General features: G+C 32.9%; 4 protein-coding genes and 2 pseudogenes across 5 annotated transcripts in view; 2 read left to right on the top strand and 4 right to left on the bottom strand.

Moving 5' to 3' along the window:
- Positions 1-1,624: 1,624 nt before the first annotated feature.
- On the top strand, positions 1,625-3,766 carry LOC143570286 (uncharacterized; annotated as a pseudogene).
- Positions 3,767-28,397: 24,631 nt separating this feature from the next.
- On the bottom strand, positions 28,398-31,371 carry LOC143570285 (WAT1-related protein At3g30340-like). The gene is made up of 6 exons (XM_077055969.1): positions 30,848-31,371; positions 30,698-30,760; positions 30,449-30,565; positions 29,925-30,354; positions 29,211-29,362; positions 28,398-28,571 (listed from the first exon to the last, which is right to left on the bottom strand). The coding sequence occupies exons 1-6, from the start codon at positions 31,033-31,035 to the stop codon at positions 28,406-28,408; spliced, it is 1,116 nt and encodes a 371-aa protein (XP_076912084.1). The 5' UTR covers positions 31,036-31,371; the 3' UTR covers positions 28,398-28,405.
- Positions 31,372-39,418: 8,047 nt separating this feature from the next.
- LOC143570298 (uncharacterized) lies at positions 39,419-49,662 on the top strand. Of its 2 annotated transcripts, XM_077055982.1 has the most exons (27): positions 39,419-39,598; positions 39,825-39,926; positions 40,898-41,064; positions 41,141-41,411; positions 41,512-41,579; positions 42,214-42,283; positions 42,376-42,651; positions 42,989-43,068; positions 43,164-43,215; positions 43,282-43,435; positions 43,509-43,596; positions 43,687-43,789; positions 43,880-43,967; positions 44,720-44,817; positions 44,915-45,076; positions 45,139-45,402; positions 45,478-45,573; positions 45,656-45,750; positions 45,839-45,902; positions 45,979-46,069; positions 46,150-46,223; positions 46,993-47,169; positions 47,258-47,331; positions 47,888-47,994; positions 48,100-48,218; positions 48,664-48,741; positions 49,313-49,662. In XM_077055982.1, the coding sequence occupies exons 1-27, from the start codon at positions 39,431-39,433 to the stop codon at positions 49,556-49,558; spliced, it is 3,432 nt and encodes a 1,143-aa protein (XP_076912097.1). In that variant the 5' UTR covers positions 39,419-39,430; the 3' UTR covers positions 49,559-49,662. The 2 variants fall into 2 exon arrangements, with proteins under 2 accessions (XP_076912097.1, XP_076912098.1); XM_077055983.1 differs by lacking the exons at positions 39,419-39,598; positions 39,825-39,926; positions 40,898-41,064 and having other exon boundaries at positions 41,163-41,256; positions 41,351-41,411.
- A 339-nt stretch (positions 49,663-50,001) lies between these two features.
- Positions 50,002-53,023, bottom strand: LOC143570297 (putative aquaporin NIP5-1). The gene is made up of 4 exons (XM_077055981.1): positions 52,490-53,023; positions 51,701-52,120; positions 51,163-51,224; positions 50,002-50,451 (listed from the first exon to the last, which is right to left on the bottom strand). The coding sequence occupies exons 1-4, from the start codon at positions 52,676-52,678 to the stop codon at positions 50,256-50,258; spliced, it is 867 nt and encodes a 288-aa protein (XP_076912096.1). The 5' UTR covers positions 52,679-53,023; the 3' UTR covers positions 50,002-50,255.
- Positions 53,024-63,967: 10,944 nt separating this feature from the next.
- LOC143570284 (putative methyltransferase PMT17 pseudogene) lies at positions 63,968-64,761 on the bottom strand (annotated as a pseudogene).
- A 4,089-nt stretch (positions 64,762-68,850) lies between these two features.
- LOC143570283 (uncharacterized) overlaps positions 68,851-69,117 on the bottom strand; it is a 1,055-nt gene continuing 788 nt past the window's right edge. The window contains exon 1 of the mRNA XM_077055967.1: positions 68,851-69,117. This exon is cut by the window's right edge and continues 788 nt beyond it. Within this exon, the coding sequence (XP_076912082.1) occupies positions 68,938-69,117 (180 nt within the window). The 3' untranslated portion in view covers positions 68,851-68,937.

Genomic DNA, 69,117 nt, shown 5'->3' with positions numbered 1-69,117 from the left:
AAAGAAAAGAAAAAAGATATAGAAAGGATGTGAGATGTACAAGACAAAATAACAAGAGGGGGGTGAATAGAATAACACAGTTATTGATGTGTGGCTACATGTGGGCAAATTATTATATAAAACTGTGTAAGGATTAGATTAGATTATAAATGTTACGAACACAAATAATTGCTAGCTATATTAAGATAAACAATAAGGGAGAGTTAATTAAAGTAATGTTGATATTTTAGAAGGTGTTGAAATAGGAAACAACTGGCAAAGTTTTGGAGTTGATGGGAAGGGTAAGTAGTTGAAAATAGGAAGGAATACACACAGCCCCAGGTCTAGGACCATTTGACAGAGGCAAGCTCACATGAACCCAACCAGATAACTTATGGACCCCGCTCTTCCCATTCTCATCTTCATATTTCATATTTTCATAATTTATCAGAAATTGCACCAACATAACATATGTTGGAGTTACAAAGCTAGCTAAGGTTGTAATAAGTTTGAATTGTCATAAACAAATTAACATTAATTCATACACTTTACTTAATACCTAGGATCTTTAGCTTTTAAGAAATTTATGGTATATGAATGAACAGGCGCATGTGATGATGTGGCCTCCGCACTCCCCGCAAATAGCGTTGGCTGAGTTTGGGGTATGTCCTTGGCTACAAGCGGGATTTAGGGTTTTTTTTATGTCTGACGTAACATATGATTAAAAATGAAAACTAAGTCGCACGTGAGAAGAATGAGTATTATAACGTTGAGGGTAAAAATGTGTTTGGTATAAAATTGATATGACAAGCTAATCAGTAAACATGCATGTGAAAATAATTGATTGTAGCGTTATGGATAGTCTTGTATCTAATATCTACCAGGAAAATAAAGGTTGGGCCGTTCTAGATTTAAACAATTCAAACATAAAATATATATTCCAGATGTAACTTTGAATATAAGTTTGTAATTAGTTATTAATAAGAATACATTAATAAGTAATTAAACCTTCAAGTAATCACATTTTTTAAAGGTTATTTACTTTTCCATCTTTGTAACATGTTCTTATCAAGAAATACAATTATTATCAAGGACAAATAACATCCATAAAAGTTGAAGTTAAATACTTTCTACTTTCATTAAAATTATAAGTCCATGTGAGGCATATAAAGAAGCACGTCTGCTCTAGTATATTAATGGAATACATAATTAGAATAATAACTAGACCATTAAATCATTAATAATCAATTATATTAAATGTAGTTTTAGTTAATGGGTGTGGCAAAAAAATCAGCCAACGCGATAGAAGCTTCCAGGTAAGCATAAAAAATATCAACTTCTTTATGTTTCAGACTAGCACAGTGTTTTTCTGAGATGACTAGGAGAAGTCAAACATGTTAATGTCAAAGTGAAAGAGATCAAGTAACTTGAAGAATCATGGATTTTGATTTTGGGAAAAGAATTGAAAAGGAATATAATGTTAGTTGAGAGGTAAAATATTGGAATTAATGGGGTAAGTTAGTTTTCAATCTTTTTCCAATAATTCTTATTATGTCATCCCCACACTTCAGAAAAAGCCAACACACAAACGGGTACTTACATCACCATCAATATTAATATATTAATTCACCTTCAATTCAATTCAATTCCTCTAGCCCTCCAAAAACCCTCAATTTCATTTCTTGATTTAGTTTCCATGGATGCAAGTACATAATCATCACATGATCAAGAAGCAAGAGGCAAGAAAATCACAAGGACAACCAGCTAATTATCAGCTATATAACTAGCTAGATCTATATCTTTTTATACAATTTCTTCTAGGAAGCCACACTCTCAAACAAAAAAATATTTACCATGAATTTTACTGGTACCGGTACTGATAATACCAGCAGCAGAAGACAACACCACCCCCAACACGGAGGAGAAGGAGGGAATTCTTTTGAGGAGGAAGATGAAGAAGAAAGACGAAAACACTAGACCGACAGGTCAGTTATTCCCTTCTTCTTCATCTTCTCCATCTTCTCATCAATATAAGAATAATCCGCGTCAACATCAACAAGCTTCTTTATTCCATCCTCAACCTCCGTATCTCCAGCCCCCGCGTGGGGGTTGGATGCACGGAGGAGGTGAATCTTCGTCATGGGTAGCTGACCCCATGGTGGTGGATTACTCATCCTTAGCTCCCGTGACACCTACCGATAATAATAATAATAATAATAATAATAATAATAATAATAATAATAATAATAATAATAATAATGACCAACAAGGGATGATGATGGTGGAGAGAGAGCACATGTTTGATAAAGTGGTGACTCCAAGTGATGTAGGGAAGCTCAATCGACTCGTGATACCGAAACAGCACGCCGAGAGGTATTTTCCCTTGGATTCGTCGACAAACGACAAGGGTTTGCTTCTGAATTTCGAAGATAGGAATGGGAAACCATGGAGGTTTAGGTATTCTTACTGGAACAGCAGCCAAAGCTATGTGATGACTAAAGGTTGGAGTCGTTTTGTGAAAGATAAGAAGCTAGATGCTGGAGATATTGTCTCTTTTCAAAGAGGTGTTGGTGGTTCGGCTAAAGATCGGTTGTTTATCGATTGGAGGCACCGCCCAGATGCACCCGTGGCTCCACCGTATCAACTATCATCATCAAATCTATCATTTCCACTTTCACATCATCAATTTTCACTCAACAGGAACAATATCAATCCTTGGAACCCACTTTTCTTGCAATCACAACCGGCACAATCAAGAAACCATTCAAATTTGATGCTTCAGCCTTCTTCGTATCGCTACGGCAACACTGGTGGCCCTTACCACACTATAGGTACTGGAAGTGTTGTTAATGTGAACCAAGGTGGTTCAGGATCTGTAATTTATTTCAGATCAGGTGGAGGAAGTGATATGATACCATTGCACCAAAGAAATATGGGTGGAACTGGAACTGGAATTGGAATGGATATTCCAATTCCAATTCCACCAGTAGCCGCACCACCGGCACCTCAGTCAGAACTAGTGTTTGACTCAGTGCCGGTGGTCCATGGGAAAGCAGCTGCTAAGCGGCTACGGTTGTTTGGGGTCAATATGGATTGCCCCATCTCGGATGACGACGAACAAGACTTTGACCCCCCGAGTGAGATGGTTTCTCCAACTACCGCCGCCAATTCCATTCCAATGGGAAATTACCTTCATGATCATCATCCACCAACATCTTCTTCTACTATACCTTACCTTCAATTGAGGCCTTACGAAGATGAAGAATCACAGTTCCATGAAACCGGAATGACATCTTCTTCCTCTAGTGAGGCTTTCAACAAAACCACAAAATCGTCGTCCTCCCGTATGAGCTTGGATTTGGATATATGACCACACAATTATACAATCATATAGTTTGTTATAATGTGGGTTAATATTAGATGAAGCATTAGTTAATATTTAAGGAGCTGTTTAACTAAACTGTTTGGATTTGATCTGGTCAGTTAATATCGGTAATAAAGTGACAGTTAGCCGCTATTGTCGATGATGGATAATCAAACAGAAGGGGATTGAAGAATGCAAGTACCAATTTAAAGTTGTTTGCTACAAATTACTGGAAGTGATAATAGGTTCAAACTGGTTTTAGTTTTCAGCTACTTCATTTAATTAGTCTAATGTACAATTTTCCGGTTTTAAATTCATTTACACCTTTGATATCAGTATTAATATTACCAAGTTATTGACTAATGATTTCTTTTTATTAAGTTATATACCTTTTCATATATTTATGTTAATCCTTCAATTCATTTATTGATCATATGTAAAAGTAAAACCATTTTTGTATGCAAACATGCTATTTTTCTTACATGAGACATTGAGCTTTATTTGTTCTTTTATCTTGTTATGTTTAAATATCTCTACAAGAAAACATGAAGAAGAAGAAGAAGAAGAAGAAGAAGAAGAAGAAGAAGAAGAAGAAGAAAGAATCAATGAGGAAGGGTTTGGGTTTCTTTCTTTCTTCTTCTGTTTTGTTTTTATTACCTTTTGTAGGTTTGTTGCTCTTGTGGCTGCTGCTGCTACACCTTCCTTTGGGTACTCTCTCTCCACAAGTACTCTCTCTCTCTCTCTCTCCCAATATTACACACACTCACTCACAAAAAGGTTTGCTTTCTGTGTGCATGTTGCTTGTTACTAGACATCTCTCAAGAAATGTTATCATTAATTCTTGCTATTGATCTTCTTTACCTGTTTTCTCCATATCTTCACATACTACAATTTTCACAAATACATGCATGTCCTTTCCTTGCTGTTTAAGATCAGTTTTAATTTATAACTCTCTAGCTAGCCAGGTCCCCTTCTTTGTGTTATCTTTTTTCTTTTTTATAGTACTCTCCCATCTCTTTATCAGACTCCACATTTCATGTTACATGTCAACTACATTTGCTTGCTTTTTATTAAATATTCTATTGTGAATAGTTTTCTAATTTTTTTTTTACTATAACTCAAGCAATAGTAATAATATGCTAGCTTCTTTCTGTCTATACATGATGTGTGGATATATAAATCATACATATAGTGTGTACAAATGAGATAATTAAGAATATGGTGTAGCTAGATAGACATGAAACCATAGTTGTATGCGGTTATATCATAATACTACAATTTTGGGAGTCAAGCTCCCACTTAATTTAAATTTGTGCACAAAACTAATAGAGTGATTATTTATTATCATATTATATAAACAGTTAAACAGCTATACTTCTATGCATTTCTTTATGTCATAAAATTGACCGAAATAGCTAGTAGAGTGATTATTATCACATGCACACTAATTTAATGACATTAAATGTCATGTATACAAAACACATGTCTCATTAAGGAATTAAAGTATTTACTTAAAAACACACACACATGTATACATAAATTCTTACTCCAATGTCTGGTTTTAAATTCTGGTCTTCACTCGCATAGCTAAGACTAAAATGACATATAAATTCTATTGAAACATGAAAATTGCTATATGTGATTATCAGTTTTCATTACTAATGGTATGCAATTATTTGTTATGTTAACTATAACAAATTTGCATAGTGGCTAGTTTCTGACTAACAAGTTAAGTAATGCTAATGCTAGGTTAGTTAGATGAAGTAACAAAAGTTATATCACTTGCTTGCAATTAATCAATGTTAATAATAGTATTTATTGAGCCAGCCTTTTCTCACCTTTGGTCTCTTCTTTTCCAACAATTAGAGTGGTCTAGGTTTAGGCTTATGTAGCAATTATAATACACTCAAATCTGCAGCTACTTCTTTCCTTTGAAACCTAATTATCTTTAGAAATTAACTTGATATATACTATATTAATTTCCAACTAAGGAAGTAGGTCTCTTAATTAGATATAAAAAGGATTGCAACATATTGCGGTGTATAGAATAACTATTAAGAATCTGTTTATGTATAGAGAGAGATTACAACCATATAATTGTGTAAGTACATATATAAATATATTAATGCAATAACATCCAAATATATCTCCAATACCATGTTCAAGTACGTAATATAAAAGAGTATTAAGTTATATGTATATGTTTTGTACACTTAGAAACTGGTTTCTGGAACATAATTAAATCATGCTGGTTATAGAAACCTTACAAATTTCCATAGAGAAAACAAGGGGATGGAGAATGTTCACAAAAGTTTGTAGATTTTAGATTGATGATCTTATTACAAGGAATTAGCATGATTATTTAAGAAGATCGACAAGTATAATTAAACAGCTATCAAAATATCTATGTATGTGCGCGCGCATTAGCATATACTAGTGATACATGCATCTAGTTGTAGAACAGAGAAGTACATATATTATATATTAGTATATTACTATACTAGCTATAGTATACATGCCATGCATATTTTTATATGTCACGTTTGTATAAAAGAGTGACAATCACCCATATTAATTACTCTACTGTAAAAAGGAATCTCACTAATTATAAAAAAACAATTTAATTTGCCATAAAAGAAAAGTTTAATTGGTAGTATTATTTTATCTCATCACTATACAGTTTATAGTTTGTTTCATGTGTCCCATAAAACAGAAATAAAAACAAAAATTAAGATAAAGAACATAAATTCTCGTAAATGAAGTTACACACACTCATATATTATATAATTATATACATGGTGTCTGTTTGTCATAGGTGTAATTAATTGTATTCTTGCTCTTTTGAGTAAACTCACAGGCCTTTGGATTACATCAGAAGCCGTATACAGGAATTTAGATCTGTCCTATCCTTTTGTGCTATAGCTTTAATGCATTCTGTTTTCCACCTCAAATGACTCAGTTAATCTTACTAATCATCTCTTTCACCATATATGCCTTTAATCCTTAATTAATACTAGTGACATATATCATCTTTAGAGTGAACTATTCTCGGTGTAGCATTGATTTTGATAATTTCCCAATGCCTTGATCTATAACGTTATCTGCTTATTCAAGGTATTTAATAACTATACTATTGACAACTAGAAGACCTAAAATGACCACATGTAACTCAAATTTGTTATCTGCCTCTTGGACATGTTATGTAATCAGTTGATGATTTGCTATAGACTTTGGCAAGAAAAGTAAGATTTAAATGTGTTGAATGTTGATACGTGATAGATCTTCTTACATTTCATTTTGATAGATATCTTACAACCTGAATCCATGATCATGCATGTCTTTGTATAAATTAAACCGAATTAAAAACAAATACAGTTTGGTTACCTTTTTATATGAAATTTTCTTGAAATTTACAAGTATGTATATAAGATATATCTTTTTGTATATCTCATCTATCTTAGAATCTTCTGGAAAACCCCCTCTTAGGTTGGTTACGTGTTATGGTTTAACTAGCAAATGCTAGTTAAAGCGTTACATCACTACCATATAGGCAGTGAGGCTATAACTAGCTTACCCGTTAACTAGGGCTTTGTGTGTTAATAAGCTTTAACTTGCTAGATATAATGGTGAAGGAAATAAAGAATAAAAACAATTAAGAACAAACAAAAATTTTGATTGGTTGTTATTCCATGTTTAACGCTCGATATTGTGTTAACATACACTCCTTAACAGTAACACTAGCCCCTTATCATCATCATCATATTCAGTAAATCCCACCAATAGCAAAGCTATGATAGGGTCTGAGGAGGGTAAGATGTAGACAGTCTTACCTCTACCCCGTAAGAATAGAGAAGTTGTTTCCGATGAGACCCCCGGCTCGATCACACTAGCCCCTTATAATGCTCAATAATAAATAACATGGCCAGTATTTATTATAATTAACCTGCATTTCCGCTACTGCTTCTGTTATTTGGTAACTAATTAAGTTGATTTTAAATGCATGCATTTTCTCTAAGTTGATAATAATGTTTGATTTTTTTTAATTCTTTATTTTACCAAAAGATTAGGATTGCAAGTAAGTTTGTGCCATACATTTTGTGGCTGGCGGATTAGCCTTTTTGTATAGCTGAATTATATGCATGTCTTTGCTTTGATTAATTATGATGTTTTTAAATTAGTATTGTTTAATTTATTTGTTCTACGTATCTTTACCTTTACCCTTTATCAAGAGGTGCAAAACTGTTTTAGTCCAAATTCAAGAAAGAAAAGTGACTGGCTAATAATATACTAGGTAAACATCTTGGATGGTAATCGTCGTTTAGAAAAATAAAGACTAATTATAGCATTTTCCGTTAAAAAAACACACACACTAATAATAGCATTTATTGATTTTATTTTTTTATTTTTGAACTGCAGCCAGCATGCCACATTTTAAGTAATTAATTTTCCTTGTACATATTTTTTGGACCAATAATTCAATCATTATTTTTAGAAATATCAGACTTAAAGCAATATAATTTCAAATGCAAAACATATAGCTATATAGCTGGTCCTATCTCAGACAAATCATGATCAATGTGCACTAACAAATGATGCCAAAGACGCGTGTATGGTATTGTGATCTATACATGCTAGGATATCATCATCATCGTACTCAGTATATCCCACCAATAGCAAAGCTATGGTAGGGTCTGAGGAAGGTAAGATGTAGACAGCCTTACCTCTACCCCATAAGGATAGAGAGGCTGCTTCCGATGAGACCCCCGGCTCGATAGTAGTTTTGCATCAAGCCTTGGACATAAGGCACATAGCACTCAATCATCGGGACACCGGCTGATCGGTGCATGTACCCTTGTCTTTCGGCTATCAACGCCACTACATGATGCCTGATTAACCGTCCGTCACTTTTAACGTTATTTTCACGAGATTAGTAAAATAACGTCAAAATTAGTGCAATTTCACTTTTGCCCACCCGAGGGTTCACACATATATACATCATATGTGCGCACCGCAAGCAGGGCTATTACCTACTATTTAGGGATTTAGCAACGCCATATCGTTATTATAGGGGTTTATTACCTACTATAATGTTTTGTGGAAAGTGCTTAGCACATATAGCTAGGTTATAAATATTGTTACTAAAGTAGTTGTCCGCTGGGATAGCTCACGACGACAAGTTATGGACTTATGGCGGACAACTGCGGTTATTTTTGGGACTGAGATGGGTACCAAGAGAGAGACAATTGAGATTGGTATTTAGGTAATAAGAGAAGGCGGTTACGATCCAATATATTAGGGCTAATACTGCACTCTATAGTGATAACTTGTTCTCGGTATAGGGTGGGTGTAAACGACGTCGTTTTACTTGGTAGCCAATGTTTTCATAACCAGATCGGACAGCAAGCCGGTCGGGAAACCGGTTCACCGGATCAACCGGTCAAAACGATCCGACGACTTTTGCTTAAAAAATGCTGGAAAAAAAGAATTTTCAAAATATATCTTTTAATAAAAAACCGGTCGAACCGGCCAGTTTTCTGAGAACCGAGCGTACATCATAGAATCGGACCGGTTTATGGACCCAAATCCCGGTCCGACCTACCGGTTTGATCTGGTCTCAACAACATTGTTGGTAGCTGATGTGAGAACTTAAATAATGAAAAAGAATATCAAAACACATAGATACAACTTGCCGTCACTATAGAAAAGATATATAAAATAAACAAAAGAATTTAATATATCTCTATATTGATTTATCGGGGCTACAAGTTTTCATTTTGGCGCCTGGGTTTACCACTAACCCGCCAAAATAGCGACGAGTTGTCATGGTTGTACGTGTAGATTATTTGGTCAAAATTTTGGGAAGCATTATAGTGCCGACTTATCATCGCTAAGGGGGTTTTTGGGATTTCTTATTTAACCTCCTTATAACTTATATGGGTCATAGGTTATAAGGTTGTAACTTATGACTTATCGACTCACAATATTTAACTTTCTCAAACAATTTAGAAGTTATAAGTCATAATGAGATAAAATAAGCAATCTCATACACCCCCTAAATGTATGTTTATACCGCCTACAATTTCCATCACTGTAGGTGTTGGTGCTACAGGGTCAATAGCTTGTAGAGTCGTACGTAGTGATGTATGTGTGTAGATCTCCAAAATGGAGCATGGTTCATCATTGGCGGACCTACGAGATACGAGAAGAAAAGTTTTGATTTGTTATATATCTAACTATCTATATAATTGTTTACCATGAAATCCTACGTGTCGTTCTCAAGTTGTTCCCCCCATTCTCTAGAGCCACCAGATTGCTTGATTTCTAAATGGAGGTTTCTCATGCATTTGACTCGAAAGCGCGGGAATGGGTCTTACCAAACCCAGATAGTCTTTAAATGGGTTATAAAATCTCATTTATTTGTGAAACTCTTTCATAATCAAACAATAACTTTTGCGGGTCATGGGTCTCACCAAACCCGGATAATCCTTAAACGGGTATAACATCTCATTTATTCGTGAAATAACCCCTTAATCATCAAAGAATAATTTCCACGGATTATGGGTCTTACCAAACCCTAATAGCCCTCAAATGGGTTATAAGATCTTATTTATTGGTAAACACTTTCATCATCAAACCATAATTTAATTTATCTCCTTACATGTTCTCCGTTGCTGGTCTATCATCTCCATCTCCGGTTAACTTTCGATACTACCCACCATCGTCAACTACATCAACATCCCCCTTTCTCATTAGACAAATATTTGTGTTCACGTTTAATCATTTTAAAAAAATCAACATGTTCATGTTCGTTTATGTTTGTTTGTTAAAAATCTAAAAAAAACCTACACATCTCAATTGAAAATACCCAAACGCTTAAAAATATAATAACAAACTAATATATATGTATTAAACTAAAATAAAACTACGTTAAAAATAACCCCCACAACACCGGAGGATCAAAGTAGTATATAATATATATGTGTGTGTGTTATTCGATGCGTATTTTTTCATGTATAATGTATTTTTTTCCATTTTGGAGTAACTTTGATTCATTGTACATGTTAAAAAAGTGACTACTATTTAAAAAAAGGTATATCACTAGTATTGGTCAAACAACCGATAAGAATTAACCTCGTAAATATGATAACATGACTTAAGTATCCTAATAACCGATCAAGATTAATTTACATATGCATATGGGTTTTACATATAGATTATGAAAACCCTACCAGTAATGAGATCAAATGTTGTTCTTACATAGGTGGAGAATAAACACGAAACGTTGCAACTCTTTGTGAAAATGACATTTGAACAATTAACAACTTTTTATGTGGGAAAACGTACTTCTCCCCAAATTGCCAATTGTTATTAAGTTGCCACAAATGCACGATTGCAACTGATAGTTAAGTTGCTACCAGTGATCGATTTCCAGGAATCAGTTGCTACTAAACTCAATTACCAACTAGTTCCCACTAATCACTATTTTTCATATAGTTTTTACCAACACTAAAAATCCAAAGCAACTTTTAGTGTATACTAAGAAGGGGAAAAAAATTCCTCGATGCTCCCTACCCCCCCCCCCCCCTTTCTCTTTCCTCGTGCTCATTAGGGGTTTTTGCCTCCTTGACTAGCTACCGAATTCAAATGTTGGATATCAATAACATAAAGCACTCACGATTTAATATGAACAACACCGTAATATGTGTTAAGCGAAAAGGTAATTGATTAGCTCGGTGTCTTATTACGGCAGATTTTACATTCCGTATATACAAATACATTTGACAGTTAATCAAACGTAAATGGATCTCATTAACCGACAAACAATAATTGTATCCAACCAAAACGATAATAACGTAACGAACTAATATAGTTACATATAATGTATGAGATTAATAATAAGATTAACATAACAATAATAAACAAAGAGTGAAACTTATAATCTTATAACATTTAAGTGCTAGAAATGTGCATTGTCTATTACTGCTTGACAATTTTTTTCATTTCTTAGCATCTTTGCATCATTTTTGTGGAAAGCAAAAGGATGAGAGATGAAATAGTTAGCCTAGAGAATTTTTATTTTGATTCCCTATCTTTCTGGTCTTCATATACTTTCCAATAAGCAAACGTGTTAATAAAAATAAAGAATCAAAATTTTCGAATATGTATATTTTTTGGAAAGAAATAATAAATAGGATAGGTGGTACTACATAGGGCCAAATTGTTATTAGTTAGGCTGAGGGGTGTGGGGGGTTTTAATGGGGGCTCCAACCAATAATATTATGACGTGTGGCAGAGAGAGAAACTGTATAAGGGGGGTGTTGGAACCCCCGTTGGAGCCCCTGGCCCTGGTGTGGAGGGGCTCTAGCAGGGGCTCCAGCGAATTTTTTTTTTATTTTTTTATAAATATATTCAAACAACGTATTATTAAAAAAACTCATAAATTATTAAAAAAAACACACATTAATAAAAAAAACACATTAATATCTAAAAATAAAATAAAAATTAAAGTACTAAAAAAAACATTATTCTTATTCTTCGGCTTGGTCTTCTTCGATCAACCTCTTTCGGATACGTTCCTTTTGCTTTTCCATTAGCATTTGATTGACCGGATTTAGGTTACTGAAGTCTCTAGTAAGAAAGTCCAAATCTCTCATTCGACTTTTTTCCTTTTTGTCATTAGAGACCACCTCCATGGTTTTGTTGAATTTATTGAGGGATTCAACAAGATTGGCGATGTTTACGGCTTCCCCCTCAGCCGGTTTTTTCCCCTTGGCGTCCCTTCCCAATGGCCGCCTCCTCGGCGGTGAAGACGTTTCCTCCTCCGCAATGTTTAGGTCGAATCCAACGCGGCAATCCGACCCGGTTGAAGTGCTATACGCTCCAGACGAACTAGTTTTAGTCCATTTCGCCCTTACTTCCGCATCAAAGTCCGGCGCCACCAGCTCAACACACTTGGAACACCTTTTCAACCTCTCCCACAACAATAAATCGTCCCACGTCTTCACCATCCCATACCTCCGCAAACACTCCTGCTTCCACTCTTCGACCGTGAAATTGTAAACCGCCAAATCATCACTGCCACTTGGTCTCATACGACCGCTGTTCCTGTTGAAAAGATTAGTAAACAAGCCAACAAATTTTCAGATTTCGGACCACTGACCCGAAATCATATCGGCGTTCCGCTCTGTACTCCCAACGAGCATGTAGAACGTCTCCCTAACCTTTGTCCAAAAAATCTTGCTCTTTTGGTAGTCGGTTGCAAAATGAATAAATAAATTAGATTTCCATTTAACTTTTATATTTAACTTTTTTATTAAAAATCATTTTTAAAAACGTTAAAACAATTACCGCAACGCCGATCCTCAGAAATGACTATCCAAGCCCGACACAAGGCTTCCTTCTCATCCGATGACCACGGAGTGGCTTTCCGTTTCGTCCTCGGAGTCGAAGCCGGTCCCGACCCGTCCGTTGCAAGTTGTTTTTTCCGGTGGACGCGTCTTTTTGGTCCCGTAGCTTCGCCGTGTGATTCTTGTGTCTCCGGAACAACAAAGTTAGGAGACGGTTGTGTGTTGGATGGTTGAAAGCCGGATGATTCTTGCGGCTCCGAATAAAACATCGGTTGGTGCGGTGACGACCATAAATCGTCGTCAATATAATCTGAATCAAGGTTTGGGTACCAATTTCTAGCCATTTTTTTAAAAAAAAGTTGAGAAGATGAATTGATTTTGGGTGAAGGTTTGAAGTTGTGGTATAAAAATGGGTGAAATGGGATATTATATAGGAAAAAAAATTTTTTTTTTTAATTTAATAAGAGCCCAACAGCTCTTTTTCTAAAATTCAACAAGCTCCTCTGTCTCTTCTCCCGCTAACAGGCTCACGCTTGCATGGATTTTCGCATTAGCGCCCCGTTAGCGCCCCGGTGGTGTGGTGTTAGCGCCTGGGGGTGCGAGCGGAGGGGCTCTAGCGCCCCCGTTGAAGCCCCACACCCCTCAGAGTAACCAGGGAAAGGTACATGAGGGGACAACCAAGGTTGGGGAGTATGATGATGAATATGTAAGACATGAGACTGGGGCCCACCTTAGTTTAAAGAAAGAAAGCATCTAGCATAGGCTTAGTAGGCCTAGGTTTTAGGTGGTGGCACTACTTACTATTGAAGCAAAAAGAGTCTGGTGGAGTTATAACAGCCATTTTGCATTTTATACTCATATAGCATGGATAAATATATATGTGTATGTGTGTACAAACCATTTTGTATAGAGGAGTTACAAAACAGTATCATGTAAATTCTGACATGTTTAAAAACTGATTAAACATGTTTAAGAAAAAATATAAAGTATGTAATTTTATATTTTCTTTTACAAAATTTAAATTAGTAGACCAGTCTTCATCATTTCATTTTCTTATAACACGAAACGTACAACCGTGTCATAGACATAAGATATAAATATTTAAAACGAGTTGTATTCATGTTAGTTACTTGTGTTAATCGTGTCATCAATGACATGTTAAACACGTTAAGACCTGTTTTACCGGCCTGTAAGTTCATGTATAACGATGTGAAAGGAAAATAGAACATTAATGAGAAAGCACAACCACCACCACCAAAGCCCAATAAATTATACAAATAGCAACGCTATTAATTAATAGGTTGGGGGATGATAGGATGTAAATAAACCTTACCTTAATCCTTATAAATAGAAAGATTGTTTTCAAAGAGACTCGCGGCTAAAAATAGACGCAACAGATAGATTAATGAGAGAGTACTAAATACTAAGTACAAATCCAGCACTATATATTTGATTGCAACTCCAAATGAGCAGGAAATGTGGTTAGCAATGGCAGCAATGCGTGCAGGCTAAAGATCAGACAACCATAACGATATTTGGACTTTACTTCATAAAATCAAAAGTATCCTGATTGATGTTCTTTCACTGCAGCATTCATGTTTCTCTGTCCTCCCCTCCTCCACATTCTATTTCCAGCCGACCCTTTTTATTAATAATTATTTTCTGATTTAAAAATCGTCAAAAGTTTAATTAAAGTTAACCGTTTTGTTTGAAGGATGCTACAGTATAATGATCCATAATCCATGTTGCGTCTAACCTAATTGCTAGATGTATGTCTTTGTCATCAGACCACCGTTGAGCGTGCCTTTCAGAGGTTGAGTCGAAGAAACACGTATTTTTAGATTGTTATCGTACCAAAGCAATCTGGAGATAAGTCTTAATTTGGTGTGTGTAGGACTTTACTGGTCTAGACTCCTTGAACCAACTTTTGGACATCATGTAGGAACAACAAAATAAATGTGAAAAGCGCTCATTGAACGCAATTGTATACCCCGTCTTTTGGTTTATTTGGAAGCAAAGGAATGAGAGGGTATTTAACGCTCGAAGTTGTCCATTAAATCCACGATTGAAGAAATTAAAAGGAGTTTGCTTGGTTGGTTTAAACTTAGGATATTCAGTGGCTTTAGATACTTTTGTATTAATTGTTCTTGCCTAGAAAAAAAAATCAAAAGTTATAAATTGCATGTAATCCTAGGTTAACTTCTTTATACTAAGCTAAAGTTTGTTATAATACACCACACGTGAATAGTATTTAAGAAATTAGTAGACTAATATAGTACGTACGTTTAAAAATGTACAAAGCCTAGATGCTGCCAGCCTCCAACAGTATGCCTATTTTGGTTATATAAGGTTAGAGTTGGAATAATGGTAGAGTAGCATCTTTGGCTAGTTAGGTTGGACGTGTTGCTAATAATATTTTTTTATTTTTTTTAAATATAACTATATAAGCATATATTATAATATAATATTAATATAGGGAAATAAAATTCAATAGGTTTAGCTAATGTATCTGCCCAAATTAATTAAATAAGACTGCACCCACACCGCTCCATTTTTTAGCTCTTGGATTTTAGGATGTTATTATATGTTTATTAATTTAATCGTACACCCTACAGAGTACGCACTAAAACCTACCAAAAAGAAATACATTTAAAAGGGGAGGGCATGGATTATATATTAGTGTACATTACGGATATTTAACTAGGGGTGGTAATTTTTGATGCGATTCAAAACACAACCTGAACCTGACACACGAAAAAATATAAGTGTTGGATCGGTTGATACGACCTGCTTTTCTTAAACAGGTCAACACGAACACAACCCTTTTAAAAAAGGGATAACCAGTACATGATCCGATAAATAATGGCTGTTAACCGGTTTTAAATTTTAAAAGAAATTAATATTTTAATTTTAAAGATGAGGATTGTTGAATTTAAAGTTGAATACTTAGATTTTTACTTTTTATATATTTAATGATATTTAAAAGTAAAAACCAATTTCTTTTTAAACTATCTTTTATTAGTGCTCTTCATTTCCAACATTTTTATTTTATTAACACTAATTGTCTATTCTCTAACTATTTTCAATATTTATTTGTTTTTGTCTTGAGCTAGATATAAAAACTCATATCTGTTAATTAGGAATGAGAGATGATTAGTTCATACATGTAAGAATAAATAAACCCAAAACATTTAGTTTTTTGATCCATGGCTTACATTTTTGGAAAATTTTGTTTTACATACAAATGTGTGCTCTATGCATATAAACAACTAAAATAATTTGTTCCAATATCTTTTTTTTTAGTTTTTTAAATATTAATAGCATATATACGTAGGTTATGTGTAGGTAATATAAATTATCTGTTGTAAAGGGCTTAAATTGTAGCGGTGTCGACATGTGTTGTAAAGTTGTTACTCCTCGATTGGATTAGTGTTTTAGTTCTATGATGAATTTAAAACAAGTCAAGTTTGAGATCTCACAAGTTAATTAAACAACTGAAGTTCGAATTTTGAATAGTGATCAAGGCTTGACTAGACTTTTACACCCTTAATTCTAACTGTGTTTTGCATGGTTTCTTAATTTATAGTTTTAGGTTGGTAATTATTAATGAAAGCGTTTAATAATTTATGTCACTTTTATTCTATATATTGTAATATTATACAAAAGGAAAAAAGACACAAAGTGCATGTTTATGTTTCATAAGAAAAATAGGCTGGATGTGGGTCATGGATATGTGGCTAAAGTCGGTCGTCAGTTGTCACGTTAAGTAGGGTTAGATGCAATGGATCTAAGTAGCCACTTAGCTTCCCCACATTAACCTATTTCTTCTTTTCCATTTGTTTTTTCAGGGTAAGTTTTCTATTATTATTATTATTATTATTATTATTATTATTATTATTATTATTATTATTATTATTATTATTATTATTATTACTTTCAAGGAGTACAAACACAAAACCAACACAAGAGAAGCTAGGATCCATCTACTGAGCCCTCAAGAATCACTGCCAAAAATGAATAATATCGAACGCCCATATTTAAAACCAATTAAATATCACCAAGCTCCAACACGGACGGAAACAACCATATTATTACTTAAGTTGGTTATGTGCTAAGCACTTTCCACAAAACATTATAGTAGGTATTAAACCCCTATAATAACGATATGGCGTTGCTAAATCCCTAAATAGTAGGTAATAGCCCTGCTTGTGGTGCGCACATATGATGTATATATGTGTGAACCCTCGGGTGGGCAAAAGTGAAATTGCACTAATTTTGACGTTATTTTACTAATCTCGTGAAAATAACGTTAAAAGTGACGGACGGTTAATCAGGCATCATGTAGTGACGTTGATAGCCGAAAGACAAGGGTACATGCACCGATCAGCCGGTGTCCCGATGATTGAGTGCTATGTGCCTTATGTCCAACGCTTGATGCAAAACTACTATCGAGCCGGGGGTCTCACCGAAAGCAGCCTCTCTATCCTTATAGGGTAGAGGTAAGGCTGTCTACATCTTACCCTCCTCAGACCCTACCATAGCTTTGCTATTGGTGGGATATACTGAGTACGATGATGATGATGATGATGATGATGATGATGAAGTTGGTGTCTCGGGCTCAATTTCTGACTTCTCTGTCACTAATTGCATCGCTGATCCTACATTCTTGTCAAGATGCCAGAGTTATAAATTTTTGTATTTAAAAAAACCTACTGACTTATTCAATATTAAGTCCGGTTGCACACTTATCATTCCTAGTAATATAGACTTGTATAATAATAATTATTATTATTATTATTCGTAGATGTAAACATAGGTTACACGAGTGTACTTTTGGTTGTAATCCCTAATTAAATTCAATAAAATGCTCTCCTTTGATCTTATTTCATGCTTATGCTTTGAAATACGGATGCTTGATCTTTGAGTTGTGTTCTTCATATCTAACATATCATTAAATTAGAATCACTTCTTAATTCGTTTAAAGCGAACATTTTAAGACCCCGCGAATAAAGTTGAACATTTTAGTTGAAAGTGTAATTAAACTTTGATCAAACAATCGATTAATTATGATCATGATCAATGTTTACATCGAGCCGGGGGTCTCACCGGAAGCAGCCTCTCTATCCCTATGGGATAGAGGTAAGGCTGTCTACATCTTACCCTCCTCAGACCCTGCCATAGCTTTGCTATTGGTGGGATATACTGAGTACGATGATGATGATCAATGTTTACATTGTTGTCACTTATCCTATAAAAATAAAACTACCAACATTAGCCTTTACTCTTTAGATCTGGTTTTGTTTTACAGTTACACAAGTGTTTGAAACGTACATATCCTAGGGATATGTGTGTGTAATATGATAGAGTCGAATGAATAAATGATCAGTAGAACAATGACAGTGTGGGCAGGCAGCAGATCCCATAAGACAGGTCTAGAGCTAGGTAGCTAGCACCATTATAACGAAATATAGGTTTGATGGTTACTTATCCTACAAAAAGAAGGTATCGATCCAAAACCTCCCTTTAGGCTTTAGCAACATCCTACGTTCATTTCTTTCCTTAGTACTACTACCATCACTTTTCATAAATGTTATCTGAAAGGTTGTTCTTCTGGCCCCACAAATTGCTTACCAGGATGTGATTTTGACATTGTAAGTGGCTGCCATATATCTAGCTTGCTAGTTAAATCCTAATGGCAAGTAAGTGACTAAGGTTTTAAACAAACATTTTCAAAGAAAAATAAAATATGGCTAGAGTATAAGCTCTAATTAATTATATTTCTTGTATTTTATATCCAAATAACTAAAATATGATATTAATAATATATAAATAGTTGCAGTATCGATCGGTTCAATATGTTATGATACCAATGTTCGCTATATTAAACGCTATGTGTAACGTATCTAGTTTAACATATTAATAATGCTATAATTAAAATTTTGCAATTTAAAAATAATTTAGTTAAATAATGAAACAATTAAATAAGTTTGGTCGGTTCACTATGATAACCGATATGTGTAAATAAACAAAAACGGCTTGAATAAAAAATTTATGCCAGATTTTTCCAATATATATCATGTTGCTTTTAAATCAGTTATTTATACACATATAACTATAACCGAAAAATCGGTTGTAAACAAAGCTAGAACCAAGCCATAAAGTTTTCAATAGGTTAGGTTAAGATTCAATTAATGATTTGGTACTTACCCTTTATGTGTTTGTGTTCATAAAAACTATTAAGCACTTGATAAACTCAATCCTTCTTTCGTAACCAAAACATATCACATTAGTCTATAACCAAGAAAGAGCATTTATGTGAATCTTGACAATATAAGTGAGATATTAGTATCTCCTTTGAGTTTTATCATGGAGCTGGATATTTATGTAAGTTTTCTGTTTGTATTACATAATTATTAAAGCATTTATTTGTAACATAAGTAGGTTAAGGTCCCCAACCTAGAGACATGGACCGTCACAAATGTACGTATGTGTGATGTTTTTTAGTTTCGATCTGAGAAATGGGTCACCATGGGTTGTCTTGGTACTTTCATCCTTTCTTTGGGGGGACTGTTTATTGATTATGACTTAATTTCACTATATATCTTTGCAAAGAAGTTGACGAATAAAAACTTCATAATAGTTACATTCATATTTCTTAATTACTATGTTATACGTAATAATTTATTGATATGTATGCAAGCATCAACTTTTATGTACATAAAAGTTTTTAGATTGTGCATAAGAGTTCTTTTAATTTCTTTTTTATTTTTAACCTTATACGTTTCATATTTAATTTTAACTCATATACTTCTCATCTTTTACAAGTTAAGTATTTTTCATTCTTAACCCTGACACTTTTCAATTTTCAACTTTTAGCTTTCAGCTTTAGTCCCCAATACTTTTCATCTTCTACAAATTTTCTGTTTTAACTATTCGGTCTAAATTTTAAAAGTTAACACGTTGTAAAGCGCATATGTGGTACAACGTTTTTACGTCTATTTTCCTTGTTCAATGTTTCAGTCCTAATTAAATAATTATTCTTTTATATGTTTTATGCTTCGGTCTAGTTTTTGTGTGTTAGCAATCCACAATGGGTGTACGTGATTGAACGTTTTTACGCCTACTTTTTATTTGGTTTAGCAGTCCCGCCACAAAGCACATTCCCAACGCCCCCATCAACACCCGAGTTCGATAAAAACCTTTCAGTGTTACCTTTTTCATGGTTTTACGCCACTACCGCAACGCGAAAGCCTTAATACTAGTTAATTAACCATAAAAATGCAATGCAGTCATGGCTACATATATGTATCACTGTCCCCTATCTCTATTTTTTTTCTATGTGGTACCACTCTATGGTCCCAAACGTCCATTGCAATGATATGGGACCTCTCTACCATTGCTTCCATCCATCCTTATGTACCACCTAAGGTCCCATTAGACTAGGTTAATTAATATGAAAAATCTCAGACAAATTGAGAAGCTTGATGTTGGATAATAAATCATATTCTCAACCAAGCCAACGAATTATGTTAGCTCGGTTAAACTAGACAACGTTGTCGGTATGGGGCCTTTTTTGTTTTTCAAATTTGCACATATAAATGTTAATGCATTTATCACATATGGGGACTTAATAAGAACTGACATCCTTTTATTTTTTTAGTGTTAATCAAATATCAAATATGCAACCAGGTTTCTATTTTGTATCTTGATTTTTTTCTTAGTAGGGTTCGGTTGCATGTGTTATTTATGTGTATTTCATTGTTTTAATTTGGTATTAACAATTGATCACCATAATACCATATATGATAATCAATCTTGTTTCTCGAAAGGATTCCATGATCGAGCATCATAAGGCAAGAATTATACTGCCCATTAATAACAGATTTAACCAATGATTCCAAAATATGGTAAGTGTAGAGTCGGGTTGCACGTCCGTGTCATACATACATGTTAAACAAGTAAGAAGTCCCTAAGATACATGAATGCACGTTCGAGGCGTGGGGACGCTAGTTGTGATCGGGTAAACCTTACTTTAAAGCCTACGAGTAACGGACTAGCATGTACCATCTATTATAACAATGGAAAAAGAATCCTCAAGACAAAAGCTAATGAGTCTAGCGTAATGTAGCTTGGCCTGCTTGGGCTATATCGTACTAGACTAGATAACTTGTGAAGTCTAGCATTATATGGGTCTAGCCCAATGGGTTTTAGCTCAATACATTGTGACCCATAAACATACTTACCCATAGGCCATAGTTCCACTTGTATAAAAATGATTTATACGTATTGTAAGGCATCTTCTCCCCTTATACCTCATTACTATAAATAGACTCTAGATGTTACTATCATATATGCCCGTGTTACATACGGGTTGAATAATGAGGTACCAAGGAAAAACCAAAACTAGTTTGAAAACTTCTAAAATACGTACCAAGGAAATAGATTCAGAATACTTCCGCAATCGAACAATTTTCATATATGAATAATTTGTTTTCAAGAAGTCATTGGAAGGTTAAAATCCTATGAAGAGTTCATCAATGAGGAAACCGATGGTGAATACAAGCATAATAAACTTTTGTTCACCAACATCGGGGAAAAAGGAAAGTCTAAAAAACATAAGTGTGAGCATTGTGGAAGTTGGAGTTCAAACCAAGGAACTTGATGAGTTTTTGAGAATTCTTCAATATCTTATAAGTTTACTAGGATAGTACTCGTGTTACACACGGGTTGAAAATAGATAAATAACAAAATAAATATAAACAATCATAAAATTTTATAAATAGACAACCATATATTAACATTAAGATGGTCTAAACAAAATATTAGACGATAACATTGTCAAATAAAAAGTTAATAGTTACACAAACTTGTCTATATTAGCAAAGTAATGAAAATATTTAAATCGTATTATCCCAGTATGAACTTCAAATTTTCCGTCCAAAAAGAAAAGCATTTTGCTATAGAACCTGAAAAACAAAACAAACCATGCAACCTGGTTAATTAAGTATTAAACTAAAATGTTAATGTATTTCATAATGAGTTTATGCTAACATTAATATCTAGAAGATTATGTAAAACTAAAAACAAAATGTGTGAATGTAATAATTACCATATAAATATAGACAATCATAAAATTTCACAAGAAAACATTTAGAAAATCATAAAATTTAACGTAACTTTATAAACACAATCTTATAGTAACTATAATATTTATTACTCTAAGATAGTACCCGTGTTTATTTGCCCATAAATTTAAAACATTTATTATAAACCATGTTTGAATTAAATATTACCATATTGAAAAACATTTATCACTAACTTTATTTTCTAAATTCAAATGTGTCATTTCTTTTATAACATTAGTAATCTTTAAGTGATCCAAATCTCTTAAAAGAAACAGATCATTAGATTCCAATATTGATTTATAATAGTACACGTGTTACACAAGGTGGAACATATTTAAAAACATGATATATATGTAACATCATATAAATATAATAAAATGCAAATGTTGTAATTATAAAAAATGATACTTTAACATGAATTATAAGACATCATAACTTATTTGAATCAAATACAAAACATATAAAGACTAACAAAGATAAACGAAAAGTTAAAATATTTTATAACTTTTATCATTAGTACAATAATAAGCAAATAAAAGAAATTAGTCTCCAAAACAATAAAACAATAAAACAATTCTACAATGTTGATTCAACAAAACTTTTATCTCAATGTTGATTTAAAAAGATGAATTTTATCTAAGACATTTATTACGCATTAATAACTGTAATATTTATTACTCTAAGATGGTACACGTGTTTATTTGCACATCAATTTAAATCATTTAATACAAACCATGTTTCAATTAATTATTACCATATTGAAAAACAATTATCACTAACTTCATTTTCCAATTTCAAATGTGTCATTTTCTTTTTAACATTAGCAAGCTTTAAGTGATCCAAATCTCTTAAAAGAAAAAGATCATTGGATTCCAATATTGATTCAGGATAGTACCCGTGTTACACACGGTGCAACATATTTAAAAACATGATATATAAGTAATATCATATAAATTTAATGAAATGCAAATGTTTTACTTATAAATAAATGATACTTTTACATGAATTATAAGACATCATAACTTATTTGAATCAAATACAAAAACATACAAAGACTAACAAAGATAAATGAAAAGTTAAAATATTTATAACTTATAGCATTAGTACAATAATAAGCAAACAAAGGAAATTAGTCTCCAAATCAATAAAACAATTCTACAATGTGGATTCAACAAAACTTTTATCTCAGTGTTGATTTAAAAGATGAACTTTATCTTAGATATTTATTACAAATCAATAACTGTAATATTTATTACTCTAAGATAGTACTCGGGTTTATTTGCCTATCAATTTAAAACATTTATTGTAAACCATGTTTGAATTAAATATTACCATCTTGAAAAAATTATAGTTAATAACCTACCATCTTGAAAAAAAAATTAACAAACCATGTTTGAATTAAAAGGTCTAACTTTTAATTTTAAAATGTCATATTTTGACTTCAAAATGTCAACATAATATATATGCATTTTTTAAAATCCAAAATATGTCCACTGTTTTTTCTTTTGCTTGAAGCAAACTTAATACAATTAGTACAAATTAATTATTTGATTTCGGTCAAAACATAATTAAATTTCAAATTATTATTATTGAGAAATACACAATTATATGTATAAACATGCATAAATTATGCTTCACTTAAAGAACATTAAAAAATTTACAGTTACTATTTTCATCATTATTAGTAACTCTTAATAACATAATAATGGATTTTAAGAGAATATTTAATTAAAATGTAACAATAGTCAAAATAAATGTATGTTAATTTTTATATGGACATAATTTGTGAGTGTATATCTTAAATTTAAAAGTACTTAAATCATGTTGATATATTTCAAGAAAGTTATATTTAGTATGTAAATGTTATTTAAAATTTAAAACGATTTAATATGAATGGTCAAAAATGATTTAATGTGAATGGTCAAATACTTAAATCGGTCGGAAATTTATTTAATTTATAACTTCTTCATTCGGTTTTTTTAACAAATAAAGAAAGTCAAACAATATAAATTGTAATAATGAGATAATTATGTTATTATTTCGGTCAAACCATATTAAGGAATGCGTTTTTAAAAATGGAAAAAAATTAAAAACTATATACAATTAGGGTAACCAAAAATATAGAATTGAAGTTCTGAGTTGTTTTAACATTGATTACAAATTTTGAATTTGTAATAGTATGAACGGTAACTTGTAATTTTATAACAAAAATAAAAATAATAGTCTTAATTGTAACTTTCTAAGGTAGTAGTTTTTGAAATATTTAGAACAAAAAATAGTAAAAGTAATAACATACTTGTAAAATATAATTTTAATAATTTAACATAATCTGAATTATAATTTTTGGTAATTATTAAGATATGGTTATAGTCAATATTAATGGAAAACATATATAGAAACAATTATGTTTGACAAACAATTATTATGGACATTAAATAGGAATTCAAATTTAAATTATATATAAAAAATGTAGAGAAATACTACAAAAAAAATCGAGACCTTCATTTAATTGTTTACGTAAATTAGTAAACTTATTATTATCTACCCATAATTAAATTCCAAATTATTACTATTGATAAATACACAATTATATGTATAAACATGCATAAATTATGCTTGACTTAAAGACCATTAAAAATTTACGGTTACTTTTTTCAACATTATTAGTTACTCTTAATAACATAATAATTGATTGTAAGAGAATATTAACTTGTACAAAAAATATACAAGATTAACTTATTTACTTTCAAAAAATATAAAAATCAACTTTAATATTAACTTAAATATTTTCGAATACCAAATTAACTTAAATATTTGAATTGCTTATCATAATATAAGTTAAAACATCTAGAACTATATTTGAATTTGTTACGTTTGTTGTATTTAAAAAATTATACTTGCCTGATATTATTTTTATAACAAAAAGAATATGGTCAAGATAGTAAATGAGAAAAGTTTTGGGACTCGTTTAAAAATTTAGAAACAAAATTGAAATTGTAAAGTATATTTTTAATAATTTCTAAATTTAACATAATCTGTGAAAATAAATTTAATATTGATAAATAAAAGGGAAAGCCAAAATAAGCATAAACATTATTTATAAATTCAAATTTAAATTAGTCAAATAATTAGTATGGACATTAATTAGGAAGTCAAATTCACTGATATGGTCAAAATAGTTCTATGTATGTGTAAATTTTATTGTATAATTAACATTGATATGGTCAAAATAGTAAATGAGGAAACAAATGAACTTAATTTGTAAAATCGGTCTATTAATTTAATAATTAAGGAAACAAATTGTGTATGAAATTTGAATGGAATAAGTTGTATTAAGCAACAAAATTAAGAAATAGTTACTTGAGAAAGTCAATGTATATAAAATGGGAATTCCGTTATGACAATAAAGTGTATTTTAATTTGTTACGTTTGTTGTATTTAAAAAATTATATTTGCCTTAACTATTGATATTATTTTTTTAACAAAAATAATATGGTCAAACAATTGATAAATAAAAGGGAAAGTCAAAATAAGCTTAAACATTAATTATAAATTCAAATTTAAATTAGTCAAACAATTAGTATTGACATTAATTAGGAAGACAAATTGAAATTTAAATTATAAAGTAGGAAAGTCAATGTATATAATCATGGGAATTCCGTTATGACCATAAAGTAGGAAAGTCAAAGAAAATAATTGGAATTAATGGAATAGTTAATTGTGTAATTTATTAAGGAGCCGGAAAACAAAATATACATCCAGGTTATGAAGTCTTGATCAATCAGGAAAGAATAATCTATACATGATTATTGATATAGGACATATAATGTACCTATTATATTGAAATATTGAAATACACGATTATTCAAAAAAAATAATCTATACATGATAAAATAATAATAAAAAAATGTTATGAAGTCTTGATCAATCGTGAAAGCCTGCATCTATGAGTCGGACAATAACCTGAAATAATAAAATCGAAAATTAATATTTGATATTATTATTTTTGAATTATAGTTAATAATCGGTAAAATGATATTGTGACAATGACAATCGGATGTAGAATTTTTGTGTAAGATTGAAGAAGTGAAGATCTGTTACTCTTGGCATTGACATGAAATCAGAAAGTATAATATTAATTTTTATATTATTGAATATTTGATTTTTAATTTGTAACCTGAAAAATTGTTTGTCTTACCGGAAAAAAAACAAATATGGTTTTTAACCATGTAATCTCAGATTTTGATACCGTCGATGGATGAATATAATTTTGATATAGAACATAACAACGTGTCAAACAAAAAAAATAGGAAAAATTAAAAAATACAAAAATAAAACAATCATTGTTATAAGTATAACATATAACCGGAAAAACCTACCATCAATACTCACCGGAAAAAACTTAAACACGCCGAAAAATTGTAGACATCGTCTTTCTTTAGTTAAAACCTAAACTGATATTATTAGAAGAAACATAAAAAGATATGAGGAAACAATAACCGAAGAAAATATATTATTGCCGGAAATACATAGATCAACAATCGGAATTTAATATATAATAGAAACTTACCGGAAAACGATTAATAAAGAGATAGATATGGAGTGGCCGGAATATGAGAGAGTATGAAAGATGGTCTGGTTATTATTAGAGAAAGATAGAAAAACATGATTATGGTGAAAAATTAAGAAATGTTATTGTTTAAATATATGTTAGATGATGAGTTGGCATAATTATGAAAGGAATGGGTTAATGGGTTAAATGGATATCCATGACCCGCGAGAAAATAAGCTTAAATGGGTTAATGGGTTAGATATAGGTTAGTTGCTGAGTTGGCATGCTTAAGAATGGAAATGGGTGACATGGAGTTGAGGTGACATCATATGTGGACACTCTAGAATGATGACATGTGAAAATTGTTCCTTGCTTTAATAGTATGTATAGATATATAACTGAGACAAAATATTAAAATTTAAAAAGGCTATAAAGTAAACATTACATATTTAAGTGTTATGACAAATTAAATAGTTTTTTTTTTCCGAAACTCGAATATGATTATTTTTTATTATAAGATATATAGTTTTTAAAATGGATTTAAGGAAAAAAAACATAAAACCTAAAACTGAAAAAAAAAGAAAAAAAAAGCTTATTTTAAGTCTTTCTTTAAAAAAAATAAGTAAAATAAATTACATTCACAAACCGGTCCGTCCCCACGGACTTGAGACCCAAAATCTTGTCACAGACACGCAATCGCACTGTGATGGGCCGAAGTGTTAGTTAACCTGGGCCTTTGGGCAAGCAGCCTATAAGTGTAAAATCGGAAATTAAAACTAAGGGGGTGTTTGAGATTCCTTATTTTAGCTCCTTATAGCTTATAACTTATGGGTTATAAGTTATAAAATATTTGAAAAAGTTAGATTTTATGAGTGTATAAGATATAAGTTATAACTTTACAACTTATAACTTATGCCTTAAATAAGTTATAAGGGAGTAAAATAAGGAATCCCAAACACCCCTTAAATATTTAAATACTAATAAATAAGAATTTGAAATTTTGTGAACTAAATTTGAGGTATGAGAGATGAAAATGTTACTTTCTTAAAACCAAAAAGGATATTTTGATGGTATTATATTAGACAGATGGAATATAATAGAGAATTAAAAATGGTTATGAGATTTATATAAAGTTATGGAATAGTCTTTAATCCTGTTGATTGTTGAAAGTGTTGGATTATATTGTTGTTGCATAATTAATTCATGGAATATTAAGATTTTCCACTCTAGGATGGTTTCATGTTTTCATTTATGTGTATAAGGAAAACATGTGAAACAAATAAGGATACGCCTTGTTTTTAAGTTTTTTAACCAATGAAAGAAAAGGAAAGGGGATGGAAGGATAAGAAAGGGAAGGGAAATGAATGAATTTTTTTTTAATTAGGTGTGTTTTTGAGTTTGAAGGAAATTAGAGGAAAGGAAAAGATAACTATGTTAAAAAATAGTTATCCTTAGTAATCATCCCATTTTTGGGAGAATAACTTATTGGGAAAATACATTAATTTAATCCATCCTAACTCCTCATACTCCTTTCCTTTCAATCCTAAAAAAAACTCAAGAACACCTTAGTTTTTCTTTTCTTTCCCTCCTTAAAAAAACTCAAAAACAGGTATTGCAGGTATGATTCCATGTAACAAACATATATATGTTTTGCTAATAATATATACAACTAGAAGACACACTTTAATCGACGAAAAATTAACTGACGAAACTATATATGGTGATCACTAACACGGCAATTTCTTTTGTCTCCTACAAATCAAACAAAATCTATAAAAATAATAACAAAAGAACTAATTACTATGATCTGCGTAACAAATTCCAATCAAGATTGCGTGTTTAGTGGTTATTTTTTTTATTTATCTAGCACGAGTTATTCGAGAAAAATCAAATCAAGTAACAATACAACGTATATGAGACTCCTGAAATGTTATATTGAATATGAGACGTCTACAAATCACTGTAATCGGTGTTTATTCAAAATGTGCAATGTTAATGTCTTGTTGACGATGTTAAACAAGTTTTTAGGACAAACAACCTAACTTTCTAGGACTTTTGGATCCTTAGAATCACAAACTACCGAAGACGGCTGAAACTCAAGATCTTGAACATTGATCTTTTCGTTTTCGGGATTTTGCAACTCTTTGTTCTTTCCCCATAGGAGAATGTATAGTCCTGCTACCACGATAGCCGATCCTACTAAACTGTTCACAATAAACGAACCAAGAACCGTAATAAACGATTGTATAGATTTAATAATTAATAGAGTAGCTAGGATAATGAATATCAGGGGTGCAAACGAGCCGAGCCCGAGCTCGACCAGGCTCGAGCTCGGCTCGTTTAACTTACATAGAGCTCGAGATCGAGCTCGGCTCGTTTCGAGCTCTATTTTCAAAGCTCGAGCTCGGCTCGTGAGTAGATTTTTCAAACTCGAGCTCGGCTCGGGCTCGGCTCGTTTACATTTTATAAGTTATTTATTAAATAATATAATTATTATTATATATTTTTTCTATTATAATTTTTTGTATAAAATAATATATAGTATTTACTTATTTTTATTTATTTTTATAACATGATATATATACACACATATATATTAATAATTATTAAATATATATTTTAAAAATTATATAAATAGCAGGCTCGTTTAGGCTCGCGAGCTGGCTCGAGCTCGATAAGTGAAGCTCGGGCTCGGGCTCGTTTATTAAACGAGCTTACTTTTAGGCTTGAGCTCGGGCTCGGGCTTGATTAAGCTCGGCTCGTTCGAGCTTTTTGACGAGCCGATCTCGAGTAGCTCGCGAACAGCTCGGCTCGTTTGCACCCCTAATGAATATATTAAGTACCTTCCAACATGCGATGGTTCATGTAGAAATGGTATGTCTATTACAGCTGCTAATATTTGAACAAGAGGACTGAATGCCGCACCGAAAACAGGACCTCTTTTCTTCACACCCCATGAGATCCCAACAAAGCACAACCCGGATCCAACAATTCCCTGGTTCCATCAAAACCATTAAACCAACAAACAAATGTAACAAGTAATAGTGCACTCGTAGTAGTGTATTATAGGGGTGTTCATGAAATCGAAATAACTGGCTGTCTAGTGTTATTTATTTTTTTTTTTTTGAAAAGGCATTTTTCGGTTTTGGTATAAACCAAAACCAAGAAAATGACCAACCCGGATTTTCTTTAAGTAAACTGATAGTAGCCAAAAATTTTAGATACAAATATGTAATAATCAATTATTCGTTAATTAACAAAACTTTTACGTCCAAAGTTTCAAGCCCAAATTGTTTATTTTGGGCTATCGGCCCAAAACTTTTACATTCAAATAGTAAAATTTTCCAAAACCAAACTAAACCTATTGTGAAAATCCAAAAAACTATAACGAACGGTTTTCACAACTCAAAAGCTACTTTTTTTTTAATTTTTAGCTTGGTTTGAGCCCAAAACGACTAATACATGCCGCAAATGTCCCGGGGAGGGGGGGGGGCAAAATTTTTAATTTGTTACAAAATTGGTACACATAACATAAAGATGAAAGGCAATTCACTTACAACATAAAGGATGCTTAATATTTGCACTTTCCCTTTAAGAATCCATAAAGAAAGATCTCTGTGGATGAACAAGCTTAACACAAACGATTGAACCGCACGAAAGAACATCATGATGGCGGTGCTGGAATACTGCAAGGGGTATCTTTTTCCAATCTTTGATTGTACAAGAAACCATGCAGACCACAGGATTGTGCCAGCAACCAATGCCAATGAACCTGAAGTCCATCTTGCTTTCTTGGTTGCCAAAACTGAACTCAACCTTCTGATAGATTGCACATGTATGGATTCATTTGTGGCTTGCATATATGAGTGGTGGTTAAATAAAGGCATTCCTTTATAAAAGGTTAGTAAAGTTGCACCTCCCACACACACCAGTGTCCCTATCACTTTTGCTCTTCCACCGTTTGATTTTATGTTCACCCTTTCCAATCTAAATTAAAGTGACACACACATATATATATGTGACTAAAACATTTATATAAAGTGATAAATCACATATGGAATGAAGGAGTATAGATACAAACCCAAAGGGTAATGACATGATGAATGTGATCACAGGCACAACATTGAGAAAAGCACAAGAGAAAGTGGCTGATGTGTATTGTATACCCAAAAGAAACAAGTATTGTGTGAGTGAAGCCCTGCATCCATATGAAGATCAAAATATAGATATTGGCAGTAGATAATAAGTACTGAGATTCAGTCCTGCGTCGCTCAGATTCAGAATAAAAAAAACAATAAACATACGTTAAAAGTTAAAACTTGTTACATACCCAAGAATTGCATTCAAGAAGAGGTAGAAGCTTATGTTGTATGTAAGCTTTATTTCACTCTTCCTGCAACATATATAATTGTATTCAATATATATATATATATATATAATCACAACATGCATACAAAATTTCTTAAACACGTGTGTGTACCTTTCAAAAAAGAAGGCTACCGGGGCCAAAAAGATGGCGGCAATAATCAGGCGATAGGTGATGAAGACAAGATGATCAAGTCCGTCGACTATAACCTTTTTGAGAACTACATTAACGGTTGCTAAGGTGAACTGGACGGCGATCATAACCAAAACCGGGCACCATTTTCCATAGCTTTTACTTCCCATGAATATTTTTGGCTAAGAGTGTGAATAATGAATATTTTTGGCTAGCCAAAAGGCAAGTAATTTGAAGAACAAATATCTTGGTGGTGTCTAAATATAGTGATAAGATGTATATGCAACAGTGCCACACGTTGATAATTTGTGATCAAAGGAAGAAAGAAAGAAAATTCTCTAGATAGATCAAATCAAGTGCTTTGTGCAGGCAACTTATATGTCACACGAGTTTAATAGTTATATGTTACATATATATTCTTTATCTATAATTTTGACCGTTCCTTTAAACTATTGGTGACGTATGGAAGTTGGGAATCTGCTGCAATCATTAATTAACCATATAATATATGAAGCATCAGTAATGCAACTATAAAAGAAGAAAAGGAAAGATGCATGCTATAAGATATTATTTTATTTTATTGTACAAAATAGAAAGTAACCACAATAGTAATCAGTTTCTCTTGTTCATCAACATGTACCAAAAGAGCCATGTGAGCAATTCCTTTTTGAGTTAGTAACATTACATAGTGAGTCACTCAAGATTTGAGAATTATATATGCATGTATCTATGTATTATTAATTAATGTATGCATGCATGGATGTAAATTTGAGAATAAAACTCAAGATTTTGTAACTTTAATTCATAGTTTTACATTATAAGTAGATTCAATCATTCACATTTATGTCAAGATTATATTTGATCTCTCTCTATATCTCTAGGAGATTAATTGTATTTGATTTCTATTTGATTTGTATAAGATCCCTATATAATGGGATTAAGTTTTCAATAATATACACGAAATATTTTGATACTATATACATTTTGCGTAACCTTTTAGTCGAGTTACATTCACCCTTGTCCAAAGCAACGATTGTTTACTTGTCTCGGAACCCAGTACAACATCAAAGAGCGAAGCATGTTGAAACTGATATACAAATTGTCAGATACAAAGTGCGGCTTAACCATGTTCACGCTCTTTAGATGCCTTTAGCTTTTCATGGAACACCGACATTTTTACAAAAGACCTACCCCGAAAACTATTCACGTCCTTTCAAACCAGTTTGAGTGTTTGTCAAACTTCCGCTCAAACAAAGGGGGAATATTAGTCTATATATGTTTATATCAAACACTACTAGGAAACATGTCATTTTCCTACGACAAGTAATTCTAACAGATTTCAAACGAATGCTCTAATTTTCCTACAGTATTGCAAAAAATAGCAACTATAGGATTTTCGTTGGAAAATTGTTGCTAACTTTCCAACAAACTTCCAACAAAAAAATATTTATCAACTATTTCTTTTGTTTTTTTATACTTGTAAACTAACCTCAAATGAAAAATAAACCAGAAAATAGCTTTTGTATGAGAGTTGTAGAAAGTTTGCAACGGTGTATATATTTGTAACAATTTTGTAAAAAAAATTGTTGGAAAACGGTTGAAAACAATTTTCAAGCATGTGTTTTTCTAACACCACCTTTTGTTAGAAAGAAAAGTTGTTGAAAAAGGTGTATTTAAATATTGTATATTATGGGATTAAGTTTTTCAATGATATGCATGAAATATTTTGATACACTTTTACTACGTATTTATATAATCAAAAAAAATTAAATCAATGTTGCAAGATTATTGATTTAATTTGTGTATATGCATATATATTTACGTGGATGGGGACTCATGATTCATGAAGATATGTATATATAAGATAGAGAGAGGTGTGGAGAGACATCTATCTGCCTGCAGCTGGTTAGCATCTGATACTTTGATTGAAACTTAAAGAGTTAAAGGCGACAATTATATCTCCATGCAAGCATATAGAGAACAATGTGTCAAGTCTATGCAGATCGCATCTACAACAATAATATATATCTTACTAGCTCTATTTATAGATATTATATGATTATATATGAATTTATGATTATGAAGCGTACGGTAGCTATAGCTAGTTATGTTTATGTAATTTCATTATCAGCATTCAATGCTCCTGTAAAGTCAACTTACTTAGAAACTGGTGTTGTTACATATTATAGACACACTTTTCCAAAAGTATGTCGTTGTTAGTTGATGTGTGGTATATCATTAGAGAAAATCGTTGATGCATGAAACATTTAATGTTCAGCATTTGACTACATGTTTGTGTTTGTGATTTGGAAAGTTAAAACGTCATGTTATTGTTATGTAAGCAGTGCATTTTAACTAATATATCATTTAGCAAAGGTGTTGTTATTTAACCAAATGTTAAAGAAAATGATTAGCTAAAATGGGGTGGACCTCATGTTTTTTAACCCTCTTGGGCGTTAAGGAAATGTCGAGCAGGAAGCAAAAGGGTTTGGCGCCGGGGAGGTGTTGTAGTTTGGTCATTGGTGGTAGGGGTATGCAAGAAACTAAAAAAACCGATCCGAAACCAAAAAAACCAATTAATCCAAATCGAAAAAATCGAACCGAAACAAAAACCGACGGTTTGGTTTTATGTTTTTGTAAAAGCCGCACTAATGGTTCGGTTTTGGTTTTGCATGTAAAACAAACCGAAAAAACCAAACCGAATTCCTAAATTTTTTTTTATATTTTATATAAGTAATTAATTTATAAGAATTTAATAAATATGTAACTTCAATATTATTGATCAAATGTATAATAGTCTATTATTTTGCAATTAACAAAATTATTTACACCTAAATTCATTATTTTTTGCCAACTTTTTTTTTAGGCATAAAATTTTCAAGCTCAAATGGAAAAAACCGAAAAAACCAAAACCGAAATACCGAAACCGAATGGTTTCAAAAACTCCAAAAACCGAAGTTTTGGTTTTCGGTTTGGTTTTAGCCAAAAACCGCACTGAACCGCACTACACACACCCCTAATTGATGGTTGGTTAACGGGTGAGATCGCATGGTTGGTGACTTGACATCTCTAACCACAACCACGTACAACACACGGTCTTGTAGTTAGCTGTGAATTAGGTACGTAATAATTTTTAAGAGGTGTTATCAGTGATTGTTTGGTTAAGTGTTTATGACTTGCAACTTGACAGTTAAATTGATACCATGGCATGCTACATACACATACACTTTGAGTGTTGAATATATTTCATACAACTTGGTGATGAAAAACACATATGATACGGACTTCCTTGATCCTTAAAGCATGACGTTTGTAGATAAGGAGAAAGTAGTTACGTACATGTTACATATCCTTCTTTAGTTAGCTTATATCATACGAATTGAATTGGGTATATAATTGTTGTTATTAATTGTTGTCATGTTTAGAAATCTGGTTGGTATGTGGAAATAGAATAGACGAAGGAATGGGTGAATGGAATGGACCATGAAAAATATAGAACATCACCATTCCATTGGCTAGCTTGGTTATCATGCGAAAATGAAATGAATCTTAATTTATTAGGAAATGAAGGAATACGATACAAATGTGGTGGTGGTTGTGGCGATGGCGGACATAGGTGGTGGTGCCCAGTGGTGGCGGCGGCTGAAGGTGGTGACGCTAATAGTGACTAAGGTGTTGGTGTTGGTGTTGGTGATGGTGATGGTGGCCGATGGTGATGAAGGAATGAATGGGACAAAAAAAAGAAAAAAAAGGGAGGGTACGTAGGCAAAGGAATGATTTTGGGGTGACTATAGGAATGAGATTTTTTTTTTTTTATAGAATATGTGATTTTATTTTATTGACAGGTATATATATTTTTCATTCTCTCAAAATAATTCATTTCATTCCGTTATGATTCTTGTATACTAAACAGTTTTTCTAATATGTTAAATAATATATATTATAACATTTTTTGTTATAGTAAGTAGGTCAAGATATATGTGTTTAAAAACTTATTATAATATTAAATATGGTATGAAACAAGCCTAATAGCTAGAGGATATGAGAAAGAGATATATGAAAAAAGGTATGTTTCATTAATACGATGTGTAATATAATTTAGTTACAATGAGATGTAGATAACTTGAAGAAAAAGAACATAATTATTTGTATTAGGTATTGATAACACATAATATATACTTCTAACATTCCCCATTGGTTGTCAAATTAATATGCTTGGAGTTGTTGTCTTGTTAAAAACCTTGTTAGAAAAACTCAGTAGGACAAAATCACAGCTAAGGGAAAAAGAGTGTAGCACGTATCGTCTCCCATTCATTTAGATATCCTTTAAAATGGTAAGTATCGATGTTATGTGAGAATAGCCCTAAAATTTTGTAGTTAAATCATTTCGTCCCTTGACATGTGAATCCTTAAGTTGAACAATGTTGCACGATCTTCACGTGAAAACTTCTACTAACTCATATCGTGAACATATAGAATTGTATCCATGCATGACCTTATTGTGTTTCTCTGTATCAACAAGACTTACAATACGATGACGTGATCCAACTGCAAAAGCACTTCGTACTGATAATGTGTTATGAAACAAGCCTAGTAGCTAAAGAATACGAGAAATAGACATAGGGGAAATAGATGTTTCATTAATAAGGTGTGTAATACAATGAGGTGCAATGAGATGTATATATACGAGAAGATAACTTTGAGAAAAGATATAATCTATATTATGTGTTGATAACAACATAACATATATATCTATAAGAGAATAATAATTGTAGTGTGTTTCTAACTGAAAAAATCAACACATGAGAGTATGTTGAGTTTAGAGAAAGAATCACCGCAACGCTTTGACTAATATTTAGAGTAACCTCTTTCTGTAAAAAGGAGATTACAAAATCTTTTATTGTTTTGAAAAGTAATTTTAAGGGTGAACGTTATGGAACAAAAAGACTAAACGGTGTGTAGCTGACGTGGAAAAGCGATATCGCGCGAGAACAATGTGCCCACCTCTAGGTATTGCAAAAAGCAAGCCGAAGCAAGAAGCGCATCTCAGTTGAATAGTATATCCTAATGAAAAAATCTTAATATTATTTGCGGGGATCTTTTTTCTTTTTTTTTTTTGAAGGGGGGGGGGGGTAATGAGTGGTTGAATATACAAAAATAGTTAAGTTATATAAAATAATATGTATACAATTCATTATTATGTGATTTTATCAATGAGTTAAGAAAAAAAGTCGTAGGGGTATTTGGAATTTCTTATTTTTACCTTCTTATAACTTATAGCAATAAGTTTATAAGTTAAAAGTTTGTAACTTATCAACTTATCCTTTTACATAATAAGTCATCTCAAACACATTTTTTTAACTTTTCGTAAATTATAAAAAGGTAAAAATAAGAAATCTCAAAAATACAAAAAGTTAAAAGAAAGGAAAAGAGAAAAAAGTATGTTGGGCCATTTTATACCTGAATTTCATCTTATCATTATCTTATTGTCCTCTTTAATTTTCACTGTATACGCTATATCTAACTTTTCAATTTTATCATAGGTGTCACCTTATGTTTTATTGTTGAGTGTGGATGATCATTGATTCATTGCATTAACATCACCATGCAATATAACAATTTGTCCATTCCCGGTATATACATCAATGCTATCAAACATTCCTAAAATGCAATGTTTCGTGCGTCTCATACAATTGTTGAATGTCATTTCACATGATGCACACACACATTGTCTCTTGTAAAATTTAATGGCACCTTTCAGACTTTATATTTACTTTGATATGAAGTTTTCTTAAGCATCTTCATACACTCATCCCATGAGTCGGAGATGGTGTCGTATGTTATTTGACGAAGTTCGGCTGTGGACTTTTGTAAAGGATCAAAATCCGTCTACCTCTCACATCCCATGCTAATTTGAAAAATGTTCTCTCTCTACTGTCTAAACATTATGTCGCTATATATGACATTCTTGGTAAAGTAGTCACACACCAAATGGTTACTTGCAACTTTGTGATCTCGGTTTAAAGCAACTCATCTTATATATTGAACGTGAACTTTCAACTTTAATAATATAAATTTTTGTTGCAATTGTTACAAATGTTGTGATAAAAAGCGTGTGAATAAAAATCCGAAGATGAATTTATCTTTTAGTTATCAAGAGTTTTAGAAATACTGAAATGTAAATAGGATAGCACTATTGTATTTTATAAATGTAAAATAAGAAATGACCATTCAACAATGATCATGAACCGTTGTCCTTCAATTGCACGCGACACCATCATCCCTATATGGATACCACCCAATGGAAGCACCAAGTGCAACGTTCCCCGTGGATTGTGATTTGTGGCTCGATTCGACTAGGGTGTGCATGAAACTGAAAAAACCGTTCCAAAATCGAAAAAACCAAACATAAATTAACAAACCCAAACAAAAATCGGCGGTCTAGTTTTATCTTTTCGTAAAAAACAAACTTTCGGTTCAGTTTCGTTTGCATGTAACTAAGGGGTTGTTTGGCAACCTTATGCCGAGCCATTAAAAGGTATGGTCAATTAAGAGGTAGTCTCTCAATCGGTCAACATGCCTTTAAAATTTAGTCGTAGAAATCTTCATGAAACATCATGTGGTGTATTTTAAATGAATCAAACACAATCTAACTATCTATATAATTGCCTATCATAAAATCTTAGGTGTCGCTCTCAGGTTGTCCCTCCCATTCTCTAAAGCCACCAGATTGCTTGATTTATAAATAGAGGCTTTTTATGCATTTGACCCGAATTCGCGGGTATGGGCCTCACCAAACCCGGATAGTCTTTAAATGGGTTATAACATCTCATATATTTGTAAAAAAATTCATAAGCAAATAATAATTTTCACGGGTCATGGGTCTCACCAAACCCGGATAACCCTTAAATGGGTTATAACATCTCATTTATTTGTGAGATACCCCTTAATTATCATAGAATAATTTTCACGGGTTATGTGTTTTACCAAACTCTAATGGCTCTCAAATGGGTTATAAGATCTTATTTATTGACGTTTTATTATCAAACTCTAATTTAATTTATTTGCTTTACATGTTCTTCGTTGCTGGTCTATCATCTCCATCTTCTGTTAACTTTCGATACTACCCACCATCGTCAACTACATCAACGTCTCTTTTTTTATTAGACAAATATTTGTGTTCGTGTTTGTACATTTAAAAAAATCTAGATGCTCGTGTTCGTTTATGTATGTTCGTTAAAAATCTAAAAAACCTAAACATCTCAACTGATAAAACCCCAAACGTTAAAAAAATATAATAGCAAACTAATATATATGTAATAAATTAAAACAAAACTACGTTAAAAATAAAATAAATCATCGTAAAATAGAAAACGATTAAAAAAAGACTTTAAATAAACTCCCATAACACGGGAGGATCAAACTAGTTTATCTATAAACCGAGCATCCTTTAAAACTAAAAAAGCATTTGTAGTTATAATAAATTAATAATACATATTCAAGATAAAATTTTGAAATCCTTGCACAAACATTTACATATTATTTCCTAAAGTTTTATTTAGTTATACAAATGGTATCTCACACACCTATTTACATATAGCGCCCCCAACTTTCATTTGTTTTCATAATTAAACTCACAACTCTTTAATACGACAACTCTCAAATTTCATTAATTACACAAATAACCCAACAATTTTATATTCTCCGCAACGCACGAGTTTAACTGATACCAAATGAGTTCTCACCTCATCTCCATCACCACATGCAGGTTTAACTGATACCGACCGCGTTTCATCCGCAATACGATTTTACCGATGCTAACCGATTCCCACCGTAACGCATGTGTTGCAAGCATCTAGCTATTTTAATTTTAAAGTAATTTATAATTGTTTAAAATCAATTAACTATTATCTAACATTTTCTTCTTTTTTTTTTTTGGCTCAATTTCACTATATTTTGTGTGTTTCGGCCGACCTTTTCTTTCAGCTCAAAATTGTCAAGCACAAATGACAACACCGAAGAAAGTCAAAAAAATAAAAAATCAAACTGAACCCAACCAAAAACCGAACCATCCCGCTAGAAGTGGGCAAATAAACCAGTTAACCAAACTGAAACTGAACCGGTTCGAAACCGAGTATGTAGAAGTCGGTTTAGAACTTATTGAAACCGTAGATTCGGAACCAGATTGTAATTTTCTCTACCAAAACAGTTAACCAAACCAAAACCAGTCAAAACCCAAACAATCATAACCCGAACCGAAACCAGTTGTAACCAAATCAAGAACCCGTTTTGACATGAACCGAAACCGATCCATAAACTGGAATGTTGTAATTTTCTCTACCAAAACAGTTAACCAAACCAAAACCAGTCAAAACCCAAACAATCATAACCCGAACCGAAACCAGTTGTAACCAAATCAAGAACCAGTTTTGACATGAACCGAAACCGATCCATAAACTGGAATGTGCACCTCTACACCCGGCTGGTGGTTTTGAAGCATCATGTGTTGAGCTGCTTCAAAACCCCTGTTTTAAACTCACTGCTTCACTCGAGCTAAACTCATCAATGGAACACTCACCGGCGATCAGACCATGGCGAACAGCCTTCTTAACCTTACGAGACGAGCTCCAGAACTCACCAACCACCGCCACTCTCATTCACCTCCTCAACACTTTAATATTATCCAAATCTGAAACCCTAATACCTGCAATACCCAATTTACCCGTCCATGAGGTACAATTAACACCAAATTAGTTATCTTTTTTGATCTGGGTTTTGTAATTGGTTGCATATCAAATGTGGGTTTTGGTTTCTGGTTACAAATTAGTTATTTTTTTGATCTGGGTTTTGTTATTGGTTGGATATCTAATGTGGGTTTTGGTTTCTGGTTACAAATTAGTTATCTTTATGATCTGGGTTTTGTTATTGGTTGTATATCTAATGTGGGTTTTGGTTATAGGTTACATCTGATGCATTGTTTCTTGTGGAATTGGCTGGGAGTGTTTTGGGTTCCGGGAGTGATGATGATGCGGTTCGGGTGCTGGTGCGGTTATCGGATTTGGTAAGTGTTTGAATTGGTTGTATTGAGGAGTGATTAGAATTAAAAGATTGTAAAAATTGCAAAAATTGCGATGAATTTAAGTTACTAATTTGTTACTTTTGATAGAGGTGGTTAGTATTCAAACTGGACTCGAAATTCGATTCGAATTGAATATGAATTTCAAGGTTCGGTTTTGGTTTTCAACAATTTGAGTTCGGTTCAAGTTGATTACAGCAATGGAATGTTGAATCGAATACGAAAGTATGATTTTCAATTCGATTCGAAATTCGAATTTAAAGAATGCATTATACACACATATTTATAAAAAAAATGAAAAATAATAATTACAGAAGTATTTTAAGTTCTAAAGACTATGAACATGTAACTGGACGTTACCACTTTACAGAGTATTTAGGATGTATTGAATGTTGTAACTTTGAAAGGTTTATTTGCTTTATACACTGGTATTTTAAATAACTTAAAATCTGTACCTTTTCTTTTACTGAATTTGAATCGAGTCCATTCAAATAACACTCAAATTTCAAACCCAAATCGAATTTTGAATTGCCTTTTCTGAATTCGAATCGAATTTGTCGAATCAATTTCGAAGCTATAAAATGTTTTGAGTTACATACTTATTAAATTATATTATAACTTGCTTATAATAAAAAATAAAAAATGAAAATCTATGAATTTAGTTCGGTTTGGGTTTTTTGGTTTCTATTTTATGCAAAACCGAAACCAAACCGTTGGTTTTTGTTTCGGTTTCGGTTTCGGTTTCTTGCACACCTGTCATGTCTGTTTATATATAATTGTTTTTAGGAAACCAAATGAAGTACACATATATTCATTTGTCAATAGCACAATATGATTGTATTTTTCCTAATTTGAATTGCACTCTGTTCAGTTTTTCATATTCATTGATGATAATTGTGATTGAATCCTATAGTTGACTTGTACACTATGCGTGTGATTTGTTTTTCTCGGTTCAGATCCAGAACTTCAGCCGTCTTATTAATTTCAAGATGACATCATCAACTTGGGCTCTTGTCCTTCACACCTTTGGAGGAATGGTGGAAACGTTCCTCGGTGCAGCCGGAGTGAAGAGAGATAACGCTGCTGAATTTGAGGCCACAAAACAACTGTTAGACACCGTTAGGTTTGTTTTTATATAACCTTGGATATGTTAATCTTATAATCTTGAATATTTTTGCTTAAAGCAACTTTCTTTACAGGTCTCTTGTTGATGTAAATCAAAGAACTATCACATTATCCGACAATGTGCAACTGTTGGAATTTCTTCTCAAAACCGTCTCGGTCTCTCAAAATGTTCTAGCTTCATGCTTTTCGGGTAATATTCAGGGGTACCCTCTTGACCATCGGAAGATAATTTTTCAGAAAAATAGTTTATGGGAAATTCAGACAACCGCTTTTACCATGATTAGTGACGTTTTCTCAAGAGTCGGGACTTCCTTACCAGCCCGTCATTGGCAATCAACCGTTGATGTATGCATTTTCTATCACATATTCACATAGTTGACAAATTAATATTATTTTTATGTTAGGTTATGTTTGGTTATTAAAATGTATGTGTTTTTTGTATTAGGTGTTTAGAAATATTATGGATGCATTGGCAAGTAAAGGTCTGCTTGTGGAAAACAATGTAATGGATAGGTAGTTAAAACAAGTCCTTTTCTTTTTTTTTTTTGATTTTAATAATCCCAGCTTAATGCAGTTGGCTGATAATAATCCCAACTTTGAAATTAATTGTCGCTGATCCCAACTTTAACACTATTTGTCTTCATTGGACCTTCGTTAAACAAAAACTTAACGACGTTAAGTTTTTTTCAAATTTCAAAATGATATTTTAGGGCTTTTGATCAGAATGAGAATGCTAGTCGATTGATGTAAAACTTACCTCCAAACGGTGGTCCAAAGTCCAAACGACTAAAGGATGCTTCGATTTCGGTGTTAATTAAAAAAAATCAAGTTGTTTGAAACGCTGTTTCGAGTTAAGTTTTACATTAATCGATTTGTATTCTCATTCCTATCAAAAGCCCTAAAACATGAATTTGAAATTTGGAAAAAACTTAACGTCGTTAAATTTTTTTTTAACAGAGGTCCAATTAAAACAAATAGTGTGAAAGTTGGGACCAATGACAACTATTTTCAAAGTTGGGATTATTATTGGCCAACTGCATTAAGTTGGGATTATTAAAATCCAATTTTTCTTTTTTTTTTTTTTAAATTCATACTTTAATTTTATCTGTAAGTGAAATATTAAATAAAATATTGTATTTTTCTGCAGATTTTATACTTCGGTTTTGCAATGCCTGCATTTGGTTTTAATAAATGCAAAAGGATCGATTCAGGACCATGTAATATACCATTCGGATTTAATTTGAATTAATTATTATTTTTACATTCAAGACCATCTATTTAATTTTAACAAGTTTATGTATTCTTACAGGTTGCCGGTTTTGTAGCTGCACTGAGGATGTTCTTTAATTACGGGCTTACTAACAAGCCACAGACTGTCTACAAGGAGTTTAGGACCACAAGCCTTAATTCTCAGTCAGCTGAATCAAATAGCGGTGCATACGTGCCTCCACACGCGCGTAAAAAGAACCAAGGGAATGATGGCATGTCATCTGATTCTGATTTAAGTGATACTGATGGATCGGTTAAAGGCACGAGCAATTTCAGGAGCTCTAAAGTTAGAGTGGCTGCAATAGTTTGCATACAGGTATTATAGTGCTTTTGCTGGTTTGAACAAAATATACGTGCCATAAGGCTATGTGTAGTGGAGGGGCTACAAAATGGGGCGTTTTGCGCCATGTGGCGCCCAATCAGCAAAGGGGTGGTTTTTCTTTTAGTGGTGTGGTAGCCCTATATATATATATATACACATATATATCACAACTGCATGTCGCCCCCCCCCCCCCCAAATCGTCCCTTTGTCGCCGGGGGGGGGGGGGGGTCTCGGCCCAAATCCCATTTGCCGCCCCTTTGTCACCCACCACTACACACACCCTAATATCATTGTGTATTTTAAATGACATTATATTTCAATTCCGTAAAAGGATCTTTGCCGGTCTGATCCCAAATCATTTACTGCTCAATGGACTATACTTTTGCCTTCTAGTGATGTGCTGCAAGCAAGGTAAAAGATGATGCTTTTATAGTTTTATTATCGAATTCGTAATTATTATTATTATTTTTTAATTCCATTTGGTTTGATGATTTGCTACATGACAGGAGGTATGACGCAAACCTTATGACATGTTTGCTATTTGATCCATATCTCAAGGTATTAATGTCGGTTTTATAAATTTATATTCGTATTATGTTTCTGATATAAATCATAATTTTTCAGGCACGTATTGCATCTGCATCTACTTTGGCGACCATGTTAGAGGGGCCCGCATCTGTTTTCCTCCAGGTGGCAGAATACAAGGAATCTACAAAACTGGGATCTTTTACCGCTCTTTCGAGCTCTCTTGGTCAGATCTTAATGCAGCTTCACACAGGTAAAATGACTCTTTTGCCCTCATGGTTTTAAAACTTTCTATACTTCTGTTCTTCATTGTTGTTTTCTTGTAGGTATCCTGTATTTAATCAAAAATGAAAAGAATAGCGGATTCCTCACCTCCTTGTTCAAGATTCTCACCCTTCTAATCTCATGTACACCGTAAGCATTCTTTTCATTTCTAGCTCACAGTTTTGTAAATTAGAGCATGATTAGCAGCTGAAAGTTACTGTGCTATATTATTATTAACAGATACTCAAGAATGCCCGATGAGTTGTTGCTTACGGTTATCGTAAACCTTCACCAGAGGATAATTGAGGGATTTTCTATTCATAATGATCAATCTGGATTACTGGTCAGTGTTCTATTGTCATGCAATCTGCATTTTGTTCTGTAAAAGACGGTACTTTGTTTTGATTCAGGTTTATAAATAAAATTGTTGCAGGCAGCTTTAAGTTGCTTGACAGACGCTTTATCTGTCTCGCCTTCTTCTATCAAAGTTAATGAAATGTTTGTGGCAGAAATATCTAAAGGTAGATATCATAATTTTTGTATAGTTTTTAGTCAAAATTCTCTAACAAGCAGGGCTGTAAACGAATTGAACCGAACCGGATGAGACCTTGTTCGTGTTCGTCCGTTAAGCTTTTGTCGGACAAATGGACGGTTCATGAACGCTCCACCGAATGAAAATTTGTGTCTGTGTTCGTTTATTAAGGAATTGAGTTTGTTCATGTTCGTTCGTGTCCATTATTTAATATTGTAAACAGACGCAAACGGACACTTATGAACACTATCGGACACAAACGGACGATAACGGAGGCTAACGGACACTAATGGGCAGACAAACATAAAACGCCCCTAACTGGCAAATGAGCATAAATGACACTAACGGGCAAACGAACATTAACGATTACATATAGTATAATAATTAAAGCCACACAAATTCAACCACAAATCCGGAATTACACCCAAAATATCCAAAAAATAAAACTTCACAGTATACATAGTAATCAAAACACAATTGTTTACATAGTAAAACAAATAAATAAAAATACTAATAGTAAATTATTAATACATGAACCTAACCGGATGGACGTAAACGAACACATTACCGAACGTTCACACACACTATTGAACGAACGTGGCCTCTGTTTGTGTTCATTCATTAAACTTACCGGATACAATTTCTCTGTTTATGTTTGTTCATTTATCAAACGGACGAACATAAACGAACTTCCTGCCGAGCGGTTTGCTTACAGTCCTGCTAACAAGTATTCTGTTGTAGGTCTTAATAATGATAAAGCATGTTCGGGTCTTCTTTCTACCTTGCTTTATTATTCTCAGCCAGCTACAAGCCCGACAGTTAGCCTCGAGGCTCTGCAGGTGATGCTGCATTTATTATATAATTCATATAGTTATTTCAGTTTATTGCAATCTAGCACATATTTAAAAAATAATCTACATACTATTTTTGTATCAGGTTCTTAAATATGTGGCACATAATTACCCAAACATAATGGTTCTATGCTGGAAACAGTTCTCGTCTATCATCTGCGACTTTTTAGATCCTTCTGGCCCGTCAAGGGCAGGACCAGTAAATTCCGGGACAAGTGGCGAAAAAGTTTTAACCAGTGCAATCAAGGTGAAGTTTTTTTTTTTTTTTTTTAATAAATTTTGGCTAAACTATTTTGTTACTAACTTCAGCTGCTAGATGAATGTCTCCGGGCTATATCTGGATTTAAAGGAACCGAAGATCTTTCTGATGATAAATTACTTAACAGTCCTTTTACATATGATTACATCAAAGTTAAAACTATATCATCAGCTCCATCGTATGTGCTGGAAGGACAAACAGTGGCTAGTGATGATAATAATAATAATAATCCAGTAGGTCCGTCTGGCAGCCAGCAATGGCGTGAAGCTATCGATAGACAATTGTCATCGACTCTGTTTCATAGTTCAGCCATGGTTTGTTATTTTCGTTGTTTTTAATAGATTTTATGTTTATAGATGTAATCTTACATTTCATATTCTTTTTGAAAGGTGAGGGCTGCATCAGTGATGTGTTTTGCAGGAATAACATCTAGTGTTTTTTATTCTCTTCCGGAAAACAAACAGGATCGGATTATCACTTATTCTGTAAGATTCTAATAAAGTTATCTTATTTAAAAACCTTTAATATTAGTATATAACTATTTTTGTTGGTTAAAATAATCTGTAGATAAATGCTGCTTCAAATGATGAGGTGCCATCAGTAAGATCTGCTGCCTGTCGTGCAATTGGTGTCATTGCGTGTTTTCCACAAGCTTTAAAAAGGTAAGCTTTTTTTTTTTTAAAGATTTTAAAATTATCATGTTGGATTTGAAGTTTAAAAAATGAATATTGATATCGTCTGATTGTATAGTGTTGAGATCCTTGGCAAGTTTATAAATGCTGCTGAACTCAATAGCCATCATTCTTTAGTCCCGGTAATCTTTTTTTTATTAAATATTTTACGCCTTTTTCTTTAGATATTTATGGTTTTTCATACCTACCCGTCTTTAGGTTCGAATTGCAGCCTCATGGGCTTTGGCTAACTTATGTGATTCTCTTCGCCATTCTGTCGATAGGTCTACCTTAGCAAGGTCCTATGTAGGTGTGTATCAAGTTTTCCGTTGACTGTTGACCGTTGACCATTCTTATTTTTATAAACTAAGTTTATCTATAATGTGATAGATTTGATGGATTGCTCTAAGATGGTTTCTCTATTAATTAATTGTTCTCTGCGGCTTACAAGGGATGGAGATAAGGTAAATAACATAAAAAAACTGTCCTTTTGTTGTATTTTTCTGCCATATAATTTCCTTCATTTATATAACTAGGATCAAGGACCCCGCGCTTCGCACGGGACCGTTAAATCGAACAAAAAACATAACTAAAAATGTTAAAACCATAAACTCGCTGCAAGTCGACGCAAAGTCAGTCTGTATCAAGTTACGACATTGAAACTAAACAAAAGAAATAAATCGGTCAATGCCAAAATGCAACAAATTATCTATGTAGAACCAAAAAACCGGCACGTTACCGCTGAGAACCCATACAAATTCGGTTAGTATCAACAGTTCCAACACAAATTCGCAAACATATATTAGTAAGCCAATAAATATATTTTAAAGGCGAGGTATCAAACATTGAAACATGGATATAAAACCGTGCGATGATAGGATATTTTAAATCGTGAAAAAAGTTTCGGTCATTATAAAGACGAACTATATAAAATATGAAAGCAAAGTTTAAGAAAATCGTTTAACCAGCAAACAAAACATGTAAAGCCTACACTTGCCCAAGTTTTGTTTTTAAAAATATAGTTTGTTAAATATTTAGTTAGTTGTAAAAAAAATTAAAATAAAGAAAATAAATACCATTATTTTTATTTATGGAATTATGGTTAATGATTTAGTAGTTATAATAATTAATAAAATATTAAAATATTGAATAGTAAATGAATAGTAGATATGTGAGGGGGGGAGAAAATCCTCTATTTAATATATATAATAATTTTGTGTTATAATTTATCAGATAAAAGCAAATGCTGTTAGAGCACTTGGTAACTTGTCAAGATTTGTTCCATGTTCAAGCCAAGATGTTAATGACACGTCTTCAACTTCATTTCTGCAACTAACTCGGGAAGATTCATCGTGGTTGGAAAGAATGGTGCAGGCTTTTCTTTCTTGTGTTACAACCGGGAATGTGAAGGTATATGTTAAACCTATTTTACTTGTGTTTTTTATTTGGATTATAAATTATTAACTTATTAAGTATGAGCATTAATGAACTATAACAGGTACAATGGAACGTTTGTCACGCGTTAAGCAACTTATTTCTTAATGAGACATTAAAACTGCAAGATACAGATTGGTAAGAAACTCAAAACTTACTTTTACGATAACTATTAAAAGACATAATTACAAATTTTGTCCATTAAATATGCGATTTATGGATCAGGTCCTTTAAAAAGTTTATTTGTGTGCGGTGTTCTTTATATGACAAAATACATTCGCTTTTTGTCCTTTACACTAACTGTCATCCAAAAACTCAGTTAAATCCAAACATGCCAAGACTTAATGGGGGTTTTTGTTTAACATATTTTATTTAGTTTCATTTTATTTAGTTTCTTTTTCTAATAATATATTTAATTTGTTTTTTAATTATAAATACTTAAATAGTATGTGTAAAAAGACTTAAATGTCCTCACATGCCAAGACTTAACGGGGGTTTTGGATGCCAGTTAGTCAAAAGGACGAAAATCAAACAAACATGCCATGCAAAGGACACCGTCTGCAAATAAACTTTTAAATGACCTGATTCATAAATTGCATATGTTTAAAGGACAAAATTTGTAATTCTGTTCTATTAAAAAGACTGTCATGAATCACAACTAATGTTATTGTTTTTTCACTCTTTTTTTGCTAAGGGCTCCTTCGGTTTTTAGTATTCTTTTACTTCTGCTTCGTGATTCTTCTAATTTCAAGATAAGAATACAAGCTGCAGCTGCATTGGCTACCCCGCCAACAATATTGCGTGAGTTCATATTTCGTAAAACTGTCAAAAGTTCAAAACCAACCAACCCGAAGCAAATTAGTCGGTTCAATGGTTTCATGTTTCTTATATGTTTTTTTTATATAGATTATGGAAAGTCATACTCGGATGTTGTTCAAGGGGTCCTTCACACGCTCGAAAATCTTGGTTCCGACCGAATGTTTGCTCCTTCAAGTTTCAAATATAGAGTTGCACTTGAAAAGCAGGTTCGTTTTTCGCCCACTTTACTCGTCTATAATAATATTAATAAGAAACATGATCAAATACATTTTATTCTTAACATGAAAACAGTGAGAACCAATTTGTTGTTATCATTATGTTTATTTTTATAGGTGTTTGCTGTTATTTTTTGTTCGTATTTGCTAATTTTCGATTATGAGACGTTATAAGTATTTGTTGTTTTATATTTTGTTGTTATTATTAGATTTTTTTCTTTTGTTGTTATAAGTATTTGCTGTTCTTGATTTTGATTCTTTTGTTGTAATTTTTAGGTTTTTTTCTTTGTTATTATAAATAATTGTTTATATAGATTGGTATTGTAGCTGGTATTGTTTCTTTCGTTCTCTTTTTTTTATAAATTAGTATTATTTTATTCTTACTTTCCCCATATTAATAATATCTATTAAGCTTTTTTCACTTTACTATACACAGTTAACATCAACCATGTTGCACGTGCTCGGGCTTGCTTCGGGATCTCTTGATCACCCTGTATATGATTTCCTTATTAAGGTAATTTTCTCATCTACATTAATCTCTCCAAATTATATATATATATATATATATATATATATATATATATATAGGATCAGGATCATGTGAGAACCATTTTGAACCACAAAAAACCAAAAAAAAAAAATCATAAAACCAAAAAAAACGCAAAAATGAAAAAAGTAAAAAAACCAAAATTCTTATTTGCCATCCCGGTTTCATAAAAAAAAACCGTCTCGGTTTAGCTAAATTATACATCTATGTATAATATGTGTATATATGTACATACATGTTTTTTTTATAAACATATGTACAATTTAAGGTAAATGATAATGTACATATGCGTACATTACGTAATCAGAGATTAAATAATTATACACATGTGTATAATACGATTTTTTTTGTGAAACCGGAATGAAATATAAGAATTTTGGTTTTTTTACTTTTTAAAATTTTTTGTTTTTTTTTTGCTTTATAATTTTTTTAAATATTTTTGTTAAAGGTTTTTATTAAATATTTTTAGTGATCCAACTTAGGATCCTTATATATATAAATGTATTGTTAGGTTTTAAGGCTCTCGATTTGTTTGCAGAAAGCGTCGTTTCTTGAAGACTGGCTTAAGGCGTTGTGTTCATCTTTCGTGAATCAATTTGAAGCCGGACATGAGTTGGATCAAACGCATGAGAGGAATCAACCCGAAGCTGAACATGACTTTAACTTGAACCAAAAGAAAGAGGTGATTAATAAGGCGATAAAGTCGCTTGTTAAGGTATACGAAGGCAGAAACAACCAAGCCGTGGCTCGAAGGTTTGACAAATTGGCGAACGATATGTTGTAGAATAATACTTATGTTGTACATTAACAAATTTTGACAAACCATGTAAAACCCAAATAGTTAAAATAGTTACCTAACAAAGATTACATTCACATATATCATCATCATAATCAGTATATCCCACCAATAACAAAACTATGGTAGGGTCTTAGGGGGGTAATATGTAGACCGCCTTACATCTACTCTTTAGGAATAGAGAGGTTGCTTCCGGTGAGACCCCTGACTCGATAGTAGTTTTGCATCAAGCCTTGGGCATAACGCACATAACACTCAACCATTGAGACATCGCCGATTGGTGCATGTACCATTGTCTTTCGGCTATCAACGCCACCACATGATGCCTGATTAACCTTCCGCCACTTTTGACGTTATTTTCACGATATTAGTAAAATAACGTCAAAATTAGTATACTTTTACTTTTGCCCACCCGAGGGTTCACACATATACACAATATTACATTCACATATATAATAACTTTAAACAAACATGTTACATGCACGTTACACGTCTATGCGCGTTCTTTTATTACAACAATCGACACGAAAAGCAAACCATAAATAGTACATAAAATCACACATTGGTTCATAGAGTTCATAGAGACATGAGAAAACACATTCACATCCCATTTTATTATCATCACACCACACAGGAAATTAAACATATCTTACATACCGATACCACGACCGGGACATTTAACCATTCAACGACGGAAGCTTCGAGCAGAACGTGGCTCCTCGCCCTCCCCCGCTTGAAGTTTGACCAATGTGTACACCCCGGCTCCAGCCAGCGCCCCGAGTGTAGGTGCCAACAGATAGACCCATAAAACCGTGTAGTTCCCTGCTGCGACCGCTGGACCTAGCGTGCGCACCGGGTTCATTGAACCACCACTCGATTTCCTACCATAACGTTACAATATTATCATTTAATCAACGGTCGATAATCGTAGCATTACTAATATATATAAATTAGAACTTTTGTGTTGCAAGTGCCCTATCGGGCCATTTGGCGGCACCGTATTAGTCCGTGATTTTGTGTGTGTTTTATTTAGTCAGTTACCATAACAAACGTGAGGGAAACCGACCAAATGTTATTTTTTTTTTTGTTTTAATTGCGGTACCATAATGAAGCTGACTGAAACCAACCAAATTCGAGTAGACTCACCGCCTCAACGCTTGTGACTGAAACCACTCAGGTTTTATCAACGCGCAATTTCACCCCCCCCCCCAAATTAGCTGCAGTATCATAACAAGCGTAATCAAGACTGACCGAATTAGTGCCAAAATACTGCCACAATTCCCGAGACCGATAACGCTTGTATTTTACACCCCCCGGGTTCGCCAACCAAATAAACATCGTTTTAAATATTTTGTTTTGTTATATGTTAGTCTTTTTATATGCTAATCTGACAAATTATTTTTTTGGGCTTTAACGCTCAAACTTTACCAATGACGTCTGTACCCTAACGCACGTAACCGATATTTACTAATTTCGCGTCGACTCATCGGGTTTTACTAACGCCCGGGTTTCAACGCTAGGGTTTTTTCAGCTGCCCCAGGCGGGTAGAAGAACTAGTTACATATTAAAAGAAAAAGACTCGGTTTACTCACCCGGCAACAAGAATGTTAAGCATAACCGTAGCTCCAACCGCAATACCTACCAATTCTCCCACCTAATAACCGCATCCACCAATGAGATTAAATCTTAAAAAAATTTTAAAACCGAGTAGAGGTGGCAATTGTGACCCATTGGGTTGTATTAAAATGTATATAATTGGTCAAACTAAAAAAGAAAAATGATTGAAACCTGTCAAAACGGGTTGACATTTCTCGAGGTTTTTTTATTTTTTATTTTTTTTATGGAACGAGAAAAACGGAGGAAACATTTTAGTATTTTACTTTTTAAGTTTTTGATTTATATTTCGAGTTATGATTTTTTAATTTTTTTTTAATGAGGGGTTTTTGAAATTTCTTCTGTTTTTCTCGTTCCATTAAAAAAAATAAAAAAACAAAAAACTCGAGAAATGTCAGCCCGTTTCAATCATTTTCTTTATATAGTTTGACCCATTCTGATCCATTATACACATTTTAATACAACCCAATGGGTCACAATTGCCCCCCTAAAACCGAGCAAGCAGGCTATACTTACAGCACGTGTATCAGTAGCAACCGCAGTGACAACAAACAGGAGATTAAAAGTGATCAAGAACTCAAGCGCAAACGCTTGACCCATGCTAACAGAAGGAACCGTAACACCACCCGACATGAACGGATGAAAGACGCCTTTGAGAGCAAATGAAGCACAAATGGAGGCTGACACTTGAGCCAAGATGTAGGCGGGGACGTGGGCCCACGGAAAGTGACGCAATGCTGCGAATGCGATAGTGAGGGACGGGTTCAAATGCGCTCCCGAGATATGACCAGTTGATAATATTATTATCATCACTGCTAGCCCTGCACATGCTGCATTCCCTATAAGTGTCTCGGATCCTGCATACTTTTCGTTCACTATTGGTCCAGACGTCGCTGCGAATATTAATATAAACGTTCCCACGAATTCCGCTCCCAACTGAAAACACATTAAATTAAATCATAAAACGTTTTCATAAATGGGGAACTGTCCCCATTTAGGGGTGTTCATCTGTTCGGTTTAAAACTAAATAAACTGAACAGATGAACACTGTCCCCATTTAAGGGTGTTCATCTGTTCAGTTTAAAACTAAATAAAAAACTAAATAAACTGAACAGATGAACACTGTCCCCATTTAAGGGTGTTCATCTGTTCAGTTTAAAACTAAATAAAAAACTAAATAAACTGAACAGATGAACACCCTTAAATGGGGACAGTGTTCATCTGTTCAGTTTATTTAGTTTTTTATTTAGTTTTAAACTGAACAGATAACACCCTTATAAATAAAAATAATGAAACAGCATGTACCTTTCGGGTAAGTGAGATATCCGGAGTAGGGAGATCCGTAAAGCAAGTATTCGGTCCACCCCACGTTGGCGTGCAACGAGATATCGATTTCCGGTCATACGAAAGCGAGTCAACTCGCAGAGACGTAAACAATGGACCACCTGGCGTTCCAGGTGTCGCCGGGGCAGATACTGGTTCGCCCCCCTCCATTTTCGACAAATTCGTTTTTTTTTTCTTAAAAATCTATGCAACTAACTTAACCACAATTTTTTTAAAAAAAAATTTGTTTTTTTTTTCAATAATAGAATCTGAAGATTAGTAACAAAAACCTTACATAATTTGTAGATTTTTATAAAGTTATCGTTACACAATCGCCTGTAACCGATCCAGATCGAAACTAGATCCTTTGTATTAAATTTTTTTTTTGTTTTTTTAGAATAACAAATGTTACAAATCTATGGAAACTTGGCCAAGTTACATACTGTGTAGATTTTTATAAATGTTGTACTAAGGAAGACAAGATATATCTATAGCCAGGATAAACAACTTAACTAGACAAAACAAATATAGAGTTTCAAAACAACAATCATATGATCAATGAATATTAAAAGTTGACAATAACAAAGTTACATATAAGTATATAACATATATATATGCTTACATAGGTTTTGTGAAAGTATGATAATATGATATGATGAATGAAGATGAAGTGAACCAACGCAATTGAAGTTGAAGAAGAATGAGAGTATAAATAATAATGTAAAGGAGCTGAAAAAGAGAGAGTTAATAATAAAGTCAACTCTTTTGCTATCAACTTCACAACCTATAGTTTTTTTTTTTAATGATGCATACATCACAAGCAGTCAGATTCCTACTGTTACACAGCAGTCTTTGCTATGGTGGTAAGGCTGAGGGGTGTGGGGGGCGCGAGAGGGGGCGTGAGTGGGGGCGCCAGCCAATAATATTGTGACGTGTGGCAGAGAGAGAAACTTGATAAGATGGGTGTTGGTAGTGGTGATAGCGCCCCGGGCCATGGTGTGGAGGGGCGCGAGAGGGGGCGCGAGCGGTTTATTTTTTTATTTTTTTATAAATGTATTAAAAAAACGTATTATTAAAAAAACAAGAAATTATTTAAAAAAACACACATTAATTAAAAAAACACATTAATATATAAAAAAAAATAAAAGTACTAAAGAAAAACATTATTCTTATTATTCGGCTTCGTCTTCTTCGATCAACCTCTTCCGGATACGTTCCTTTTGTTTTTCCATCAGCATTTGGTCGACCGGATTTAGGTGGCTGAAGTCTCTTGCAAGGAAGTCCAAATCTCTCATTCTTTTTTTTTTCCTTTTTGTCAGTAGAGACCACCTCCATGGTTTTGTTGAATTTATTGAGAGATTCAACAAGATCGTTGATGTTTACGGCTTCCCCCTCAGCCGGTTTTTTCCCCCTGGCGTCCCTTCCCAATGGCCGCCTCCTCGGCGGTGAAGACGTTTCCTCCCCCGCAACGTTTTGGTCGAATCCAACCCGGCAATCCGACCCGGTGGTGTGGTGCTCGCGCCCCGGGGCGCAACCGCCTCGCCACTTGCGCCCTTTCTCGCGCTCCGCACCCCTCAGCCTAATGGTTGGTTGCCTGGTGATTAAGAAAACCTTTTTTTTATTTTATTTGAGTGACAACTTTAATTATTTAGTATTAACAAATAACAACTCCAGTTATAATTCACATGGCGGTCATTAATTTATTAAGAGTTGAGTTTTAAACACTTTTTTTAGCGGTACGGATCGTATGACTGGGAGAAAATGATCATACGAAGAGTGTTAGAGAGATTATATGAGTCGTATAATGATCGAATTATACTATACTCATGTAATGCTTTTACTAAAAAAAAAGTTTTGAAATGTGTTATTAAATGCATGGTACATGACTTTTTGTGTTAGGGTTGTGGTTTTCCGTGTAATAATAATTATATATAAACATCAAATAACTCAAATTAAATGTTCATGTTTTGCATAGTTAATTGCTTTTTTTAACGACCAATTAAAATATATAGATATAAAAAAGAAGACGAAATAACAAGCAGCTATCTGGTCATGATACACCACCACAAAACACAAATAGAACACACTATAAATCAAAATCTCGTCACTTCTCTCATGAAATATGCGTATTCTTCGACCTATTACAAACCTTAATATAAAAAAATTAGCTGAATATTGTATATTTTTATTAACCTTTTGACACGTGTACTACATGCTAGACATATTTAAATAGAATGATTTTAAAAATGAAACACAAACAAATTTTAAATAAATGTTTCTTAAATGAATATTTTTAATAACGTTACACATCAAACATATAGTTTTGAGTATTGATATTTCGAACACCTTAGCTCAACTTTGAGCACATCTTCGCTCCATCATAAAATGTTGATTATACATCTCATATATAACTTTAGTTATTTGTATACAAATGTGGTAAAATCATATTTTCAAGTATTTGTTCCAACAAAACGTTAATGCAAAAAATGTCAAATTAAATAGCATTTTAATCAAAGATAAAGTAAACGTAAATAAAAAAAAAAGCCTAGTACAAGAGCCTCACTATGGAGTGACCTCATGAACAACGAAAACCCACAACAAAAAATATAATCATGAGAAACTAGAGATAAGAAACCACACCCTAAAGAAATAAACATCAATCAAGTAAGTGGACAGATAGAAACCTAAGCTAAGCCTCCATTTTACTCGAAAGGTACCTCACGAAGCATAAATGACGATAGTGCCACAAATTGAATGTCACGTCCCATGGAATGATAATCGTGTAAATTTAAACTATTAATTTAGAATCTGAAAGAGAAACCCGTTAATTATAAAGGTACAAAGTGAAACAGAACAACATCTGGTCCACTATTAAAATTTTAAAAGGAGAAATGTTTGTTTAGGGTTTTAGGAAGGGTTAAATAAGAAATACGAAATTAGAAATAGTTATGGATCAATACAAGTTTTTTAATTTATGTAGTGATTATTAATTAATTGGTTTATTCAAAACTATTGAAACAAATTAATATGAGAAATTACATTGGAGATCACCTTGAATGTTACCTACTTACCTTTATAAAGTAATTAATTTTAAACTATTTATTTAATGACTTATTTTGCTAATAAATAGTTAAATAAAAAAATTACTATACTTTAAATAAAATAATAATAAATAGATGAATGGTTATAAATGATTAAATGCACTTCACCCCTTTAATCGTGTTTCAAACACATTTTGATAAAACTATTTCTTTTTTGCACTTTCTTCCCACTTTCATTCTCCACGAACCAATAACTATCATTCTCTTTTAACTAAAAAAACCAAAGCACGTCCTCATAATCAATTAGTCGTATTTCCTTCTTAAAATAAACAAAAGTTCGATCTCACACATGTGGAACGCGATCTATAGGCACTTGTCATATTTATTCAAACTTGATTATTATTGAGAATGATAATACTAGTAAGTTATAATGTCATTGCGGCAACTTTCAATGTGTGTTCTTTAGATTGTTATTGATACGATATTGGTTGATCGACAATGTTCATACATCTTACCCTACCTGATCCTATTAAATTTGTTAACTAAACTTATGTTTATATTTAAGTTTATATTTATATGTGTAGTTAAGTGGCATATAAGATGTAAATTAAACTAATAAGTTAGCAGTTGAAAAAGGCGGATCTAGAAGGTATCTAGGGGTTGCCGTGATACCTCTCACCTTTCATGGCAAACAACAAAATTAGTGAAAAAGAAAATTTATGTGTTTATATGTGTTTCATGTGTTCAGATATCCTTAAGCAAATATTAGGATATCTATAGGTACACAGTTATTTTTGAGATACTTCTGAATTTTTCTTTTAGATCCGTGTAGCTGCTATGGTGTTTATTAACGACAATTCTAGCGACCGTTAAACGGTTTACAGTTGGCACCAAATAACCGACTAGAACTGTCTCTAGCATATGTATATATTGGTGTTATCGGCCTACTTTGTCCGGCACCAAGATTTATAAAACAAAATCATTAGATTAATCCTTACTTTCTCGATTCTTTTTACATTGATCGCACAAAATAAAGACTAAACACGGTGATCTTTGTTCTTCACTTCTTTTTGATTATCAAATTCGTATAAACTTACTAACATACCCAACCGACCCGACTAAACAACTTCAATTATGGCTTTGGAAGAATTTCTTGTTTTCTTGCACTTTTTATCTGTCATGTCAATCATCTTATATATTTTGCCAACATATATTACCCACAACATACACGTACCCTTTATAACCCAACTTGCTTTATATATAGAGCCAACCTTTTTCATTTGTATACTGATAGCTTACCTACCTGGACCCCACCTCAGATAAAAACAAGTGACCCACACATCTTAGAATTCGTACGTTTATTGTTTTGGGTTGCTAATAGTTCTTAATATATTTGTTAATGATTATGATAACATGTCACCTTGTCGGATTCTTTTGACTTATTTTACAAAAAGCATATCATGAACGTGTGGTGGTAGTAGTATCATAAATTTATAATGTATTGCTACATTATTGCATATTATGAAGCATAATATGGGGTATGTGCTTTTTAATCATTGACTTAAACCTTAAGATTGAAAATTAGTTTAGAAAAACAAAGAGGAACTAGTATATTACAAAGTGCAAAAAACAATGAACAACTAATATATTATAAAGTGCAAATTAATTAGAAAAACAATTGGAGGAAGGAAAGACAAATCATAAAGTGCAAAAATACAATATATTATGTCTAGTTGATTACATATATTATCATTTTTTCATCATTCTTTATAGGAACTAATCTAAAAGTTAGAGCATCTACAACAACAACAAAGCTCGTGGTCCATATTTAGGTGGCAGGGCAGACCAAGGCAGCACGTACGAGCACAATAGTGGAGCAAGTCTGCGGCATCTAAGTTTGTGGCTGCAGACTTGAAAATGACGATAACATGACATTTTCTCTCTCCCTAAATCATATCACCTATATATACATTTTTAATAATTTTTAATAAGGTTTATTGTTGTGAAAGAAAGTATGGTTTTTGAGAATGTTTGAAATATGATGTGTCGTTGACGTGATGGTTTGTAGAAGTTTGTTGTTATGGATGCTCTTAACGTACTTGTGTTTAAACCACGAGGATAACAATTATAACATTTAAAAAGGTGAGAACGCAACCTAACTTAAAACGAGCATAACTTTTGGTATAAGTTTGGAAAAATATATATGGATTATAATTATATTTTGCATTGGATCTAGTGAATGTTTAAGTATATTAAGTAACTCGAGAAGCAAAATAAGTATGGTATCCAGGCAAGCCTCATCCAGGAGCCACAAGTCATGTGAAATCACTTCTTTTAAGAAGGATTCCTTCACCACTTGAAAACAAAAATGCAAATGAAGGTGAAGAGGTAGGTCCCAGCAGAGCCCAGTTGGACCCGCAAGACTCACCTTAAACAGGGACGTCTGCGCAGAAACCAACTGGATCCACAGAACCAACCATGCTCAGAGACGTGACGTCCTTACGCGCAGTACGCAAGCTGTTCCCGCAGGAAATGCCTCCCATGGTGAAGGACTCCGCCTGTTCCCGCAGCCTCGGATACAAGCCATGAGGGAAGGCCACCCGCTCAGCAAGGCTACACGCACAAGGCACTTAGCTCTCAATCACTCAGTGTCACCTGAAGGAATGAGCGAAGCCGGGAACTATCCCGCACAAGGGCGGGAGGGGGAATACTCCTGCCCAAATAAGCCAGTCCGTACGATACAGGAAGATCTTCTGTACTGTACCTGACGAGGTATGGGAAAAAGATCTGACTAAAGATACGACAGCTTATGGACAACAGTATGGCGAGCAGCATGCTCCTACACTGTTTGTCACTGTTAGCCGCTGCCTACTCACCAACTCTTGTCATACCACGTGCGTAGCTGGCAGTTGGTGGAAAAGGAATAGTATACAGCAGGTCTGGTCACTATCAGCCGCTACCTACCCACCAACTACCAGCAGGACACGTGCGTAGGCTACTGTTGGTGGAACAGGAACACTGTTGCAGCCGGCCATACCTCTTTGGAAACCTACCTTCGGCTATAAATACCACAAATGGTATGACCACCTCATCTTATCATATCTTACTACATTATCATCATAATATACCTGATATCTGCTCTAGCAATCTCTTAATATACTTTTATATTTAAAGAGCAATCTAGTCTGATTCTCACGCCGAAGGGTGGTCACAAGGAGGAACCCCCCCTTCTCAGTGACGAGCTCACGGTATCTGTTTTGCAGGTTATCAGAAGAACCATCTTCCAAGGGTCTAACCCCTCGTGGGAAACATCTCTCCAACCCCCAGGTTACCAGTAATCTGTCCGGGGTCCGGTTAGTGTTTCTTCAGAAGGAAACTACTTTGAATTCACATGTTATAATATATAGATAGATCTCTAGCTGCTACCTTTATGATCAAACTGATTATTTGGCATTTTGATTGTTCTTGTTGTTTATTTATGATTGGAAAAAAACAAACATATACAGGAAATAACTAGGGGTTTGAAAATTTTATTTTATCCTCTTTTCTAGAAAATAATGATCTAGTTAGGGATGTAAATGAAATACTCTTAGGACCATTGGCCCAACCAAACTAATTGGGCATTTATTCCTAAACAACTTTTAGTTGATTAGTAGTTAAACCAAATTTGGATAATAACTAACAAAATATTCCAAAAATGATTAGATCAATGATAAAGAAATTTATAAAATATTTTAAACAAACTCCTCCCGTTATTACTTGTGTCATCGCATTGAACCCATATTTTAATGTTTCCATGTTTAATTGTTAATTTTAACAAATGTTTATCAAATATGTTTAACGTTACATATTACATATACGTAAGTCAATGTAAATTGTGGAAATAAAGTACTAGTAGCTAGCAATAGAATTTAAGTGCTTAAAATTATTAATTAAAATAAACAAGAAAGCATTAAACGGGCTCGGAAGTTATATTGCAACGGATTATTTAAGCGGGTTGACTACACAAGATATTAAAACTCTGAAATTTTGGCTTGGTGGAAAATAATGGAATCCCATATTCCAATTCAAGGCAATATGGTCCGTGATTGACTAACTGTTCAAGCATCAACGGTAGTTTCAAAATGTATATTTTTTCTGTTAGTGGCAAGGTTATATCTTTAAGAGGAACAAAGCTCACTTCAAAATCAATGGAATTGTGCCTTTGTTCGAAAGACCACTAGCGTCAATATAAAATTGAGGGCAATGAAACGTTAATTTATAGCAATAACAATATAGTTTTCTGATCGTATGCATTAACTATTTATAAACGAACAACATATAAAAAATGTTTGTAGCCAACTTAATCCCGCCTATACTATAAAAAAAACTCATTGCAGTATTGCAATCTAAATACGTTTTGACCTGTTACCCAAGCTACATGGCCCGTCCATTTGCTCGCGGTTCATATCGACCAACCCGGTTCATATGTTTGACCCACCCAATATCCTAGGCCTCAAACACTTGGTAGTTCAATTTGTGTGGTTTTGATCCTCATTAGCTTCACCAGTCCAATAGGTCTTGAATGCAACAAGTATTGTTTCCCCGTTGACTTGTTGACTTTCTTGGTCAACGGTCTTGGTATTCCATTTCATTCGTTTGACTATGATTTTAATCTTTGATATCACACTTGTCTCATCTCTAAATATTACTGTGCCTTCAGGCCTCAAGATCCGGTCCATTTCCAATAATATGTCCGTGATGTCACACCTTCAATATAAATACATAGACATTATAAGTTTATAACCATAAAAAATAATACTATCCTTAGGGTTGGAAATGAACTAAAACTAACGACACGTTGTTCTTGTTCGTTCGTTAAGTTTTTATCGGACAAACGGATGGTTTTACCGAACAAAGTTTCGTGTCCGTGTTTGTTTATTAAGGAATTAAGCATGTTCGTGTTCGTTCATGAATTTGTAAATGCGGCAAACGGACACAAACGAACGTAAATGAACAATAACGAAAACAAATGAATAGAAATGAACACAAATGAACGTATATAATTTAAGAATCATTAAATAAACACAAAATAACACAAAAATCTGTAAGGCAACAATATCCAAAAAAAGCTTGACATAGTAATCATAAATATAATCATATCAGATAGTAATAGTAGAAATTAAATAAATGAAAATAGTATTAGTAAAATTATAATAAATGAACATATATAAGCGAACATAACCGGACATACGTAAACAAACGTAACCGAACTAACGTAAATGAACGAACCTAAATGAACAAATTACCAAACGTTCACGAACACAACTGGACAAACACAAACAGAGCACAACCTCTGTTCGTGTTCGTTCGTTAAGCTTACCAAACAAAATTCTTTGTTCATGTTCGTTCACTTATTAAACAGACGGACATAAACAAACTTCCCGCCAAATGGTTCACGAACGGTTCGATGGACGTTCAGTTCATTTACAACCCTACATGTCCTAAATTCTATTCATCATAATAAAGAAGCATGCAAAAGGATCATTGTCACATACCTATCTTGATACATACTAAACACACCACCTGCATGGATCAAATCATATGTTCTTGGATAAGTTGAGAATGCCTCACACCAATCATGATACACCCCAATGAATCCGCGCTCATAGATTACTCCTAGCGTGTCCGGTTGGAAGTTTACCGGAACCACATTCATTAACCACACAGGATATTTCATCAAGGCTGCGGAAAATCCACCAATGTAAGCATTCATGTCGAGTATGTTACGATATCTTCCTTGAGGTAAACCGGTAACTATTCGTTTATAATGTGTAATCCGCTCTTTCCATATTTCGTTATCCTTTAGAAAATCCTCTTTTGTGATTCCCCTTACTAAATTGTTGTTGATTCTTGGAGGTACAGCCGTTGCGCGTTCTGGCCAGTTTTCTAATGCTCCACCTGAGACTTCATCCTGGTTGTTAACGTTTGGCATTGGGGTGATGCATCTTTCCATTTCTTTATACCTTGTATACACACCAAAAATGATAAATATTATTTTGGAACAATGTTATAGCTTCAAGAACAAAATGAAACCTTTTGGTAGGGTGTGCATGGTTCGTTCGGTTATGGAAGACTGCTTAACCATAAGCATAACCGAATGGTTGGTTGATAGTAGGTCAGTTAACCGTCGGTTATATATGGGTCAGTTTCGGTTAAGTTCAGTTAACTGTCTAATGTGTTTTTTTTTTCCTTTGTCTCATATGAAACTGGTTTGGTTATGGTGTTTCAAGCTCAATTATGAACTTTCGAAGCTGAAATATGTCGGTTCAAAGTTTGGTTATGGTCTTTCAAGCTATGTTATAGATAGTTGCGACATAAAAATTTAAATGTTCGAAGCTAGATATTGTGGTATAAAAGATGAAAATAAGGGTATAAAGTTTCGAAAAAACAAACATACAAAGTCGTCAGTTAACGAAGGCACATTAACCATAAATCCATAACCAAATGGTCAGTTAATTAGATTCAATTAACAATAACCGTCGTTTTTGTTCGGTTATGGTTAATTTCGGTTTTTGGTTATGGTTCGGTTTTGCTCACCTCTACCCTTTGGATTAGTAAGTGGTTTAGGATCTTCTCTTTTGCAGTACTTGTATTTCAAGCCAGTTTGCTACCCATGCAAGCGAACTCATGCAAGTTCTGACAAATTTTTTGTGGAGATTGTTTGTCACAGTTTGTGTGACAAACAAACTTTGTAGAGTTTTTTGCTTTCCACCCAAGTAAACTTGACGAGTTCGTTTGCAGGATAGCAAACTGACTAGAAGCACAACAACTTCCAAAGAACGAAAAACTTCAAAAACAATGAGAAAGAAACCTAGAAGTACCATGCTTCATCAGCATTGCCAGATTTGCATATAAGTGGCTTGTGATGTTTCTTTTTGCTTTTAATACAACCAATGTGATTGATTGGTTTTTGCCATACAGCAAAAGCATCCATTTCTATAACTTTTTTCCAACAAAGGCGTTTCGCGACGTCCTCAATCTCGTCTTGTTCATGTTTCAAGTCTTCGCGGCTTCGTTCCCATCCTTTCCACAACTTCCTCCACTGAATAGGAGGTCCGGAAAGTATCCAGTAACCGCCAGGCCTTAGAACTCGGTCTACTTCAATTAAATATAATCCATCTGCAAGTTCATCATCATTTTATAACATAACTAGTATGTCAAATATGTTCATATATAATAAAGGGCAACTGTAGAGAATAGTAACCAAGTTTTGAAACTGTACCAATCAGGTCACTCATAAAATCTTTTGTTCTGATCAGGTTACTGAAGTTTTCTTTTTGTTCTAATCATAAATATTTTACCTGGATAGCAGATCATTTAGGTTTTTTTTTAAATAGTTTGACATTGCAAACATTTTTTAAAAATTGAGAAAAAAAATTAATTGTGAAAAATTGCAAAAATAATAATAATAATAATCTGGAAAAATTCTGGAAAAAAAAACTTAATTTTTTTTGTTATTATTATTTTTTTTTCATTTTTTCACAATAAATTTTTTTCTCAACTTTTACTAATTTTTTCACTTTTATAAAAATATTTTGCATTGTTAAAATATTTAAAAATAAAAAAAACCTACAAAACATGTTATCCCGGTAAAATATATATGATTAGAACAAAAAAGAAACTTTAGTAACCTAATTGGAACAAAAGATTTTATGAGTGACATGATTGGAACAATTTCAAAACTTGGTTATTATTCTATAGAGTAATCCCTATAATAAATTACGCAATTATAAGTTAAATCTTACCATATTTACCCCATGGAATTAGGCACCGAGCACAATGAGCCATGTCGAATGCTCGAGATGGATAAGGAAGCCTTTGTGATCCCATAATGCCAATCATAGCAGGAACCCCGCGTTCTAATGCAAACCATACTTGAGCTTCATGTGTGTCCCTTGGAGCAAAAGACATTGTGATTATGTCTCTCTTGAGCAGGTATGCACCCCAACTTGCAACCTTCATACAACTTATAAAGCATTAGCCATGTCACAATATTCAAAAATTTAATTTAAGATTTTCAATTCAAAATATAGCGAAGACAGATCTTTCTAGACTCGGATAATTAAAGTAATGGAGCTAGACATCGGATAAATAAAGGTTATGGACTTTTAAGGGAACGTATATATATTTTGTCTTAGCTTTGTCGTGGGTCCTTAGATTTTATTACACCTAGTTTTTCCTACGCTTTCGAGTACCTTAGCCTTACCTTTGTCTTGTCATTTAAAATTTTAAGGGAGTGTATACATACTATATACTTTACACGTAGAAAATGATTTTTAGGGTATATGGTCTAAGTGGAAGCAACTCCTCTATTCCTAGGAATCTAGGATAGAGAAAATATTTGCTTGTCCCACCCTCCCAGATCGTACCACCTCCCAGATCGTACCAGTAGCTTTTTTGTGTAAGTGTGATTATACTGAGTATTTTGTTTGTAATTCAAAAATATATGAGGGAAATATAGAAGTGAAATGCTATACTTACTCCACAGCCTGTATCGATTGCGGTTCGAATGGTTCCATTTGAGAGAGGGATAAGTTCATTGATATCATCAATGTAAGAATCGGCTCCATGGCGAAACATAGTCCCGCCTCCAGGAAATCTAAACCGGTCACCTTCAACTTTAATCCAGTTTTGGCGATCTTTCTCGATGCTAAGTTCTTTATGTGGAATGTTATCATACCATGCATAATCGCGACTTTTTGGCCATTTAAACGGTAGTTTGTACTTTGGTGGCACGGGTATGAGGCAATGCAAGAGCTCTTCTTTACTTGGACAATGCCTCTCTCTATACTTCAACATTTCTCTATCGAATTCATTTCCCCGCTTCGTGTCTTGGCATGGAGTGTACTCGCTGTATGACATATTACATGGTGGAAACTCGGGTATTTGTGAATCATCAATTACCATTTGATGGTGACTTCCAAAATCCAATGATTCAGACGACGGTGGTGATGATGTTCTTGACGATGAATCAACGGCGTCCTTAGATGTTTTGTCACATCCAACTTTATTGGTGAATTCGGTAGGTGTTGTAGGGGCAAGACTGCTTTGCCAAGCCCCTAATATGTAGAACAAGGTGAAGAGTCCGCTAACCGCTAGGAGACGTGTGATGTGATTCTTTCTTGCTTCAACTAGGTGATATTTCGGCGATCCGACATGTTCCTTAGCCATTAATCTAAGTTCTAACACACGAAATCTATTAAACTAAAAAACATTAGTACTATGTTTTTGTTTAAGAAAAGTGGAACCCAACATTAGTGATAATGTTTAGTGATGATGTTTGAAGTTTGAACTTTGTTCTATGTGTTGGATTAGATAATAATTGGTTCACGCATAAACATAAATATAAATATAGATCCAATCAATACGGATCCATCCCATAAGTTAGAAGAAATAAAGGTTTAGAGGGTTTTTAGACTTTGTCACATCGCCCGGTTTTCTTCCAATTGTTACATGTGTCAAAGTTTTGTTGTGTGTTGACCTCCATGAGAGTTGTTCTTATGGTTAATTATGGAAACTACTTCCCATGAACTTGGTCACAATCTGAGAACTTGTAATTGTCCGAAGTGACTATTTTTGGTACAAAAGATACCCTAAAGTATAGGGTTTTGTTTTTGTTTTTTGTTTTTTTTGAATTACGAGATTTGGTTTCGGAGAATTCATGGGACGATGTCAATGTCTTGATAACCATCGTCGTTGAGTAAATAGTTTTAAACTAAAGGTGTCGTCGTTTTTTATTTCCAAATAGTGTAGTAGTCTTTAAGTTTCTTAACGTAGGGTTGGCTCCAGGTAAAGGCGAGCCGGACTCTTGGTATGGGCATGTATTTTCCAAGACACTAAATTTATATTTATATTTTTTATATATGTAATTAACTAGAATTGTTGTTACTGAAATTCAATTAACGATCCCAATTTATCTAAATGATTCTATTTATATAACGCCGTAACTTAAGAAAGGCTAAAGACATATAAAATAGGACAAATTTTATATATGACACATAAAGGAAATACAAATTCTATTACACTGGAAATGTTTAAGTGTCACTATACAAAAATCTTATTTCAAAACATAATTTCATGTGTTTTTAAAATGTTTCAAAATAACACTTGAAAGATTTACATACAAAATCTTATTATCTTTGAATGAGTATAATAAACACCATTACACTCCTTAACAATGAATGCCTCAACAAGGAATGTGTTAAATGCACCGACACCGATGCCATTGCAATGACGAGCGTGAGAGCAGGATGAGGTGGGACCACATTTTTTCCAACTAATTACATTCACTAATTCAATTTTTTTATTTAAAGTCACTAAATATAATTGTGTTGTTATTTGAATAATTGCACGTTTTTCTATTGAAAAGTTAATAAGAGCCCTTATACTTATGTGGTAGTGAGTGACGGGACGTTTTCACTTTTTAACTATACCATTACACATAATTTTTGTAATGTTGTTTTTGTCATCCTTGATAGCTTTAAGGTTTGGTAACGTGTGTGCCAAAAGAGGGATTCACACATCAAATAAAATAGCATATAGTTTATCAAAATGTAAGTCAAAGTTCAATATATAAATAATATAATAAACATTGGTAGCTATCGCATGAACACCACATCGGAATGAGGTGTGGGTAAGCACAATCACCATCCATCATATACCAAATTGTTGTATAAGTGTTGAACACCGTCTATAAAATGTTAAAACGTCATCCTTACGCTAAAACGTCATGTTAAAAATAGAGGTCAAATGGTAATTCACCATGACAAAAAAAAAATAATAAAACACCATTTTTTAACACCTAGACAGATATAACACAATGTACAAAACCTAAAACATTGAACCTAAAAAGACTATGAACACTTAATAAAACACCACATACAAAACTCATTTAAAAAAACCGCACTTTTCCTGAAAAAGAAAAATAAAATTAATGTAACAATTTTATACCTATATTAAAAAAAACAGCACTTTTCCTGAAAAAGAAAAATAAAATTAATGTAACAATTTTATACCTATATTAAAAATACAAAACGTTTGAAAATGTTTTTAATTTTTATTAAAAAAATATTAATGTATGAAAAATTTATTAAATTTAAATATTAATTACTATATGTAATTACAACTTAAACTGTTTAATGCATTTTATATGCAAATATCACACATTTCAGAATTAATATTTAAATATAACTCAAGTCAACTATAAAGTTACTTAGTTATATACTTATATTACACATTATTTTAATTTAATTATTCATTTTTACTATAATTAGATTCAGTTAATTGGAATTTGTCTCACAAATTCATATTAAGTTTCATATATTTGTGTAATTATTAAATTTGAATGATATCGGATGTAAATAATATTTAGCTGTTTAAATTTTTTTTTGAATGATCATCTATAAACTTTGGCCAAATAATTTTTTAAATAATTAATAGAGTATTGTATATTTTACCCTAAAATATCAAGAGCAAATAAAAGAAACCTACATTTATAGTTATTTAATCTCATCCACATCGACAAAATATAACCGATTAACGTTAAAAATAAAACAAATATCCAAGTTTATAAAACATAAACGATTCAATGAAAAGGTAAATCAACAAAATCGGTTATTGGTTGTGTTCGATTTTCTTGGTCTTTCATAAATCACAAAACCAAAATTTTGGTTTTTACTAACAATCAATACTGAACTGTCAGTTTTGGTTTTTCGGTTTCTAGTTGGTTTTTCGGGTTTCATGGACTCCCTTGATAATAATAATCATTAAATTGATTTGATTCTTGACCATGGTTGTTTTCTATACTCGTGAAAAAAAAAACTATTTATCATTTGATCAACCAATATATATAAGCATAATCGAAACAAAACTAAGAATTTGTTTTATTGATACTCGCGTTAAATACATGTTTGAAGCTGAGGACATTTTTTGTCACACAAGTCTTTGTTGTCGAAGCAAAATTTTAGATCCGGACAACAACAATATTTTACGATATTGTTAGGAGCGTTGAATTTCTGACACATTGGTTTTCCATTCAAGCTATTCGAGCTACGGATCGAACATAAGTCACCTGAACAACAACAACAAAATTGTTATGATTTTGAAAAGGTTCAATGGTCATGTAGAAAGTAATGTAAAATAAATAGAGATAGATTGATCTAATTACACTTATAACCAGCGAACAATGTAACGAAAGTAAAGCATATAAGCAACGCATGTGATGTCGCTAGTTTTGCCATTTCCACAACTATCGAATATTTCGATCCTTTTCCCCTGAAAACAGAATATATTATGGTTAACACTTAAGATCAATTGTTTTTATATATTTCTTTTAAGTAATATCATACATTAAAATTATGATGAATCTACAAACAAGATTACAATTAGATTACTATAATCTGATACAGAATATATCATATATCATATTAAAGTAATTTTGTTCGTAAATTACAATAAGATTACCTTTAAAACATCAATTGAAAATTCCTAATCACATTTAAACTCAGTTTAAAAAAAACTTTAAAGCATTTTAAAGAAAATATAACAATAAATACACATATTAAAGCTAAAAAAGTTTCAATTTATGGTGTAGTCATTTAAGAACTTAATAACGTATAAAAAGTTATTGATTTTTAGAAAAATTGATGAAAATTAATAAAAGTAAAAAAAAAATTATCAATATTCTACCACTCCACAATTTCTTTTATACATAAGTTTTAGTAAAGCTGTCGGTTTTTAAAACATCACGCGTAACTTAAAAAAATTATTGGTTTTATGTATAAATTTTAAAAATAAAATAAAGTATATAAAGTTATTTTATGTAACAAATTACATTTTTTTTACCACTCGACATGTATACAAGGGAAAAGCTAGTGAGTGAAGCATATGAAGGATCAAGAATGTTACAAGTGTACGCTTTTACTTATAATAATGGGTTGGATGCATCATTATAATTACGTATTTTTTAGACAATTTGGATTTATGTTTTAACTTAATTAAGCACACATTTTAACTAGTTTGCACACATGGTTTTAATCACATTGCATAAAATTTTCAGAATATTGTAAAATGAATTATGCTAAATCTGGACTACTCTGCAATGAAATTAAGAAGCATGTAACACACCAAAATATAGTAGAGCTTTAAGGCTATGAAGATTAGAACAAAGTAATTACCTCTGGTTACTCGTTTAGTTGCATAGACCTAACTTATCTTGATATATTAATAGTGAACTATAACCCGAACACAAAACATTTGGTACATTTTATACATCAAAACTATGTTAGTCATTCATGATTCAACTAAAACACATTACTAAATACAACAACTAGCAACACATCTAAACAACTAATCCGTCATCACATCCGTTCTCCGTTGCTTCCTGGTCTCGACCAACCCCTTCACAACCGCGTCCACAATCTGCATCCGCGACTCCAAGATCAACTGATATCGTTTCATCTCCGTCTCCATTCGCATCTTTTCGTTCTCCCAAGCCATATCTATCTTCATTTTCTCCATTCTCATAAA

Source organism: Bidens hawaiensis, unplaced genomic scaffold (assembly GCF_021521415.1).
Source record: "Bidens hawaiensis isolate Kalapana, Puna unplaced genomic scaffold, B.hawaiensis_p1.1 tig00024867_1, whole genome shotgun sequence".
NCBI classification, from domain to species: Eukaryota; Viridiplantae; Streptophyta; class Magnoliopsida; order Asterales; family Asteraceae; genus Bidens; species Bidens hawaiensis.
The sequence above is the reverse complement of the archived record's forward strand: the minus strand, read 5'-3'. Positions and strand labels throughout refer to the sequence as shown.

What these genes read in the sequence shown, in the direction of transcription:
- LOC143570285 (XM_077055969.1), bottom strand. Translation starts at nt 31,035, where the DNA reads ATGGGAAGTAAAAGCTATGGAAAATGGTGCCCGGTTTTGGTTATGATC. An exon ending in GTAGCCTTCTTTTTTGAAAG is followed by an intron (nt 30,761 to 30,847) that starts GTACACACACGT and finishes TATATGTTGCAG; the next exon opens with GAAGAGTGAAATAAAGCTTA. An exon ending in GAACCATCGCATGTTGGAAG is followed by an intron (nt 28,572 to 29,210) that starts GTACTTAATATA and finishes TATTGTGAACAG; the next exon opens with TTTAGTAGGATCGGCTATCG.
- LOC143570298 (XM_077055982.1), top strand. Translation starts at nt 39,431, where the DNA reads ATGGAACACTCACCGGCGATCAGACCATGGCGAACAGCCTTCTTAACC. An exon ending in CAACTGTTAGACACCGTTAG is followed by an intron (nt 41,065 to 41,140) that starts GTTTGTTTTTAT and finishes CTTTCTTTACAG; the next exon opens with GTCTCTTGTTGATGTAAATC. An exon ending in TTAGCCTCGAGGCTCTGCAG is followed by an intron (nt 44,818 to 44,914) that starts GTGATGCTGCAT and finishes TTTTTGTATCAG; the next exon opens with GTTCTTAAATATGTGGCACA.
- LOC143570297 (XM_077055981.1), bottom strand. Translation starts at nt 52,678, where the DNA reads ATGGAGGGGGGCGAACCAGTATCTGCCCCGGCGACACCTGGAACGCCA. An exon ending in TTGCTACTGATACACGTGCT is followed by an intron (nt 51,225 to 51,700) that starts GTAAGTATAGCC and finishes TGCGGTTATTAG; the next exon opens with GTGGGAGAATTGGTAGGTAT. An exon ending in CTTAACATTCTTGTTGCCGG is followed by an intron (nt 50,452 to 51,162) that starts GTGAGTAAACCG and finishes ACGTTATGGTAG; the next exon opens with GAAATCGAGTGGTGGTTCAA.